Source organism: Microtus oregoni, unplaced genomic scaffold (genome assembly GCF_018167655.1).
Source record: "Microtus oregoni isolate MIOR12 unplaced genomic scaffold, Mior012 000060F_001, whole genome shotgun sequence".
Lineage (NCBI taxonomy): Eukaryota > Metazoa > Chordata > Mammalia > Rodentia > Cricetidae > Microtus > Microtus oregoni.
In genome coordinates this window covers 803,992-875,091 of record NW_024543836.1, presented here as the reverse complement: position 1 = coordinate 875,091, position 71,100 = coordinate 803,992, and the positions used below count along the sequence as shown (strand labels likewise).

General features: G+C 45.0%; 2 protein-coding genes across 5 annotated transcripts in view; one reads left to right on the top strand and one right to left on the bottom strand.

Annotated features, from left to right (window-relative positions):
• The first annotated feature begins 35,970 nt into the window (after positions 1-35,970).
• Positions 35,971-62,046, top strand: LOC121439080 (nuclear factor erythroid 2-related factor 2-like). 3 transcript variants are annotated; one of them, XM_041639577.1, is made up of 6 exons: positions 36,031-36,161; positions 48,155-48,246; positions 58,353-58,619; positions 59,268-59,357; positions 59,893-60,057; positions 60,378-62,046. In XM_041639577.1, the coding sequence occupies exons 3-6, from the start codon at positions 58,356-58,358 to the stop codon at positions 61,599-61,601; spliced, it is 1,743 nt and encodes a 580-aa protein (XP_041495511.1). In that variant the 5' UTR covers positions 36,031-36,161; positions 48,155-48,246; positions 58,353-58,355; the 3' UTR covers positions 61,602-62,046. The 3 variants fall into 3 exon arrangements, with proteins under 3 accessions (XP_041495510.1, XP_041495511.1, XP_041495512.1); XM_041639576.1 differs by lacking the exon at positions 48,155-48,246 and having other exon boundaries at positions 35,971-36,161; XM_041639578.1 differs by lacking the exons at positions 36,031-36,161; positions 48,155-48,246 and adding an exon at positions 44,909-45,163.
• Positions 62,047-69,809: 7,763 nt separating this feature from the next.
• The window catches only part of LOC121439081 (heterogeneous nuclear ribonucleoprotein A3), a 6,591-nt gene continuing 5,300 nt past the window's right edge, over positions 69,810-71,100 (bottom strand). For both annotated transcript variants that reach the window (XM_041639579.1, XM_041639580.1), the window contains exons 9-11: positions 70,430-70,549; positions 70,275-70,344; positions 69,810-70,178 (exon numbers count right to left, since the gene is read on the bottom strand). In XM_041639579.1, the coding sequence (XP_041495513.1) occupies positions 70,292-70,344; positions 70,430-70,549 (173 nt within the window). In that variant the 3' untranslated portion in view covers positions 69,810-70,178; positions 70,275-70,291. The remainder of the gene's footprint in view (positions 70,179-70,274; positions 70,345-70,429; positions 70,550-71,100) is intronic.

Sequence of the window (71,100 nt, the reverse complement as noted above, 5' to 3'; positions counted from 1 at the left end):
CTAGATAATGCGGAAGTTGGTGTGTGTTATTCAAATGTTTTACATATGGCTATGTTTTTAAATTTTACTACAATAAGAGCATATTAGTTTATTATTTATTTATTTAGAAACGACATCCTGCGGGCTGGAGAGATGACTCAGTTGTTAAGAGCATTGGCTGCTCTTCTAGAGGACACAGGTTCAATTCCCAGCACCCACATGGCAGCTCACAATCCTCTCTAACTCCAGTTCCAGTAGAACAGATATCCTCACACAGACACACATGTAGGCAAAACATCAATGCACATAAAATGAAAATAAAATAAAATACTGAAAAGAAAAGAAGAAGCTACGTCTTGCATAGCCCAGTCTGGTCTTGACTCACTGTGTAGCGGAGGGTGACCTTGACTTCCTGCTCCACAATACAAAGTTTTCTGGAGAGTTTTACAAATCCTTCTGAACCTTGATTTCAGCTCCTTGACTAAGAGGTCAAGTCCTCTGAAATGTTTGGTCCAGACCCCAACTACAGGAAACAGGTAGCACGTGCTACCTCCTTATACACTCAGCTTACGTGTGTACTGGTTTGGGGTATTCGTTTTTGAAACAGGGATCTCTCTATGCAGCTTTAGCTGGCCTGGAACTCACTGTGTAGGTCCAGGTAGCTTCAAACTCAGAGACCTGCCTGCCTCTGCCTTCTGAGTGCTGGTATTAAAGGAGTGCACTACCATGCCCTCTAAATAGATATTGAATTTTATGATTTTAAAAACAACACTTCAAGAGAGCTCAAGTATCTTTAGTCTTTGGGCTACTAATTCTCATTGTCATGGTGATAACACCTTGCTGAAGGTCAGTACCATTTGTTTGAAAGTGACGTAGCAAGCCAGACCTAGAGGCTCATGCCTTTAATCCCGGCACTTGGGAGACTGAGGCAAGTGGATCTTTGTGGGTTCAAGACCAACCTTGTCTACTTAATGAGTTCCAGACCAGCCAGAGCTACACAGTCAGATCCTGGAGGGGATGCAGAGGCAGTAGCACTGATCAGCCTTTATTAGGAAGGGAGCCCAGGTTACCACTGTATTCTAGTTCCTCCTTTCCCCTGTGTGGTCCAACTCTGCATACCCACTGGGCAGGAATCTCCACCGTGGGTCAAAACCAGCTACGCTAAGAGAGGATAATATCTGTTACTAATGACTGCTTGACCCTCCCTAGAAATCCTTCCCATCCACCTACAGGCATTAGCAGAAAGCCTTATCTAGTGAGGGGTGGTGACCTGGTTGTAGCAGAGGTAATTTGAAGCCTCAAAGATAGCTGGGCTCTTTTTCCAGCTCTGGACGGAGGGTACAGTTTCTGTGGAAAGTACTAGTTGGGCAGCCTCCAGAACAGAGAGAGGTTCTGCTCACTGGCCTGAGGAGACGTAAGGAACAAACACGCGCATGTTAGAACAGTTTGAGGAAAGCCTGAAACAATAAACCAACAGGCGAAACCTGCTTGGAAATCTTTTGTAACTTGGATGCTCCCTACAGGACAGGTTTTCTTCACTGTCTGGATCCGGGGCATCCCCTGGGTCTTACCCATTAGAGGAGAGTCTGAGATGAGGAAGGACCAATGCCAACCTGAGATGCCATAGTGCAGAGTGTTGGCATCTGCTATCCCAGGCAAGGGGCTCTCCTCACTTTCTAGGGGGATGTCTATGGCTGATCAAACCAGACACATACGGTCCAGATCATCATGCTGATGGCATCTTTGTCCCAAAGCAGCCCAAAGTGAGCTTTTATGTTCTTCACGATGGAAGGGAAGATAGTTGACTTCTCACTCTCTCATACTTCAATATCTCTCATATATCTGTATTTGCATATATATTAATATTACAAATATTCTACTACCATTAATTATAGTTTGGTGTTAGTTGCGATAGGTTAGATAGGTGGCATCAACACATATATCCTAAAATATTATTGATTTAATATGATAGACTTTGGTTCATGTGCCACAGTTCTGGCTGATTCTCTAAGTTTTAGCTGACATGAGGATTCGGGATCTTCTCATCCTAAAATGCCTTTGTCTTTAACACTGGGCCTCAGCCATTGCTGCAGAGAGAGTTCGCATAAGACCACATAGCAGGACTTGGGGCCAGTTCTACTACTTCTGCCATATCGCCTTAGCCAAAACCCAATCGCATGGTCCCATCTTGACTATAAAGTTCACTGTGAAATGCCCTCCTATGTGTGTGTGGGGAATGAGAAGGGAGCAGGGAAATGTCATGAAAAACAAAGGTCCCTGTCACCTGTGTATCAGATTCAGTTCCATCAGGTCCTTGTGCGGTGAGCATCGGTACCATTTTATGAAGCTCACTAGGAGGGGAAGAGGCGTTGGTGGAAGTTCTTCCACTTGGAAGCTGGCAAGTTAGGAGTCTCCATCCTGATGATCTTTTATATGTCCCATTCCAACCCACCCACCTGAACCCCAAAACTCCACCCTAGGTGGCTTGGTCTTAACACACACACACGCATGAATTTGTATGTATGGAATACATGAATATATAAGCATGTTCATGTATGTGTGTGTGTGTGTGTGGTTTCACATGTTTGTGCACATGTGTGCATCTGGTATATTGGCCGGTGTTTTCCTCAGTCACTCTCTACTTTATATACTGAGGAAGACTCTATCATTTGAAACCAGAGCTCATCACCTCAATTCTGGCCAGCTAGCTTGCCCGGGGAGACCACCGCACCTACCCAGCGTGTGCACGGGTTGCTGAGCATCCGAACTTTGGTCCTCAAGCTTACAGCTAGCGCTTCACCCACGGAATCATTCCGCTAGCCCCAATCCTATAATCACAGTGACTGGGTTTCCAGTTAACCAGGGGCCTGGTCTTCTCAGAAGACCCACACCTATGAAAGTCTATCCACAAGTGATGTGGTTGCACTAAATCCTTTTTTATTACATTCCTTTGTTTTGTGTGGGCAGAGCTTGCAGTGGAGCATGTGAGGATCAAGAGACAACTTGAAGGAACCGGCTCACTCCTTCCGCCCAGTGAGAATTTGCCTTTACTGCTAAACCCTCTCACCAGCTTCACACCCTCTCCCCATTTTTGTCTTCTAAATCGAAGAAAACATTTTGTTTCTTGGGCTTTTTAGGTGCTTGTCACTGCCTCTGCCTCTGCTGTGAGACAGGCCAGAGGGCAGGCCTGTCGGAGGGAGGGCTGGGGTATATCCACAGAAGCACTAACATGGTGTCCGCAAAGGCACACTGCTTGTAAGGGCTGGAGAAACTCAGACCAAGTAGCTAGGAGTATGATGCCCCAAGAAAGCAGAACATTTCATTACAAAACAGACAAAACAAAACAACCCTCAATGTACCAGTGTACCATAACCTATTGATAAAATGGGTTTTAAGATCCTTTTCGTGCATGCCAGACTTTCAAAAGATGTTTGTTTTAAAGAGTACAGTTGGCTTTAAGTCAAAAGCGGAAGTTTCGGTAATACATGGTGACAATTGTGGTGTAGCTATCGGCCACAAACGACCAGGTGCCCAACTAAGCCTTTTCTACTCCCTTAAGAGAGGGTAGCCAACCCAAAAATATGCCCTGCCTAGCTATAGTCAGAAGTTCAAAAGCCCAGCCTTTGTCATCAGGGAGGAATCAGCTTAAAAAGCAGAGCCATTACTAGGAACGAGCAGGCACCCTGTGGTAAACACCTTTTGTTAGGCACATAGAGAACCAAACTTTCTCACGTTCCTTAGAGTCCTGCTTCTGAGAAACCTCAGACCAAGCCAGGTCTAAGGTTCTTTTCTTTTCTGCCTGACATCAGCTCCGTGGGAGTTGCGCAATGAGGAAATACTGGCGCTGGAGACCCATGGTTCTCCTAGCCACCATTTGCAAACACAGGCTTGTTCCCTGTTGTTTCTGGAACAGATTGCAGTAGCATCAAAGTAATGACCTTGAAGAGTGTCCTGGGGGAAGAAAAACATACTAAGACCTAAAATTCACTTTTTCAGTCTATATAAGGAAGTTATTTCCTAACCCCTGAGCCATAAAAAGCCCAAGTAAATGTATTTAAGTTCCTAAATTTTACTTAATCATGATACTCCAGTAGGGTTTTGTTTCTTCCTGTTGGTGGGGAGAACGCCAACGTGTCTCCTTTGTAGTTTGGTAATGATGAGGCTTTTGTGTTTGTTTTCTGTGTGCTTCTCAAAGTGTGTGTATTCTATATGGGTGTATAATTAAATTGAATAAGACAACCTGTCACATGGTTGCTATAAGCCGAAGTAAGCTGAAGACAGGGCCCGACATTAGAGCAAACCTCATTCTTGCCCTTGACCCTTGTCCTGGTCAGCTGGTGGACTCAAAGGGTCCTGTGCGCTTTTTCACCCGTGACATTGGTGGCAGCCACCTCGCTGAGCTCACGGACTGGGAGGAGCCGTACGTGTGTGTTTTCTCGGCGACCTCGGTCCCTCCCAGACTGCTGCCTCTCCACATTTCACAGAGAAAGTCAAGGGAAAGAGAGCAGGTTGGTAAACCAAATTGGGTAGACTTCCCTACTTCCGCAAACCAAAAAGGTTGAGCGTCAGCAAATTCATGTGCTTCTGACCACCTACTTCCCCAGTATCACAATGAATGGGGCCCTGATCCCCGAGGAATTTTTTGTGGTTGTGGAGGTAAGAGGTTGAGAGAGTATCTTCCTCAATCTCTCTCCATATTACTCTTTAAGACCGTCTCTCCCTGAACCTGAAACTTCCTGATTCAGCGAGGCTGGCTGTTCACCATGTCCCAAGGATCCTCCCTTCTCTGCCTTTCCAGTACAGGAAATCCAGAGGGGTGCCGGGACTCGAACTTGGGTCCTCGTGCTTGTGCACTAAGCACTTTACCAAGAACCATGCGCCCAGTCCCAACTCCAGAGTCTGAACTCTCAACTTTCCCCAAAACAGAGAGATTCGTATGTATACTCCAAATGATAGGCTGGGCTTGGAGCAAACACAGAAAAAACAAAAGGCACAATGCTCAGTAGATTGCTTCCTTTGGCTTCTATGGAGCCCCCTGATTCCAACTGCTCTCCTTGTTCAGATCCCTGTGTAAAAGTTGACTTGAGTCAGACCGGATGGCCCTGTCTATGGCTTTCTCAGTTGTATTCCGTTGCTGTGAAAAGACACCATCACCAAGATGATTTATTTTTTTAAAAAAAGGCATCTAACTGGGAGCTTGTATATAGTTTCTGGGGGTTAGCCCTTCATCACCATGGATGGGAGCAGGCAGGCACAGAGCTGGAGCAATAGCTGAGATCTCTCATAGGATCTGAAAGTTGAAGGCCTAAGAGAAAAAAAGACTGGAGATAAACCTCCTCCCACAAGGCCATCTAATCTTTTCTAAGCAGTCCGCCGACTGAGAACCCCGCATTCAAATATGTGAGTCAATGGGGGCCAACAGCCTCGGCTTGCCCCAAACTAGCCCATCAAACCAACTGTTCACCAGGCTCCCTCTCTCAAGGGCCGCAGAGCCCCAGCCTCGTCCCCAGGGGAGTTTCTGATGGCTTCTTCCAGAGCCGCTGTTGACTTTCAGCTTGTAAACCTCACAGGAGTCTCGTGCTCACACACTGCCTGCGGACTTTGTGAACTCATGACTTGGATCGAGTGCCTGTTCCCTGGAAGCTGAGCTGTAGGTAGGGAAGACCAGAGGCGTGGAGGTAAATCAAGAGTTCCTCAGGCCTGACAGTAACATTGCAAACTGTGCTAGCCAGTCCCAACATTTAGTGAGTTAGGAAACTGACGTTCAGATACTGGAGCCTAAGAGTGTTGATTTTAGGGTGACCCTTTCTGTTTGCAAGGAGGGGCACAGGGTATAGAATTTCTAGTGTTCGAACCAGGGAAAGTCCTGGACAAACCATGGCAAGATGCCCACCATCAGAGATGTGGTCTTAGGCTCTTCTGGCTCTCTGAACAGCTGGGATCCAAACAGGCTTGTTAGGAACCCAAGCTGCACGGTGTCGCTCAAACGCGGTTTTATCAGAATGGCTCTACAGAGCAGCCACCTCCCCAGGCGTGGGTGTGGATGTCACAGGGGAGCGACTGCCTTGTGTCTGACTCATGACTGCCCAGACTCCCAGCCTCATCCACTCCAACATGTGAGAAAGTTGCTTATAAGGAGTCTGTCTCTCAAAATGAGGCTGTGGTCTCATGTATTCCTAATATGTTTGCAGGGGGAGGTGATTGCGGCTCCGAGCGGCTTCCTATAGGCTGGGAATGGAGAAGTGTGGAGCAGAGAGAAGGATCAGGAGGACACCCCATGCCCCCTGACTTCCTTTTTCAGCAGTTTCCTCATTCGGAGGTTTTGAGTCCTGCAACAGTCAGTCATCCTTGGCCAACTTTGGACTTTTCCCTTGAACGTCAAACCCCTCATTTTAAAATCTTTCCTGGTTTTACTTCTCCTCCTGAGCTATTTTACTCCTAGCCTTTGTTTGTTTGGTGGTGGTTTGCTGTTTCCATGGCCTCCTCCTCTTTGTATGCTTTCAGGTTTCCACCTAATTCTCTAACTCCTGTGGACAGAACAAAGGAAGGGAGAGGGGACACAAGGCAAAACAATGCCAAGGCTTCAGGCAAAATGTTACGACTGGTTGAGTTATGTGTATATATGTCCATTCTCTTTCTTATAAGAAATCCTTCCAGATAATCTGAACATTCTAAACTCCATCCTTAAACACACGCTAACTTTTTGTTTTTTCTGTTTGTGACAGGCTGGCCTAAATCTTCTTGAGAATGAGTTTCAACTTCCTGCCGACCTCCACTCCCTGAGTTCTAAGATTATAAATGTTTGCCTTGATGCCTAGTTTATGCTGTGCTGGGAATCGAACTCTAGGCTTCATTATTGGTAGCAGACACTACCAACTGAACCATATCCCCAACCCCTAAAATCTAATTATTCAATCACTTGTCATAATTGTCAACCACCACCAAAATGACCTTAATGTCCATGTGACAGATTTACTAACCTGGCAAAACTAACCTTGGATAATGGCTTCAAAAATGAGCCTCAGCTGTGACCCACAGATTTAATACCCCTACCAGGCTGTCTTAACATTTTAATGAACCTAGCCCTAGGGGAGGGATTTGGAGTTGGAAGAGAGGAAGGTAGGTGGTGGAAAGTATAGTTGGTTATTTTGGGGAAGAGGTGAATGACAGGGGTTGCCAAATTTAGCAAAGAAAAATACGGAGCAGCCAGCTGTATTTGGCTTTCATCTAAACAACGAACATCATCTGATACAGGTACATCCACGCAGGATACTTATTCCCAAAGTCAAATTTAACTGCGCATCCTGTGTTTTATCTGCAACCCTATCGTCTGTGGTGTAGAGAGCCAGGATCGCTGTGGAGTTTGGGACAACTTCCAAGAGTCTGGCAGGAGAAGAACAAACCCATCAGGGAGTGGATCACGTGGTACAGTCGGGTGAAGTAGCTGCCCCCAAAGCCAGGCAAGCTGACGCAAGGGGGGCATTTGAGGCCGGCCTGAACGGAACACTCCTGGAGCCCGGCCTAGCTGCAGGAAGGCAGGCATGCTCGCTCTGCTGGATCCTTCCCAGAAGGTGAAGTGTCTGGTTCCAACGACTGAGCCCTCCGATAGCCACCGGCCTGGAACGTTATTTTTAGGCCCAAGGAAGGAGAGGCAAGGTTTTAAAAACAAGGTCACAGATAAAGGGGGGTTGCGTTCAGACAGCTCACTCCTGAAAGCGAGTTCAAGACCAGGAACCTCAATTCTGGGCCTACTCCAGTCAAATCTGGAAAAGGTTAGTACTGACAGTTTTCCGTTAATAAAATGTCAGGGACCCCACTGTTTCCTTCCGTGTTCGTCACCACAAAGGTAACCAAGGTAACCGTATTAAAGCCAAGAAAATCGCTTCTGTCACCTATATCCTTTTGTTTTTTTTTTTTTTTTTTTTTGGTTTTTCGAGACAGGGTTTCTCTGTGGCTTTGGAGCCTGTCCTGGAATTAGCTCTGTAGACCAGGCTGGCCTCGAACTCACAGAGATCCGCCTACCTCTGCCTCCCGAGTGCTGGGATTAAAGGCGTGCGCCACCACCGCCCGGCCTATCCTTTTGTTTTCAACTGATAGAGAGGCTCATTTGTTCTCTGCTGTGTCTGCGTCGGACACACCCCACCTATCTCTTCCATATCTATCTCTCTGGCCCTCCGTAGCCAGCTTTGAGTCTTTCCGAGGTACCTTTCTCTTTCACATTCTTCGGCCCGGCTGATGGCCTTGTGCAAGCTTTGGAGGGTGGAAAATCAGAGCTCCAGAATACTGTTGTGTGAGTGTCTGTTGAAACGCTCACGGTTGAGCCAGGTGTAGTGGTGCACAGCTTTAACCCCAGATGTTGGGAAGCAGAAGCTGGTGAGTCTCTGTGGTGAATCTGAGGCCAGCCTGCTCTGTATAGTGAGTTTCGGGACAGCCAAAGCTACAGAGCGAGACCCTGTCTTAAAAAAACAAAACTAACCAAAAAAAAAAAAATTGCTCATGGTTCAGCAGCCTGATCAAAAGTTCAATCAACCTCACTGCCTCATGCTTGGTGAGGGAATACCAGAGGCAGCAGCCCTCGCGGCGAAGCGACAGGCATGCTCTGAGGACGTGGCAGGGTTGGGGTGTAGCTCAGTGGTATTCAATGTGCAGAAGGCCCTCGGTTCAATTTATAACAATGCCCCCCCCCAAATTTCAAATATAAAAATGGAAAAAGAAGAAAAATGTTTTTTCATTCCTTACATGGGGTGTGACTATATGCTTTCGGACTTGAGACTCAACTGAAAATTGCATAAATAGTAAGACAATTCAATAAAGTATGCAAAATTAATATGTAGACACAATTAGTCTCATATTCACAAGAGATAACCCATCCAAAAACAGAAGGATAGTAGCAAAAAAAAAAAAAACTAAAAAGGAAAGTGCCTAGAAATAGATCTAACAGAAAATACAAAGTCTTAGCTGAAGAAAACTTTAAAAGAAAAACGAAAGGGCTAAAAAAGTTTCAAATGACTGGACAGATATGCATGGATATGAAGTATTGATGTTTAAAATGTCACCTCTCTTTAAGTGGCTATTTGAACTTGATCCCAATTAAAATATCAACTTATTATCCTTTTAGATTTGACAAGATGATTTTTAAAATAGATTTTTAGAATCAGGGGAAAAATAGCCAGAAATATTTTGGTTTAGGTTTTGGTTTTTTGAGACAGGGTTTCTCTGTGTAACCCTGGCTGTCCTGGAACTCACTCTGTAGGCCAGATTGGCCTCAAATTCACAGTGATTCACCTGCCTCTGCCTTCCAAGTGCTGGGATTAAAGGCGTGCGCCCCCACTACTGGCTGCCAGAACTATTCTGAGTGTTTAAAGTCTCTTATCTGCTCCCAGGGACCACAGCCTTTAAGTATACCACAGACTGTGGACACTAGTTTTCTTGTCTGTTTAAGGATATAAGAACCTTATTTCCTATATTACCTATTTCTGCATTGTGAGAAAAATCGTGTTTTTAAAGGTTCATGTGGCTCAAAATCCAAAAGCTATTTTAAAAATAGATCTTCATTGTTGGGGCTAGAGAAGTCACTGAGTATAAAGTGTCTGGCTGTAAGAAAGAAGCCCAAGGCCCTAGGTGCAGTCCTCAGCACCATACAAAATAAATAAATAAATTCCATTTTGTGAAACTTTAGAATCATGAAGTTAAAAGGCATGCTAGAGAAAGTGTCTTCAGCTCGTATCTTAGACAAAGCACTAATTTCTTTTGTATAAAAGACACTGCTATAAATATTGTAATATTTCATTTCCTCTGTACACAAAACATTACCAGAAATAAATTAGATTAACAATTGGCAATTCAATAGAAAAATGAGCAATAAGTATTGATATATCTATTGGTATATTCTAAAATCTGTCTTGTAGGACTACAAATTAACACTATTCTTTGGGAGGCAATTTTGCAAGATGCTTTTAAATGAATAAGCACATATACTATGACACAGTAACTCGCTTGATTTCACCATTGTACAGTGTGCGTGTGCGTGCACGCTCGCCAGCTAAAATGTCACATTGTATCCATAAACACATACTGCTAATATTCATCAATTAAATCTTCAATTTAAAAAGGGGTGAAAAACAAAGCCATTCATGAAATTCACTACTTACAATAGCAACGCTGTGAGCAACACAACGTGCATTAATACAAAATCGGTCCACTGAATCATAATTCATCAGAGCATTGAAATATTATCCAGTGATACAAATGAAACCTATGGAAAGAGACTGAAGAGGTACTACGTAGCAGCCTAAAGTGAAGGTCCTCATAAATATAATTCAGAATTTGGTAACGCTGGACTGGGGGTGAAGCTCAGACAGAGGTGAATACCTGTCAAGGCGTGAGGTCCCAGGTTCAATGCCGACCACTAAAAACAAAACCTCTGATTCTGCAAAAGGCACTTGCTACTAAACATGACATCCCGGTTTAATCCCCAGGACTCACGTAGGAGAAGGAGAAAACAGATTCCCCTGACCCCCAGGTCATCCTCTGGCCTCCATATTCATGCTGTAGCACCTGCAGATATGCACAATAAATAAATAAATGAACGTAATAATAAACTTTAAAAAAAATGGTAACATTGGTAAAATATTTTAAGTAAAAAACACAAGGTGTGCAGCAGTATGCACTGAGCTACCTTCTCTGTGTAAAGGAAAGCATTACTGGTGGTTTTATATACATTCCAAAGAACAGTCACGGTGAAGGGGAAAAAAGGGAGGCAAGCCAGATGATGAAAAATGTATGGAAGCCTTTTGAGTGGTGCTCACCTTTAATCCCAGCACTTGGGAGGCAGAGGTAATAAGATCTCTGTGAGTTCGAGGTTAAGCTGGTCTTCATAGTGACTTCCAAGCCAGTCAGGGCGACATAGAGAAACTCTGATCTCTAACTCCAGACTTAGTTCCTTCATATCAGAACATTGTGTAGCAAGTAGGGAAATGAGGTTCTGTAAATATCCGTTAACAAAAGGCTACACAAGCTTAGCTACCCAGAGTCTTCATTCCCACTAAATGCCCAGGGCTCTTGCCAGCCAGAAATTGATATTTTACAGCGTTTGCTCTAATCAAACGCAGCAAAACCTTGTTTCCACAACAGCCTCCCCGACATCTGTACAGAGCAGCAGGCCGTTAGGAGAAACCTTAGACGCCGCCGGCACTTGCTCTTGTGATTGTTCGTTCGGGTAACCAGCATCCAGGGCATCCCTACAATGTGAACCTGGCTGAGAGGGTTGACAGCTTGGAGCTCTTGAGGAGTCGAATCTTAGCCAACTCCCTCGTTTCGAGCTTGAAGAATCTCTAAGTAGGTCTGGAGAGATGGCTCAGAGGTTAAGAGCACTGCCTGCTCTTCCAAAGGTCCTGAGTTCAATTCCCAGCAACCACATGGTGGCTCACAACCATCTGTAATGAGATCTGGTGCCCTCTTCTGGCCTGCAGGCATACACACAGAGAGAATATTGTATCCATAATAAATAAATAAATAAATAAATAAATAAATATTTAAAAAAAAAAGAATCTCTAAGTATCTCAAGCTCAGCTGAGTATTTCGTTTTGGAAATTCTGAAATGTATCTGCATGTATAGGTCTGTGTTTGTCTGTGTGTATGTGCACATATGCCTGTGGGTGCCTGCAGAGGTCACAAGAGGGTGACAGATCCTCAAGGACTTGGAGTTGTTACAAGTACTTGTGAGCTGACCCACGTGGGTGCTGGGAATTGAACTCAGGTCCTCTGCAAGAAGAGCGTTGCTCTCAATTATCAAGTGATCTCTCTAAGCCCCAAAGGGCATTTCTTGTCATTATGTCAAATAACATACATTTATTAAAACACACACACAACTAAATATTTTGTACTTAGGGATTGGCAGTGGCCTAGTGTTAGATTAATAGTTTTCACAGAGTGAGATTTTATCCCCCCCTTCCTTTTTATTGTATTGGTGTGTCTCTGTTTATATGTGTATGCACACATGTGTAGGCATTTGTGTGTCATGACTTGCAAATGGAGGTCAGAGGACAACTTTTAGCCACCAGTTCTCTCCTCCTGCTACATAGGTCCCAGGGATGAAACTACGGTGGTCAGTTTGACAGCAAGCACGTTCACCTGGTGAGCCATCTCACCGGCCCAAATTCGGGTTTCAAACAGTCATGTCAGGATAGAGAACTGCTCTTCCTCTTCACAAGTAACTTCAAATGCTTTCTTAGCCTCCTGACACTTCCATTTTACAGTTCAGTGAGATGAAGCAACGTTCCCAGGATCACACAGCTGTTAAGGAACTAAATCCAGATCTGCCGGACCCTAGAACTTATATTCTCTGCAGCACAGCCTCCAGCAGGACTTCTGAAAACACAGGCAGAGAGAGCTGTAGAGATGGCTCTGTGGTTAAGACCACTGGCTGCTCTTCCGGAGGACCTGGGTTGGATTCCCACCACCCCATGGCAGCTCACGACCCGTCTGTAACTCTCCAGTCCTTCCTCTGGCCTCCTCAGGCACCAGGCATGCACATGGCACACAGACACACATGCAGGCAAAACATACACATAAAATAAATAATATATATGCATATATAGAGATGCAAACAAAATACATTTGGTAAAGAACTGCTTGGGTACAATTTCCATGTGAATGTTAAAGCTTCAGTTGCCTCACAGAGATAATCACACCGTATGCATAAATACAATGTGTTTCTGAGGTTTGTGTTACTTATCAGATGACCATGGGTCCCATTAGCACCAGTCATTACCTACCTTACATTAAAAGCAGTTGTGATTTCCTCCCCCTCCCCCATTATATTTCTTTGCCTTTTATCTCAAAATTTCTTGGAACTTCATCTTTTAACTGCTCTGCTCCATACCTCTTGAGTAGCCTTTTCAATTATGTTATGTCTTTAAAGACACTATAGAATTTCAACATTATTCTAGGTTTTTTTTTAAGTACCTGATTATCCTTTTCTGTTTGTATGTGTTCAAGCCTCCCCCCCCCGTGTGTGTGTGTGTGTGTGTGTGTGTGTGTGTGTGTGAAAGAATTGTTCAACTGTGTCTCCTCCACCTTCAGAGACATGGTCTCTCTCACTGGCCATGAAACTGGGTCAACCAAACTAGCCACCTAGCAAACTCCAGCTGGCCTGCTGCCTCAGCCTCCTCAGCACTAGGATTACAGGTGCATCTGTGGCCCCAGCTTTCGTGTGGTAGACCAAACTTAAGGCTCGAACCCACGTCCTCAGGCTTGCATGGCAAGCACTTTACTCACAGAGCCACATTGCTGGGTCCCCACTTAAATGTGCTCTTTGACCTTTTCTACTTGAACCTTCCAGGAAAGTCTATTCTTTTCTTTTTCCTCTATGTTTATCTGTTTATTTTGAGACAAGGTCTTAACATTTAGGCCAAGCAGGCCTGGGGTTTGTCGTCCACTCTTGCTTTAACCTACTGAGTGTTGGACTTACAGGGATGCTCCACCATACCTAGCCAAGGCAGGAGCTCGTTGGTGAATTACCAATTCACAGTGCACTCAGAGCAGATGCAAATATGATATAGTTCAGATATGAAACTAATCCTTCATAAAAGAGATAGTTGGAGCAAAGGGCCCTAATCCAATGTGGTGTTGACTGGAAGTTGGTCTTGAAGACTTTGGACCGTGCGTGCACTCAGACTGTGAAGTTTGAATCATGTTCTTTTGAGTGATAATCTTCAAATTCACCCATGAACTACTAACAATCAGATACAGGGCTTTCAAGGCCCTTGTAATTTCCCTTTTATGTATTTACAGATTCGGGTCAGCGACAGAGGGTGATAAGCAGCCATCAAGATGGTAGTAGAGGAAACAAGATCCTTCAGCTGTCCCAACGGGGTTTCTTTTGCTTCCCTAGTGGACTTCCCCATACTATGTCCACCACAAAAATAAATAAATAAATGCACACAGAGAAAAAGAAAAGGAAATAAAAGTAAATTTATGAGCATCTTAATTTGAATTTCAAATATGAAAAACACAGCTATTATAGCTTTATTACCCAATAGTGTAGAATTATGTTTCACCCTTCAAATTATGCCATATACTAAAGGGTCAGGGGCAAAGTTATGGTATAGATCACAAGCTCCGTGGTGTTTAATTCTTCAAAAAGCACTGGGGAGGTATTTCATGGCCTAGCCTGATCCAGTGAAAAGAGCAAAGGTGTTTGGACCGAGCTAACCTCGGATAGCACAGGCGCTCTGCCTTGGATCTTTAGCTGAATGACTAAATCGTATAACTATGTGACCTTGGCCACATTCCCTGATCAAACCGAACCAGATTTTATCACCTGGAAATGGTCCTTGTGAAGATTAGCAACAGAGGGAACACTACAGCCACAGGAAACAGCTTTGCCCACAGTGCCCAAGAAAGCCCAGTCTCCCGCGGACCCTTCCCACCGCAAACACAACTTCGCTGAGTCATATTGAGTTTGAGAAGATCAGCTCTTTGTATCTGACCTGCCAACCTCACTGAGCAAACGAAAAGACATATTTACTGCTGCTCATAATTCAGGCTCCCCGATAGCCTGGATTGGGGTGAATTTTAGGAAGAAATGCCTCCATAATGTTCCTTTTTAGAAAAGTAAAAAGCAAAACAAAACAAAGCTAGCAGAAGAGGACATCTGCCTTGTCAGGACATTGTCACAAAGCGTAGCTGTTGTTGTAAGTTGAACAGTGTCTTACTCTGTAACCAGGCTAGCCTCCAGCTTGTCGGCATCCAGGCTCAGCCCAAGACCTGGAAGCGCAGATGGACATCAACAAGCCAGGCGCGCTGAACAGCTACCTGTCTAGTCAATATTAAACCTTTCCAGAAAGATAAAACTGGGCCTGCTAGATGGCCCAGCATGGAGAGGTGCTTGCCACCAAATCTGACAGCCTGAGTTTGATCCCCAGAAGGAGAACTGACTTCTGAAAGTTGTCATGGCCTCACGTGCTGTTGTGGCGTGAACACACGCATGCCCAATAAGTAGAATGCAGAAAAGATAGTACTGAAGTGGCCTTGTCGGGTACTGAACCAGTCTGATAAAACGTGCTCAAGAGAGATTGGTTAAGAAAGAAAAAGAAAGAGGTAACAGGAGCAGTTTCTGAAAAAAACTGCTGGAGTCTGGAGAGATGGCTCCAAGGTTAACAGTACTGCCTGCTCTTCCAGAATTCCCAGGTTTAATTCCCAGCATCCATAGGGTGGTTCACCACTGTTTGTAACTCCAATTCCAGGGATTCTGACACCCTCTTCTTGGTCTCCCCCAACACTGCCTGACCATAGTGTATAGACATCCATGCAGGTAAAACATCCATATACATGAGATAAAAGCAGCTCAGTGAGCTTGGGCAAATGGATCAGTAAGTAAGTAAGATATCTCTAGGATATCTCTAAGCATGAGGATGTGAGCTCAAATCCCCAGAGCCCATTTAAAAAAAGGCCTGGTGCTACAGAATATATCTGTAACCCTAGTGCTAGAAGGTGGGGTGGAGGCAGGAATCCCTGGAATTCACTGGCTAGCCAGGCTAGCCTGACCAGTGAACTCTAGGTTTAGAGGTTCTGCCTCAACCAATCAGGTAGAGTGACAGAGGAAGACATCCAACATCAACCTCAGGGCTCCATAGGCATGTTCACACAAGTACAGAAATACCTGAACACATATGTACATACACATGAACATGTACATGTGTGTGCATCACACATGCACACACACACACATGCATACACACACATGCACACACACACACGCACGCACAGAATGAATGAGCCCATGATAGCAGAGGACTTTCCTTGTTTTGGTACAGAAGATTAAATCCAGAGTCTTGTACATGCTAGGCACATGCTCTTTCCCTGAGCCACACATCAGCTACACAGAAAATGCTGCCAGTTTGAAAAGAAAGCCCTTCTTTTTGGTAGCTTCTATTTTCAAAATCTAGATTTACATAAAGATCCATGTTTTATATTCCCTGGACATTTTTATACCATCTTATCAATAGTTCATGATACTTTCTCACTAAAACTTCTCCTTAGGTTTCTAACAACAGGTTCATTTTATTTTATTTTTTTTTAATATTTATTTATTATGTATACAATGTTCTGTCTGTGTGTATGCCTGCAGGCCAGAAGAGGGCACCAGACCTCATTACAGATGGTTGTGAGCCACCATGTGGTTGCTGGGAATTGAACTCAGGACTTTTGGAAGAGCAGGCAACGCTCTTAACCACTGAGCCATTTCTCCAGCCCCCATTTTATTATTTACCTTTATTTTCTGTGTTTGAGTATTTGCCTCCATGTATGTATGTGTGCTTTGTTTGTCCCTGGCGCCCTCAGAGGCCAGAAGAGGGTGTAATATCCCTTGGAACTGGAGTCGCAGACAGCTGTGAGCTGCCACGTGTGCTGGGAACTGGACCTGAGCCTCTGAAAGAGCCGCAAGTGCGCTACACTGCTCTGCCATTGATGGAGGAAGGTCATTGGCTAATAAAGGCACTGCCCTGGCCCATTTTATTGGTTAGAGGATAGGTGGGAGGAGAAAACAGGACAGAACACTGAGAGGAAGAGGAAGTGAGGTCAGAGACTTGACCGCTTTCTTGCTTAGGTAGTAGTGTATCTTTCTGGAGTCTTTGATGGAGTTAAGAATAGTTAGTTATAGTTATAGTTTTCCTTAGTTATGATAAAGATTATTGTAACTTTTACTTGATAACTGTTTTGTTATATGTAATTTTGCTATGTTAAAGCCTTTTTTTTGTTTAAACCGAAAAAGGGGAAATGATGGAGGAAGGTCATTGGCTAATAAAGGCACTGCCCTGGCTCATTTTATTGGTTAGAGGATAGGTGGGAGGAGAAAACAGGACAGAACACTGGGAGGAAGAGGAAGTGAGGTCAGAGACTCGACCGCTTTCCTCTCGGGAGCAGAGGCCTGAGAGAGACGCCATGCCCCGCTCCCGGGCAGACACACGCCATGAAGCTCCGACCCAGGATGGACTAGGCTAGAATCTCCCCGGTAAGCGCACCTTGGGGTGCCATACACAGATGATTAGAAATGGGCTAAATTAATATGTGAGAATTAGCCTAGAAGAGAATGGGCCAAGCAGTGATTAAAAGAATACAGTGTCTGTGTAATTATTTTGGGGCATAAGCTAGCCAGGCAGGCGGCTGGGGTGTTGGGGACGCAGCCCCGCCGCCGCCCTTATTACTTCATGCCATCTCTCCAGCCCCAACCGTGGTTGGCTGGCTTTGCTTTTGAGGCAAGATCTATGTAGTCCTGGTATAACCTGTGTGCTAGTTTCATCTCAGTTGGCAGTTGAGCGAAGCAATTTTTTGAAGGCGTTCACACCAACCCTTCAGGAGGGCGTGGTCCATCATACCAAATCGGAATAGAAGAAGTGAACAGCGTCTCATCCTCTGTGAAAACAAAATAAGAAACTCCTCTCCAAAGTATCATATCCTTAGATCCAAATTCAAAATATCTATGTTGGATTAGTTCAGCAGCATATAAAATAAATAAATATCTTTTAGCATCTGTTGCTCCTTCCTCAGCATTCAAATAATTCAAAGAGAGCATAATAGCATACAGTATCAAAATTCTCTGTGTATTTTCCATCTTTGTACAGCTTTGTTTTAACCTCTATTTTGTTTATTTTTACTTTTAACTCTTTGCTTTTTGAGACAGGTTCTCTGTATCTTTGACCTGAAGTAACTCTGTAAACCAGGTTGTCTTTGAACTCTCAGAGATCCGCCTGTCTCTGCCTCCCAGGCATTCAGGATTAAAGGTGTACACTATTACACCTTGAACTCACAGAGATCTGTTTGTCTCTGCCTTCTAGGCACTGGGATTAAAGGCGTGTGCTACCACACACAACAACTCTCTTCCTTTTTTTTTTTTGTTTGTTACTTTAAGAACTTTAAATTTTAGTCTGCATATATTTTTAACACACTTCAAACCATTTAGAAATTTTCTCTGTCTTTGAATCTCTCTTTACTGTATATCTCTCTTTTTCTGACCACATGAATCTTTAATTTACCAAGCAATCTCAGTAGGACTAAAGGCGTGGCTTTGCCAGCTAGATCCAGTCCATTCCTTAGCTTTCCAGCCTCATGGCTGAGGTACTGGCTGTAGCCAGCAAGCGAGCTTCAGCAGCCTGTGCTTGCAAACCGCACAAACCGCCTGCGTAAAAGAGTCAGAGTTTGTCCTGGCAGGACAGCCCAGAAAGCCGGCATTTTTAAACGGCGCAGCTTTTTTCCTGCTATGGCTGAAAACCGAAAAGCATGTGTTCAGCTTTTCGTTAACACCGTTTAAGTGTTTCGTGGCAGGACCTCTTAATGAGCTGCAGGCTTTGCAGCTAAAGCTGAGTCAGGAAGCCTCTCTTAGATGAGGTGCTTGCTTGCCTCTAGCAAGCAGAGTAGAACCGAGAAATTGCTGCTACCAAGAAACCAGGCACAGTGCTTTCATTTTGTTCTATAATTACTTCCCAAGCTGTCTCGGGCTTTATGTGGAAGCAGTTGTCCACGTTGGGCGCCATATGAAGTAGTAAGGGCAGTGGCGGGGCTGCGTCCCCAACACCCCAGCCGCCTGCCCGGCTAGCTTATGCCCCGAAATAACAACACACAAACTGTATTCATTTAATCACTGCTTGGCCCATTCTCTTCTAGGCTAATTCTCACATATTAATTTAGCCCATTTCTAATCATCTGTGTATGGCACCCCAAGGTGCGCTTACCAGGAAGATTCCAGCCTATGTCCATCCTGGGTCGGAGCTTCATCCCGGGAGTGGGGCATGGCGTCTCTCTCAGGCGTCTGCTCCCCAGAGGAGAGCTGTCGAGACTCTGCTCACTTCCTCTTCCTCCCAGCGTTCTCTTCTGTTTACTCCTCCCACCTAACTTCTAACCAATAAAATGGGCCAGGGCAGTTCCTTTATTAGCCAATGACCTTCCTCCATCAGGTTAGTGTCTAGACAACTCTTCTTAAATTATCCCATCTATCTTTTGCCTCTGGGCTTTTATCTTTCTCCATGTCTGTATACTTTACTTGTTTCTCTGCAGCTTGCTGTGTGGTAGCTAAATGGCTGACCCCTGGAGTCTTCTTCTCCTTCTCTGAGAAATCCCTCAGATTTCTCCTCCTGTTTATCCTCTCTGCCTTCCAGCCCTGCCTAGCCTTGCTCCTGCCTTGCTATTGGCCATTCAGCTCTTTAGACCATCAGATGTTTTAGACAGGCAAAGAATCACAGCTGCACAGAGTCAAACGAAAGCAATATAAACAAAAGCAGCACATCTTTACATTGTTAACAAATGTTCCAGCACATAAACAAAAGTGACACACCTTAAAATAATATTCCACAACAGTGGCTCTCAGCTTCTTACTGCCCTAGTGCAGAAAAAAGTCCATAGGCCTAAATTTCCATAGTTCTTAAAAAGAGAGAGAGAGATGTATCTTATGTTTATGTGTGTGCTTGTGTCGAGGTCACTTCCAGGAGTCGATGCTTTTCTTCCAACATTTGGGTCCTGGGAACTGAACTCAGGTTATCAGGGTTGGCAGCTGTTGACAGAGGTTTCTGTCCCACCTGATCCTACAGTCATTCAGTCCCAAAGAATCACACTTGTATAACTTATATTAGCCCATAATTCTTGTCTGTGTCAGCCATGCGGCTGGGTACCGGTATTTGGCGAGACAGAGGCAGTCACATTTTGCTTCCTCTGTGTCTGGATGACGACTGCAGGCTGAATCTTGACTCTTCCAGGATTCTCCTGTTCTCCTTGCCCCACCTATATTTCCTGCCTGGTCGCCCCGCCTATACTTCCTGCCTGGCTACCGGCCAATCAGTGTTTATTCATTGCCCTACAGCAGGCAGCAGGCACCTTCACCCACTGAGTCTCTCACTCACCCCTCCTCGGTTGTTAAGAGGGTTAACAATATACCCATGCCATTTTTTCTCTCTTTTTGAGAAACTCAAAATGACCCAATTCATACAAAGCACTTGGCCCCAGTGATTAAGAATTATTCTTTTTTATTTTAGGTTGTTGTTACTATTCATAAGTACAGTATGTTTTTTGGTTATTTCCTTGGTTTCTTTCTTTGTTTCTTCTTTCCCTTCTTCCTTCCTTCCTTTTTTTTTTCTTTGTTTCCTGTTTGTTTTTCAAGACAGAATTTCTCTGTGTATCCCTGGCTGTCCTGGAACTCGCTCTATAGACCAGGCTGGCCTTGAACTCAGGGAGATCTCAGAGGTCTGCCTCTGCCTTCCAAGTGTTGGGACTAAAGGCATGGGCCACCACTGCCTGGCATGTTCAATATGTTATAAAAGGAATCCTTTAAAAAGCTTAAATTTTCTAAAAACCTGTCAGCATACATAGCAAACACGCAATGGGTGTTAGAAGAGAGAAACTCCTATCCTCTTACTCAGTTGCGAGTGACTTAATCCATGTCCAGCACAAACATTTCAGTCTATGAACTCCACAGACAGACAGACCCCATCTTTCATCAGGAGAGAGAAATCATGGCGGACAGTGGCCTGAGCCTTCCCCGGAGGAAGGAACCATGCCAAGCTGATATTAAAGTTCACCTGAAGGTTAGGCTTTCTAGAAGCAAGCAACCGGAGGAACTAAATTTATTGGAACAATTGCACAGGGCGCCGTAGCTTATGGTCTTGTCGGCATAGTTTATACCTTGTCCTAAGACCTCGTCATGAAGGGAAAAACAAAAACCCTGCTGCTGACTTTCTCTCTGCCCTCCACTTGGATGCTCTCGCATGTGGAAATCCTCTTCCCATACTTGTTTGCGGGTTTTCTCTAGTGAAAAACACCGTGTCGTTCTGTCCTTAGAGAACTAATTAAACAGAGCGTGGATCTTCAGGGAGCTCGGCTGTGAGAGAACTCGGTAAATACGGCATGAGCCAAGGGACTCCAGAGTCCCCACCTCGCTTGAACTTAGCTGGGCTTTGGAATTACTCCTTTCCAGGATCAAATTTTTCTTGAGCTTTTTGAGTTACTTAAAAACAGTATGTCATTGTCTCATTTATATTAGGCCCAGGCACATCTCTGAATTTCCCTGAATTTTTAGGAAAAATTTGTAAAATATATACAGTAACTATTACCCTTAGTGAATTAGGTTATTAATCCCCCTCAAAATCCAAAATTTGACATGCGCAAAGTATTTCCATCTGAGCATTTAAGTGTGGTTCAGTACGGCTCACTTAAGTATGGCCTTCATAGTGCAGCTCAATTTGTGTGAGATAAATAGAAGACCAATCATTGAGAAATGTCATTCTATCCCTGATTCTACTCGTAGCAGGCAAGTGACCAGTGGTAACCAATTGACCCCTCAGTCTCCTCAAATATAAAAGTAAACACTTGACCAGGAACAACACCTAATAAATGTTAGTAGTTCTGTAATTCTTGTGCCATTGCAGACATTAATAATCAATCACTGGCCCTTTATACAGAATTGGGAGGCTGGGATAGACAGCTGAGTGGTTCAGTGATTGCCTGGTGTGTGTGAGGTTCCAATTTTAACACAGGCGTGGAGGGTTGGGGGACTTCACAAAAGGGACATTGGTTAGCTAGGTGCTTCTGAGTGCTCAATAAAGCATTGTTGGCAGCCATTGTGTGGCAAATTTGAATTGGCAATCTAAATGAAAGTGGGGGGGGGGAGGTACTTTTAATATCCCAGCACTTGGGAGGAAGAGGCAGGCAGACCTCTGAACAGGGTAGACTGAGCGAGTTCAAGGATGTCCAGGGCTACACCCTGAAACTTTGTCTCAACAAACAAAATAAAAACAAAGGGCAAAGTCCAAATCCAAGGGAGAAAACAAATGTCAGCAGACAAACCCCTTACTGATATAATTTCCCTTTGCGTGTTTGGGGACACCGGCTCTTCTCTGCAGGGCGTGGTCACGGGGACGCGTGGTTCTTTCCCTCACTGCATTCCGAATTCTGTTTGTCCAAAACGAAAGCCACTTAATCACTTTTCCCTTTGTTCTAAAATTCTTTTCTGTAAAAAATCTAAACATAGAAAAATACAAAAATAAAGGCCAGCAAGATAGTTCATCCCGAAAGGGGGTTGTTGCCATCCCTGATGACTCGGGTTCTAGTCCTCAAAACCTCTGTGGTGGAAGGAGAGAACCGGTTCCCGCAAGTTCTCCTCTTACCTCCACAGGTGCGCCTTGGCATGTGCACGCATGCGCACAAAATAAATAAGCATGAGTTTTAGAAAGGGAAGAGGGAAACTGTGGCAGTGGGGAGTATTTGGTTTTCTGCTCCATAATTAATCCCTGCAGCTCGTCAGTGCAGACAGGTTACCTTTTCCACACAGCAGTGTTCTCCCTGGGATGCCTGGTACCTCATCCTGAAGATTCAGTTCTTGGTCTCTGCTCATAAACCTCAACCTTGGTCTGGGAACTCCTAGACTGCTGTGCACAACTTTGCAAATACGGCAATATATTGAAGAAGGAAAGGGTCTTTAGGCCCTTAACATAACCACAAGTCAAGAAATAATCCATTCTAGAACAGGGCTCTGTGCAGGTAAACACAGATGAACACATTTGCAAAATCTGCAGTTAATCCAGTTTGAAAATAAAATTGGGCCAATGGCTTAGGAAGAAAGCAAGCATACTCTCCTCTCTGCAGCATCTGAGACCCCTCCACCCAGTGCTTTTTTTTCTTATGAAAGTAATTAGGAAACTATAGACAGGCAAAGAAGAAGAGGAGGAGAGAAGAAGAAGAAGAAGAAGAAGAAGAAGAAGAAGAGGAGGAGGAGGAGGAGGAGGAGGAGAAGAAGGGGAAGAAGGGGAAGAAGAAGAAATTGTGTCTCCAGCCGGCATGATTCATCGGTGGGCATCATTTTGGAAGCTATTCATTCAATCTCTTTTCCGTCCGTGTACATTTCTGTGGAGGCCAACCGGCACAACTCTAAGAATTCTTTCAAGCCTCTGCCCTCCCTCTTTCCTCATGCAGGCTCCTCCTGCAGGGCTCTGCTGTTTCTACTCTGAACAGGAAACTATACCGGTTGAAACTGGGTATGTATAGACTTACAGTTCTTTGGACTGGTAGTTTGCACTGTGAGGTTGTCTTAAGTCCAAGAACCAAGGTTATGGGTGTGTTTGGAAGTTAACACCCCAATTATTTCAAACACTACCTTCCTGGAGTTTATCGGCTGGGCAGGCGGCTCCTCAAATTTCCTTAGTAGCTATTCACAAGCGTCTTATATAACAGGCGTAAATGAGGTCAGGCAGGGACAGGTCCTTGATTACATTGACATCAGCAGCTACGACTAAGTCGCTGGTGTCTGTGCCCTGTAAGTGCGTTTTAATGAGGGTATCTCGCCAGCGTCTGGTCTATTGGACGGAAACTAATGCCTGGTGAGATGAAGTCATTTACTCTGTGGGTAGCAGCAGGTATATATTATGGGAAAAACCCTGTCCTCATTCTCGGCGAAGACAATCCTTTTCTGAGGGTCTAAGACTTCGTTTAATCACTGAGGATAGTCCGTACGGGTGCTCTCAGTGGCAGTTCATAAACACGGTGCCCAGGAGACAGGCTGCCTCTGACGGTCACCATGTGCTCTTCTAATCACCGACTATTAGGAAACAAACTACCTAATACTTGGTAGTTGGAAGTAATTTATGTACTCTGTCACAGGTCTGTGGGTTGACTGGACCCAAACAGGCAGACTTCTGTTCTGTGGCCACAGACTGATTGTGCCGAGGGCTGGAATCCTCTAGGGACTTGAGGCGATAGGTGTGGAAGGAAAGCCCAAGGTTCTAGGGAGTTTCTTCCTAAAATGTATTCCATTTTATTTCACTGGCCCCGGGAAAGCTGGCCTTGCCTCTTGTTGGACACTATAGCAAGAGAGTAGACCCCAACCCTCACAGGAGAAGCGGCCCCCTGCACTAGGAAGAGATGGCAAACCACAGGCAAGGGTGAACTGAGCCTGAGGGCATGAACTGACCAGCTTAGCTTCCTCTCAGACTCTTAGGTGAGCCTTGGGTTAGCCCACCCTAGCATCTACCCCTAGGACCTGCTGGAGCACACGAAGGGCCTGGTCTGGTGGAACAATACCAGCAGGGTCTCCAAGGCTCAGGGTGGCTGCCGGATATCCCAGCGGAGTTCTGGTGAGGACCAGTGATGATGGTGGACCAGAATTCAGAAGCCTTGAACCATACCAGTGACCATGGCAATGAACATTCGCTAGGAAAACTGACAAGACAAAGGATATATACTGTGTGACACACACGGAGGCTCCCGGTGCCACCAGGACGAATGAAGAGGTGGGAAAGGTGTTGTTATTTGTTTTGGTTTTGGGGATTTTTTTTTTGTTTGGTTTGTTCTTGTTTTCGTTTGTTTGCTTGCTCACTTACTTTGTTTTGTTTTATTTCGTGGGGGAACATTGCAGGGGTGAAGAGGTGAGCAGAATTAGAGTGTATGGTGTAAAACTCCCAAAGAATCAAGAAAGAAGTTAAATTAAGATATATATGTATAATTTATTACATTTTATTAGTGTGTGTGTGTGTGTGTGTGTGTGTGTGTGCGCGCGCATGTGCAGTATGTTTCCCACAGAACAAATGTAGAGGTCAGAGGTCAGAGGTCAGAGGACAACGTGCAGGACACCTCTGAGCCATCTTGTCTGCCTCATTTCTTCCTTCCTTTTCCTTTTTTTCGGTTGAGGAGGTGGTTTGTTTCTTTCAGGTTTGTTTTTTGGTTTTTTGTTTGTTTGTTTGGCATAGGCCAGGTTAGTCTCAGACTGGTGACAACGCTCCCGCCTCTTGATTGCTGGGATTCCAGGCATCCACCTTCCAAGCTGTTTCTTCCTTCACACAACGTCTTGACGTCTTGTTGACACAGCCTCCCGGCTCAGGGTTTCATCCCTCGCAGCTTCTCTCTTCGCCGGTTAGGCAAACTTCGAACAAGATGGCTGAATTCCCAGAACCTAATAGCGAAAGCTCTCTAGCCCTTTTCAGGCTTGGGACGTGGCACCGTGGTGTTTCTGACCTTCTTCAGTAAATTAGCCTCAAAGCCAGCCTTGATTCAACATGCAAGGGGCGAGGCACACGCACCTTGCTATTAGGAAGGCTTCATTGCTGTTTATTTGCAGATTTGCTGCAACTCAGCATACTGGACCAACGAGCATTTCAATTGTAATTCCCAAAGGGTCCAAAGATTTTCCAGCTCCAACACAACAGAATCCTTCGAGCCTGGCAGCATTGGAGGAGGCTGAATCAGCCCGGACATCCCTCGGGTCTTGAAACTTGGTGGGTCAGAGCAAGAGAAGATAGAACGATGACCAGGGCATCTCGGTGCCCTCAGGAGCCTTCTTTGATGACGCTTCCTGGGAAACTCTGGATTGTGGTTCCGCAGTGCTGGCGCACCGAGAGAGATCGGACATTTCACACCCAAAATGGAGTTCAGACATTAGTGCAAATGTACAAGGATCCGCAGAAGTTAGCTAACTGGGGCCAGTTTGGGGTGAGGATGCAACGGTAGGACTAGGCGTGTAGTTCAGTGGCGGAGCACATGCCCATGGCCCTGGGCTGCATCCCGGCACCGCACCTCCGAGAGTCTTTAACAAAAAGCAGAGAGCCTGGCAGCAGTAAATCAGCTCTCCCGCACCAGAACAGGAGGTGAAACCAGCAAATCCTCTTTGTTGCTCCCTGGTTCTTCTCAGCAAGCAGCAGAGACAGTGTGTCAAGGAGAGTGTCCGGGCTTTCTCTCTCCACAACCATTGGGAACCTCCTTGACTTGGGTGGTCCGAGACGGAGGTTCCATTTTCGTAAGCTGAACCACCAAAGAGTTTTTCCCGTGTTTAGCTCTCTTTCTTTAACTCGTTCAGGCTCAGATCCCTTTGGAAGTGTGCACTCTGCAGTTGCCTGAAATAATACACACCCAGTAAATTATTTTGTAAAGGGAACGGTTATTTCATTCAGTCCAAGCTCGGTGGAAATACTGCCTAAGAAGGAAATAAAAATACCTGAAAAATTCCTTCAGGGCAGTACTGTGTCACCCAGGACTTTGGTATGGTCTGCCTCCTGGGCTCACCGTCTGCCTTTCCAGGGGCAGTAGTTTTAATAAGAAGCTGAACGGTTAGCATCATACACTTCCAGCCTCTTCACTATTACGTCATTCCCTCTTTTGTGTCAAGGTCTTTGTAATCATCTCTCTCAGTTTCCACTGTGCGACGCATTTTGCAGGCTTTTCATCTAACAGATGAAAGGCTTAATCCTAGTTGGAGAAGCCTGCTTCAATGCCAAGGACTGGGTTTCGGCTCCATTTATCTCAAGGAAGATTGGAACGTAAAGTTTACATAGCAATCCTGGGAGTGTCAAATTATGAAACGAATAGAAAGCAAGTTTGCGGTTTCTGGAGCATTGATATGCTCCCGTCAGTGCACACGCTCTGTCGGGCTTTTGAATGAAACAGTAAAATTGCCAGCTCCAGTTGTGTTTTTATAGTTCCAAGATGTGAAAAACTCCAAGTCACATTAAAGAGTTAGATTGTTAAAGCTTAAAAGAAAACACAAAACCCATTCTTTTTTATATTATATTGATTTGTATTGAGCTCTATATTTTTCTCTGCTCCCCTCTCTACCTCCCCTGTACCCTTCAATCCTCTCCCAAGGTCCCATGCTCCCAATTTACTCAGGAGATCTTGTCTTTTTCTACTTCTCATGTAGATTACATCTATGTATGTCTCTTTTAGGGTCCTCATTGTTGTCTAGATTCTCTGGGATTGTTATTTGTAGGCTGGTTTTCTTTGCTTTATGTTTAAAAACCACCTTTGAATGAGTACATGTGATAATTGTCTTTCTGTGTCTGGGGTACCTCACTCAAAATAATGTTTTCTAGCTCTACCCATTTGCCTGCAAAATTCAAGATGTTGTTATTTTTTTCTGCTGTGTAGTACTCCATTGTGTAAATGTACCACATTTTCCTTATCCATTCTTTGTTCGAGGGGCATTTAGGTTGTTTCCAGGTTCTGGCTATGACAAACAAAACTGCTATGAACATAGTTGAGCACATGTCCTTGTGGTACAATTGAGCATCCTTTGGATATATACCCAAAAGTAGTATTGCTGGGTCTTGAGGAAGGTTGTTTCCTAATTTTCTGAGAAATCGCCACACTGACATTCAAAGGGGTTGTACCAGCTTGCATTCCCACCAGCAATGCAGAAGTGTTTCCTTTTCCCCACAACCTCTCCAGTATAAGTTGTCATCAGTGTTTTTGATCTTGGCCATTCTTACAGGTATAAGATGGAATCTCAGAGTTGTTTTGATTTGCATTTTTCTGATGACTAAGGATGTTGAACATTTCCTTATGTGTCTTTCAGCCATTTTAGATTCATCTGTTGTGAGTGTAATAGAAAAATTAAAAATGTTGCAGGATCCCCGGCAGTGGCAGGCAGCAGGCCACATGGTGGCAGGCAGTGGGCAGGAGGTCCCAAGAGTGGCCAGTCCCAGGCAGGGACAGCTGCAGATCCCTGAGCAGTGGCTGGTCCCAGGCAGGGAGACACAAGTCGGGCGGACAAAGGACATGGATAGGCACATCATGCAGAGTAAGGTTGAATATTTATTCAGTGGGTTATGGAGTGGGAAGGGAGAAGGGGAGAAGAGCAGAGAGAGAGAGACAGAGAGACAGAGAGAGAGAGAGAGAGAGAGAGAGAGAGAGAGAGAGAAGGGGGAAGGGGAGAAGTGGGGAGAGGCAGAAGTTGCCTCTTCCAGAGGGAGATGAAAAAGAGAAGGAACTCAGGCTGGAAGCTGAAGATCAGCCTGCCTCAGTGGACAGGGGAGGGAGTGGGCGTGGCTTGTCTCTTAAAGAGACAGAACAGATCATTACAGTGAGTTCTCTGTTTAGGTGTGTACTCCATTTTATTGGATTATTTGTTCTTTTGATGACCAATTTCTTGAGTTCTTTGTGTATTTTGGAGATCAGACCTCTGCCTGATGTGGGAAGATCCTTTCCTATTCTGTAGGCTGTCACAAAACCCAATCTTTTAAAAGAATTCATGAACTCTATGTTTTGAAATTCTTGGTGTTTTCTATAGGCAATGATTCCCCCCCACACACACACACCTTTGAGACTGGGCTTCATTGGTGGAGGAGCTGAGCCTTGGCAGGATCTCTGAGGGCATGGCTTGGAATTGGAAGGAATGGGGTTGCATTCCTAGTAGAACTTCTGGGCAGATTTGGAATGGGGCCGGAACTGGAGATTCCTAATATTTGTTTGTTTTGTTTTTCAACACAGGGTTTCTTTGTGTGACACTGGCTGCTCTGAAACTTCCGCTCTAGACCAGGCTGGCCTTGAACTCAGAGATCTACCTGCCCCTGCCTCCCGAGTGCTGGACTTAAAAGATATACACCACCACGCCTGATTTAGGGTTGTAATGTTATGTTGATGGCTAATTTTATGTTTAAAAGTTTAAAATGTCTGTGTTTAAGAGAATGATAAAGCAAAGTTAAACCTCCAGTTGTCAAGGGCTGTTAAGGGCTAAAAGTTGCACTGCTGTTTCTGCTCTATAAAATGCATAATTTGCCCAAGAGAACCTCAGCTGCACAGAACAAATTGTAACTTTGTATTCTTTGCCTTTATAAACCCCTGACAGAGGTGGCTGGGTACTTGCGTTCCTGGGCATAGACCTGACGCCAGTATCTGAATAAAAGCCTCTTCTTTGTTAAAACTTACTGAAGGTCAGACTGGCGACTCTTTAAACAACCCCAGACTTATAACATTCGGGGATTTATCTGGAATTTGGGCATTCAGCCAAACCTACCTTCTTTTTCTGGCAGGTCTTGGGGCCCTGAAGGCACTCAGCATACTAGGAACCAAAGGATAAGACAGGCCCAGCATTTGGAGGGAGCCACCGGTGGGTTCTCAACACTTGATTGTAAGAAAAAAGGCATGAGAAAACCTCTGGAGGTATAGGTAAGGATACTGTTTGTAGGAACACTTGTGAGACTTGTGGAAGAGCTGATCAGAGTGCTGCTTCCTTTTGTAGACCAGGCTGGCCTTGAACTCACAGAGATCCACCTGCCTCTGCCTCCTGAGTGCTGGGATTAAAAGTCTGCACAACCACTATCCACAGAGTGCTGCTTGCTGAGTCAAAGGGACCAATAGGATGTGGGATGCCACAGGCCCTGGTTTGGTTTTGGTTTGTCTGGGTGGCCACTGAATTGTATTATTCTAGATGATATGATTCTAGATTCTCAAGCCTCTAAAATAACAGAGGCCCAAGAAACAGGATGAACTAGGCTAAAAAAGGGCGAAAGAAAACTTTAAAATGTGGGGAAGGAGATGAGAAGCTAAGGAGTTAGGGCCACAGCTATGAGCACCAAAATTAAGAAAAGAGAGAAAGAGAGAGAGAGAGAGAGAAAGAGAGAGAGAGAGAGAGAGAGAGAGAGAGAGAGAGAGAGAGATGAGATAAGCAGTTTGGCAATAACCTATGGAACATCTTGATCCTTACCTAAGGTCTGTTCAGACTAGCAGAAACTGACTTGAAAATGTATATCTGGCCTGTTTGTCTTTGCTAGCTTTGTTAGCTTTAGCTGTTTAGATAAACTGAGTGCTACAAAACTCATGCTGGGCGGTGCTGGCACATGCCTTTAATCCCAGCACTTGGGAGGCAGCGGCAGGTGGATCTCTGTGAGTTCGAGACCAGCCTGGTCTACAAAGTGAGTTCCAAGACAGCTAGGATTGTTAGAGAGGAAAACCCTGTCCAGAAAAATCAAAACAAAACAAAACAAAAAAACAAACAAACAAACAAACAAAAAAAACACCAAGAACCTGTTTGTATATGTAGCATGAATTCTGATTGTTCTAAATAAAATCTGGAGTCAGACAGAAATCAGGAGGGTGAAAGTCACCCACTAGAAAGACCTTTTACCTCTATCAAACCTCAGACCAAGGAAGCGATCCTGTCCTCAGACTGCATCTGTCTCCACCAAACCTCAGACTGTAGAGAACTCTTTTCTCCTTCCTCTTTATATTCCTCTCTCTGCCCAGCCATATCCCTTCCTGTCTCCACCTACCTAGTGCTGGGATTAAAGGTTGAGCCAGCACTGCCTGGCCTCTAGTGGCTTAGCTCTGCACCCCGATCTTCAGGCAAGCTTTATTTGTTAAAACACAAAAATCACTACAGCGATAGTCTGTGACGATGCATTATAAAAGGATCACGAGTAGGATTCTTAGTCTCTCTATGGGCTGAATTTATAATTTGAAGTTTTATTTTGGTACTAAAGGAGCTTCAATTAAAGAATTGTAATTTTCCTAAGGCTATAATTAGGACATGCAGGTTAATAGTCATGTACCTTATAAATAATCAAATTCTTCAACATGCTCAGAACTGTGCTTATAGTCATGCTAAAAACAAATATAATTCATTTTCATGGATAAGCTTTATTGAAGTTTCTGTGGTTGCTTGAATGTAATTGGTCCCCATAACCCCAAAGGGAGTGGCGTTATCAGGGAATATGGACTTGTTGAAGTTGGTGTGGCCTTGTGGGAGTAGGTGTTTCACCGTGGGGCCGGCTTTGAGGTCTCTTTTGCTCAGACTTCACTTGGTGTGACACATAGTCCACTTTCTGTCTCCTTCTGATGAATATGTAGCCAGCACCATGTCTGCCTGCACACTGCCATGCTCCCCGCCATGATGATAATGAACTGAACCGCAGAGCCGTAAAGGGAGTCACCACATCAAATATTCTCTTTACAAGAGTTGCCGTGGTCATGGTGTCTCTTCACAGCCATAGCAACCCTACCTAAGATGTTTTTCTGTATATGTTTTCAAGGTTAAGTCTAAAACAAGTAGCTAAAAACAAGTAAAGTTTATTTAAAGTAAGATTACTTAATAGATAGCCTTCAAAAATTCTTCAGAGATCTGCTGAATATTTAAAGTTTTTCGTGAAAAAGTGTAGTATGAGGCCACTTGTTTGTTCCCAGCTACCCAGACCATGAAATAATCATTCAGCAACTCTATTATTCGCAATACTGTTTGACCAATAGCTTAAGCGTATTGCTAGCTAGCTCTTACATCTAGAATTAACCTATTTCCATTATTTTATACTTTACCACGAGGCTCATGGCCTACTGGCAAAGTTCACTGGCTGGTCTTTCAAAGGTCCTGAGTTCAATTCCCAGCACTCACATGATGGTTCACAACCATCTGCCATGGTAGTCTCATAGGATCAGATGACCCCTTCTGATGATCAGATAAATCCATATACATAAAATAAGAGTCTTTTTAAAAAGACCTTAGAGATGATATATGGTGTTAACAGTTCAAAAGCTCAGAGTTTTAACATATCAATCAATGGAGTTCTGATGAGCTATTATTCTGACTCTGGTAAATCACTGACTACTATTGTAGTCACACACTCAAAATTTTAAATTTCCTTTGGTTGTTTTCTAAGTAGAGACTAAAAGATGCTTCTCTTCATGCTAAAAAAAAAAATCTCTGTCCAATCTATATATATCCAGACCCCTGGAGAGAGGAAAATGTGTTAATGTTTTTAACGCAAAATCATTTTGGAGTCCGAAAGCTTTTACTATAACTCAAAGGTGTTGCTTTTTTCTACAATGTGGATTTCTGTACAGATTACAAATAGTGGGAATGTTAATATATCTAAAACCTTTATCCCTTCTTGTCAACTTTAAGTTCACGTAAGCTTCAGGGCATCATGACTTAGGTCAAATGGACTCCCAGATGACACTCCTGTCAATCAACAGCCTAAGCTTCCCCACCTGCTGCTCATTCCTGAGCGCTCAGTTCTAAATGTAAAATTTCCCTTTAAGTTCCTAAACTTCAACTTCTGTCCTAAGTTTATTTATTTATTTGTGTTTTCTGTCCTAGCAGATTTCCACTTGGCTGACAAACACCATCCAGGAATCAGCTGTGAACTGAAAACTGCTCCTAACAGCCGTGAGCCCCGCACTTGTTGAAAGCTGATGTAAACCAGTCCAGCCAGTGTGACTGTCCCCATCTCTTCAGCCGCATCAGCAAACCAGCTGCTTCTGGTGCAGGCCCTCCACTACCCGAACCCCGATCCTTGACCTTTGACTAGCATTCCAGCCTTCATGGGCCCTGACAATGACACCCTAGTCTCCACCGCAAAGCAGTTAAAGAAGAGAGAGCATGTCACACCTGACCCTCAACAAATGGAATGTTAGGTCTAAAAGAAACTGGGACCCCACTGGAAGGGACCACACCTCACCATCCTTACCGCCCTCACTGCTGTCATGGTGACCATGTCCACACTTGGATGCATACATCAGGGTCACAGGATGATGACCCTGATATAGAAAGACGGACCATCACTGTGGCTTGAGAAGATTCACTAAAGATAAAACTGATACGGGTTGTAAATTATAATGTTTTGTCTGACTGTGTTACCACCTGCTCTTTCATGGGGTTTGTGTCTAGATCCCCCCTTAAGAGCAAATGCAAACTTGCCATAAATGTCTCACAGCTATTGGCCACACTTCACCAGGTGGCCTTTCTTTCTTCACCTCTCAGCTGAAACTGTTTGGTTTGCATACAGTGATGGATTACATCCCTGCTTAGCTAGTTAGCATATGCACAATCCCCCCCAATTTTGTATCTTGGTATTCCTATTTCCCCAGATGTTTGTATATGACGGTGCTGCACGGAGAGCGCTTGTGTTTGCAAATCTTTCAGCACCTGGGACAGAAAGAAACATGCAGTCCCTCTTCTTAAAGTCATCATAGTAAGCCATTCTTGGGGCAACAGGCACAGCAAGGACTGATATCAACCACAAAAACTTAGACTTCATGCCGGGCAGTGGTGAATCCTAGCATTTGGGAGGCAGAGACAGACAGATCTCTGTGAGTTTGAGGCCAGCTTTATCTACAGAGTGAGTTCCAGGACAGTCTCCAAAGCTTCATAGAGAAACCCTATCTTGGGGCTGCGGGGGGAGGGGGACTTAGAACATCAAATAACCCAGGACTTGTTTGCATTAGAAAAGTCTATTGCAAAATTAGGACAGGTTGACTCATTAGCTGAAGTAGGGTTCGTGGGATATTTGTACATTGTAAAAATGTGTTGCTGTGATTGGTGTAATAAAAAGTTGAGTGGCCAATGGATAGGCAAGAGAGACTAGGTGGGACTTCAGGGCAGAGTGCCAAAGTCAGAGGGATGAACCTAGGTGTCTGTGAGATACCAACAAACCTTGGAACAAGTTGGACATAGGGAACAGAGGGAAAGTAATCAAACCGTGTTCTATAACATGGATTAATAGAAACAGGTTAATTAAGTGATAAGAGCTAGTTAGAAAAAGCCACTGCTTCTCTGCAGACCATTCAGGAATTATTGGTATAACTTAGCCAAACTTTAAAATCACCTCACAGAGAGGGAAAAGGCCCTTCGGGGAGGAAGTTATTGGTTCCCATTTTTCCTCAAGTTCTTCCTGGCTAGTAACTGCTGTCAGCCATCACAGGGCCCTTAGTTCTCCAGCTCCTACTGATTACATTTGGCCCCTGCATCATTAATGCCTTACCCAGATGTAGACATGCCCACTTCGGAGCTTTCCAGCCGATGGTAATAACGTCCTAGTATGAATAGGTCCCCATCACCAGAGGCAAAGATCTTGCTCAGGGAATAATTCAAGGGGGTGGGGGATGACTGACATGTTGATTGCTAATTTAATGATTAAAAGTTTAAAATCTCTGTGCTTAAGAGAACTACAAAACAACATTTAAGAAAACATTAGATCGCGAAATGAAAAGGCTCATAAGTGTTAAAATTTTTGCTGCTACTTCTGCTTCTGTAAAAAAGCTTTTTTTTTTTTTCACGATAGGACCTTCTATTTGCAGAGAATAAATTGTAACTTTGTATTCTTTGCCTGTATAAAGCCCAGACTGAGGTGGCTGGGCTTTGCATTTGGTAACTCCCCAGTCCCAGGTGTAGGGGTGTAGACCGGTGCCATATTGGAATAAAAGTCTCTTGTTAATATCTATTAATAGTCAGACTGGTGAATCTCTGAATGGCCCCAGACCCATAACTAGGTAATAGTTTTTATTTATTTTTGGTTTTTTTAAAATATTTCTTTGTTTATTATGTATACAATACTCTGTTTGTGTGTATGCCTGCAGGCCAGAAGAGGGCAGCAGACCCCATTACAGATGGTTGTGAGCCACCATGTGGTTGCTGGGAATTGAACTCAGGACCTTTGGAAGAGGAGGCAATGCTCTTAACCTCTGAACCATCTCTCCAGCTCCTATTTTTGGTTTTTTGAGACAGAGTTTCTTTGTGTAGGGCTAGCTGTCCTGGAATTCGGTCTGAGACCAGGCTGGTAATTTACAGAGATCCTCCTGCCTCTGACTCCCGAGTGCTGAGATTTAAGGCCTACATCACCACTGCCCGATGGGTAATGGTTTTAAGTTACATTTTGAAAGAAGATATTAATTATGGATTTCAAACAGACTTTTAAAAAAACAAAGAGAAAGATAAAAATATTTCGTGGGATTTCAACTATTAATACATCAGTGAACATCCCTTGATTTCTCTTTTTTTTTTCCCCTAGGTCTTTACAAACTGTCTTATAGATTGAATTTTTTCAGGGGCTAGGGAAGTATGTTAGGAAATGGACGTTGTCAAACAAATCACCATCACCACCAACAGAACCTAGTAGTGTAGCCTATAATGGAGTGTTTTTCAACTCATGGGTCATGATCCCTTTGGGGGTAGACCAACTTTCAAAGGGGTCACATTTCAGATATCCTACATATAAAATATTTACATTATGATTCATAACAGCAAAATTATCACAAGAGGAACTATGTTAAATGGTCACAGTATTAGGAAGGTTGAGAGCCACTGCTACAATACCAGCCCTTGGGAGGTGGAGGCAGGAGGATAAGGAGCTCAAAGCCACCTGGCTTCATGAGACCCTATCTCAAAATTCCAAAATAAAATAGTAAAAAAGAGGGGGAGCTGTATCATGAGCACACAGAAAGGAAGGGTGAGCCACACGGGTGAAGGATGCTACTTGTGTGCCTGCTTTGTGTCTGTTCTGGGTGGGTGACCCGCATACTCCTTCAGTCCTGGCCGCTAGCCCAAGGCACGTGGAAGAAGTAGAGGGCGTTGATTAAGTGAGCACGAGTTTGCAGTGTGGACGCATCTCCCCAGAGCAGAGCTGTCCGACACAGGCATGAACGACAACAGGGGCCAGAGAGCAGTTGGCTGCCTGCACAGTCCCGATCCCAGCCCAGAGCCCTCACCCCTGGGCTGGCGCCACAGTCAGCCGGTGGGGCGAGATAAAGCGGGCAAGGTTCTGCGGATCCGAATCAGGGAGGTGCAGCTCCGATAGCAGCGCCCGGGCCGAGGCTCCCGGTGTGTTTGCTCCAACTGTTTAAACTGCTTCAAAGCGCCACAACCCGAGCGACCTTCAGCAAACAGCTGCTAATCTCTAGCAAGGGAGAGCTGTCCTAGGGAGGACCCGGGCAGTCGTGGGCCTCTCGCCCGCACTCCGCCCCCGTGGGACCTCAGCCCTCCAGACTCGGCCACGCCCGGACCGCTAGAGCAGGGACAACAGCGGAGGCCGAGGGGAAGGCAAGAGCTCTGGCCGGAAGCCCAGAGGGTCATTATTCCGCCCCCAGGCTCTTGCTCCTCCCTCTGGCCCCCGCCTTGTCCCTTTCCCTTTGTCCCGCCCCCGGGTCCTTGCCCGAGACCCTCTTGCCCCCGCCCCCAGGCTCTTGTCCCGCCCCCGGGCCCTTGCCCCGCCCCTGGGCCCCTGCCCTTGCTTTGGACCCTTGCGAGACTTCAGGCTCTTGCCCCGCCCCCAGGCTCTTGCCCCACCCCCGGGCCCTTGCTCCGCCCCCAGGCTCTTGCTCCGCCCCCAGGCTCTCTCCCCCCCCCCCCCACCCCCCCCCCCCGTGCCCTTGTCCCGCCTCTAACCCTTGCCTCTTACCCGAACCCTCACTCCGCCCTTAAGCGCTTGTCCCTTCCCCAGATTCTTGTTCCGCCCCAAGGGGGCGGGGGGCGGAGCGGACCGAGACTCGCCGGACACTCTAGCGAGCCTGCTGTCTGCTGGATCTCGGTAACTCTGTGGAGTTGCCGCCGCCGCCGCCGCCGCACCTCGGCAGCCAGCGTAACTTCGCCGTCGGGGATCCCCAGTGCAGCGTCCGCTCTCAGCATGATGGACTTGGAGTTGCCGCCGCCAGGACTACAGTCCCAGCAGGTGCTGCTCCGGCCCTCGGGCCTCTCGGCTGTGCCTAGGGAGCGGGCAGGAGCTCGAGGGGAGGGATCCTCCGGAGGGAGGGACAGTCTGAACCCGGACTGCGACGGCCGGGCCGGGAAGGCAGCGGGGATGTAGGGACAGCGACAAGAGTAGGGACCGAGCCTGAGGTCCCCAAGGGCGCCGTGGGGCCGGGGACGACAACCACCTCGCTGGGTCGGATGCTCAGAGGCGGCGGGAGGGGGTGGACCCTGGCTGTCTTAGCCGGCGCCGCCCGGCCCTTTCCGGGCCTGCGTGGTTTCCCAGAGTCGGTGCCGGTAAAAATGTGCCTAGTCACGGGGCCGCGCTCGGGGGAGCTGAGGTCTCCTCGGCGACCGTCCCGGAGCCCGTCCCCGTCTGCGACCTCCAGCGCGGTGGCCTAGCCCACTTTGCCGTCTGTGGGTTTTTCGGCCCGAGAGCTGGCCGTCTATAGGGTCTCGCCAGTCCGGCTTGATCTAGAATAGGGCAGTCCTTCGGGGGCGGAAGAGAGAAAGTCACCGGGTAGCCCTCGTGCTCAGGCGCCCCGACGGGCGGCCGGCGGGCAGGGCTCCGCGCGCTTTCCTCGACCCGGGAATCCGGGGTTGGCCTTACGTCAGGCGAGGACATGTGGACCTGGGCGGGCTCAGAGGTCCCGAGTCGGCCGCACGGGGGCTGCGTGTTCTTTGCGCCGTGACTCGCGGGGCCCCACGCTGCATGCATGCGTGGCGGTGCCCTCCGGGTGGGTGACAACGGCCGGTTGGCAGTCATAGAGGCCCTCGATTGGCCCTTTCCTGCTTTATAGCGTGCAAACCTCGCCGCTCTGGGGCCAAGGGACAAGTTGGAGCTGTTGATCTGTTGCGCAATTGTTATTTTCCCCTGGGCGGCTTTGTCTTTGGATAGAGCTTACAGAATTGCAATCCCAAAATGTGTAAGGCAGGATATACTGTTCCTTGCCGTCAAGGGGAAGAGTTGTAGGTTAGAATTTGTTGCTTTTTATACTGTTGACGAAGTTTTGCTTTTAGCTATTACCCCTCTCTTGTGTCTTAGCGTGTTTTCCCTTGCTGTTTGAGATTTTTGCCACCTTAATTTCTTAGCATGTTGCGTATTTTTATGAAGACAGAGAGGATGGGACTCTTGCGTTTCATAACACTTTGTTGATAAGTTTTGAAGATTGTTATGTAAGTGAAAGCCAGTTTCTGGTCATACTTCAGGCACTTTTAAAAAAGTAAAAGCTTAAGTTGCCAAAAATTGTGTCGTAATTGGATTTTTAGAAAAAGAAAACATTTAGCTGAAGGAAATGTGTAACTTGGCAAACAGTAAGTTAGCTTAAAAGTAAAATCTTAGGCTGACCCTGAAGGCCCTGGTGTAAGCGTCTGGTTACTGACAGTGTTTTAATTCTACTCCTTTGAACTTCCCTCCAGAAATGATTGGGGTTCTTGCCTGGTTTTCATTAGGACGAACGAGTAAACTGTACTTTCTGATCTTCTGTTCTTCATTAGTAATCAGAAGGAATGCTTGTCTGGCCACAGGATTCACGGCGCAAACCATCTTCGTTGTAAAGTTTTCTCCTCTTTTCTGTGTAGTGCATAGTGTCACATTCCACGTGCAGAAGTGGCAGACGCAGCACTTTCTCTTCCACGTGAGTTCTCATTTGCCAACAGCAACCTTTCCTGTTATTTCCAGACCTCGATTGAAATGTTTGAAGACTCTGAAAAAAAAATTAAGAATTATAACTTATCTTAAAATCATTGTTTGGTAGTCCAGAGGGATTTGAATTGCCTTGCAGATCTGAGCAGGCGGTTGTGTAGGCATAGAGGGTATGGTTTTTAACTGTGCGCAATGATTCTTCATCTCGGTGGGGGGGGGGGGGACCGTCCATTACTCGTCCAGTGGTGACTGGGAAAGAGAAAATACTTTTGAAGACCAGAGATGAAGTCGATATTGAATGAGACAGATGAGATTAGTTTTGAAAGTCAAACACAAAGAGAACGTGGACAGGCCTGTCCCCCAGAGTGAACGGTAAGCAAGAGCATCTTGACTTTTTAGATAAGTGGAATATCTCTGAGACACTACAGAAACCGAATGTAGGTTGATAAACGCAAGACTACATCAGCCTTTCTGCCGTAAAGGTAACTAGGGCCATTTTGAAATTCCATTTGTATTAACTTGGGTCCTTAAAAACAACCCTGAGGGAACAGCCCTCGTTTTTAGGATTATCGGGGGAGTTGAAAACTAGATATTTACTTTTTCCGAATATTTGTTTTATTTAGGATGAGTTCATGCTCAGCAAAGCTGCAGGAGAAAGGGCCCGAGGAGCTGTGCTTATATCTGGATATTTCCTTCTTTGTGATTGAGCGTATCTAAAAGAAGGTTTCCATAAATCCATCCTTCTTAATTTTTCCTTGAACTAGGGTTGGCTTGAGGACGCAGGGACAATATGAAACTTAGATGTAGATAATAGGTGAGTGGACACTCTTTTGTAAGCCAAGAAGTATGAGAATTCTTGGATGTCTAATTTCTCAGTAACCCCACGGGGCACACTTTTTATCTTTAGTTTTCGGGTTAGGAGAGAGGCACACAGAGAGGCCAGGACGCCTCCTCCCACTGTTTTGTGTTGAAGATACAATCCAAACTTAGCCTGACTCCTGCCTACCTAGGTCTTTGAATTTCCACTTCCAAACTGGACCAAATGGAACTTGAAGCAGGGCCACTGAAGCTTCCCTTTTAAGTGGGTAGATTTCAAAACAAACAAACCAACCCAGGGAGGAGAGGCTGGGATGATAAAGGCTATTGTCTGCACCTTCCCCTCTCTCCAAGGGGGCTAATAACTACTGTGTAAGAGGGAGGACATCCTTGTGATGACAGCAAGTGAGGAACCCGGCAATGGTGCCTGTGGTCCTGCCCAGGAAGCACGGAAGCAGGCAATGGGCAGCTTTTATTTGGAGAGGCAGGATGCTTTTTTCTGTAATTATCATTTTTAAAGCATTGTCTGAGAGTCTGCTTCCCATTTTCCAATGGCCATTTTCCCTTTTTCTTAATTAAATCTTTTAGCTGCCTGTATCTTTTCCTCTGCCTTGTTTTTGATACGTTCTCCTATGTCTATTTTGGAGTGGTGGACATTACCTTTACTACTTAGGGTGTGTTGTACAATGTGACCAACAGGGTTAAACTAGCTTGATGGAAACTGGATTTGGGATTGGGGGGGCAAGGAGTTGAAAACAGCAGAAACCTGTTAGGTCAAACTGAACACGAATCCCCTGTCTTGGCAACTTGGCACTAAGAGCTCAAGTCTGTCTGGTGTACCTTTTGAAACTAGTACATTTGGAGGTTCGCTACTTTATTTCTTTGCCTTTATTGTTAAATCCTGTTAGGAGTTATTGTCTGATTTGTTTGTATTGAATATGCTTCAGAACGTTCAGGGTTTTGTGATTTACCTGAATTTTGTGTGTGTGAGTCTAGATACTTGAACTCCTGGGTTACCCTGCCTCACTCCATCGTGACTGTAGAAAAGTTTCTATTTTGATAATGTGATCTCCGGAAGGTACTGAAATTTCATTGCTGTAAGTGCCAACAACATTTACCAGAAAGGGCTTTAAGGTTCCAAGCCAAGACTTGGACAGTTGGCAATAGTATATGTTATAGACAGGAAAGCAAAGATGTGTTTTTAAGTTTGTGGAAAATACAGTTGCATTCTTATGAGAGTTTGTCCCTCAGAAAAGCAAAAACAAAATCCTAAATTGGGCTTCTCGGTATATGCCTTGCTATAATAATATTAAGAATTTTGAGGAGTGGAGAGATGGCTCAGCGGTTTGGCTGCTCTTCCAGAGGACCTGAGTTCAATTCCTGGCACCCTCATGGCAGTTCACAACTGAGTGTTACTTCAGTTCCAGGGGATCTAATGCCTTCACACCAATACACATAAAATAAAGTTAAATAGATTATATGTAAAAATTAATTTTGATAAATGCGTGGGCGGGAAGCAGTACAATGCTAATCTGTCATTTTTCTAACATGTGAACAGTGACGTCACAACCTTGCATCAGAATTCTCTGTCCTGACAGTGGGTGGTTGGGGTGTTGGGGATCAGTCCCAGGTCCTTGCACATGCTAGGCACAAACTCTACCCCTGAGCTCACCTCCGCAGCCGTGAAAGTCCTTCTTGCCAGAGAGTAAGCATTTTTACCCAGAGCGCTGCAGTGTGGAGACAGAGCCAGGGCCTGCGCAGGTGTGAGCACCTGCCCTTCTTCCCCAGGCCTCTCAGATGACCTGCTGATGCTCACATCATCACACTCCAGGAACAGCTGTCTTCTGAAGGATCGGTTCAAGTGAAATAGGATCCGCCCACCACACAGCTCACCCATTTAAAGCCCATTCAGTAGTCCAGGTGTTTACAGTTATGTAATCATATGTAGTTAATTTTACCACTCCTAGAAGGAATCCCAGGCCCACTAGTAGCCACTTCTTATTTATTTTCCTCCAGTTCCCCAAACCCCTGATAACCACTCAGTTATATTTTTCCTTCTAGATTTGTCCATGCTAGACATTTCAAAGAAATGAAACATTCTATGACTAGCTTGGCATGATGTTTTGAAGCTTCACCTTGTTAGACCATGTATCCTGTGTCTCCATCCCTGTTTATTGCCGAATACTATTCCATTGTGTGGGCATCGCACATTTCAAATTGTGAAACATTTGAGTTATTTCTCCTCTTTGTACTTCCAAACTTTGTTGTTTGTTAGACTCACCTCCAGTATTGATGTTTTCTTTATTCAAAGTCTCTAGGGATGGTTGTAGGCATTCGTGCTACCTGTAAAGGCATCCCACTGGGTTCCAGTTGCAGCGAAGATTGAGAGCTAGTACCTTAGGGACCTAGCTCAGTGCCTGGTGCACACTGCACGTACCTTGCGTGCAGTGATTTAGAAGAGCTGGTTAGAACGCGGCCTTCATTGTGAAAAGTTCTTGTGTTTGACTGCAGCCCACATCTCGTTACCTGGAGAATGTCTGAAGTGCAGTAAATGTGGCTTGAGTTCTTTAATACCCCGTGAAGATTTGCATGGTGCCCTTGTTGTCGACAGGATTTCCCAAAAGAACCAGTAGGACTTTTCCATGAGATTTTTAGGAGTGTGGAGAACCTGCAATAAGATCGTTGAGGAGGGGGCTGGAGAGATGGCTCAGTGGTTAAGAGCATTGCCTGCTCTTCCAAAGGTCCTGAGTTCAATTCCCAGCAACTACATGGTGGGTCACAACTGTCTGTAATGAGGTCTGGTGCCTTCTTCTGGCCTGCAGGCATATACACAGACAGAATATTGTATACATAATAAATAAATAAATATTAAAAAAAAAGATCGTTGAGGAATGGCATATTTAAATGGCTGTGAGGGGGCTAGAGAGATGGCTCAGGAATTAAGAGTACTTGCTGCTCTCTAAGAGGATCTGAATTCAGTGTCCAGCACCCATGTCAGGTGGCTTACAACTGCCTGTAACTCTGGCTCCAGCTGGGACCTAAGGCTCTGACCTCCCCCTGCACCTGCATAAATTAGCATATATCACACGCACCGACAGACACGTAATTTTTAAAAGGCAGTGAGAGCCAGGAGCGTGGTGGTCATTCCTGCAATTCCAGCCTCCTAGGGAGGATTGCTGGCGTCGGGGGACAGCTTGGCCTGCAGAGAACCCTGTCTCCAAACACAGGAGGAGAATGGAATGCTCATGCTGGGGTGGGTGTTGAGTTGGATTCCTGCACACTTCATTCCTGGCCTTTGTTTTCTTTCTCCAAAGAAAACTCTGGAATCCCAGGCCAACTTTTAACAGCTCTCGTTTTTCTACTGTGCCTGACTGTTCTAGCAGCTGTATAATCCTGACCACGGTGATCAGTACTTATATTGCTGAGCCATTTCCTGATTCGCCCATTTGGAACTAGAGGCCGCCTTTGCTTGTGGGTGCATGAGGGGTGGGGTGGGGTATACTGGGTGTGCCCTTTGCAGCTGGCCTATACACTCTATGCACACCTATGCCCTCGCTGCTTCTGCTCAGTGCTGCCAGGCAGAGCTGGTTGGGCTCCACCCCAGCCATTCCCACAGCTGCTTGCTGGGGTATATTTAGTCACCTGTCAGGAAGCTGGTGAAAGTTCGACCTCGATTGCTTTAAGATTTTGAAAAATGGTATCTTATTTTTATATTTGTCCCTAAAAGACTTGAAAACTCTCCTTGGGGAGGGTTAGTGCCTCCCATATTTGTTGAGAGGCAGGACATGAATGTTGGGGCTGTATTGATTGTATGGCTAACCGACTGGCCCGTTGAAAAGGCGAGTTGAAATTTCCTTTGTCAGATCTAATGCTCTTTCTGATGTTTTCAGGGAATCTCTGCCCAGCCCAGGACGTTAGATTGGAGGGGAAGTGGTTGTGGTTGATGCCTGCCACGGCAGAGCCTTGCAGAGTTGTGTCTACCCGATGGGATTACTCTGTGGCTGTGTTCCTTACGGGTGACCGGGAATTGGGACTCTGTTGGTTCGTTCTGCCATACTGGAGCCCCGAGTTGGTTGGTTTTCTTGAGACAGGATCTCATACTGTAGCCCACCTTCAGCTCCCTGCGGTGGTATGAGCTCACCTGGCCTGACAAGCCAGGGAATCTTGTTTCTGCGAGCAGAGAATGTTGGAGACTCATGAGATTTTGTTGTTAAAACCAATAAAGTCTTGGTGATGAAAAAGCACCCAAAATAAACACATCATTTTTTATCTGTAGTAGGAAACTGCCAAGTTTTGAAGTTTCTGTTTTTGCTGCTGGCAGTTCTCAATAAAACAGTGAGATATACATTAAAAGACACCCTTAAGGTCTGCCTTACTTTGTGCTGCTGGAGGGGCGTGGGGAGGACGGACTTGCCACCACTCCCGTGTTTCTAGTGGTTCCCAAGCTAAGAGTAGGTGTCTGTGGACTGTCTCCTGTGTCACTAGAAAATCTCTACCTGGCTTGAAGCAATTGGTTCTGACTAATCCACGGGCCACTCCCAGGATGTGGGGGGAGGGGACTGGGCACCTCAACACTCTCCTCATTGACCTTGACAAGTACAGTCCTCTGTCTCCAGAGATGTGGGTCAAAATGGCTCCTCCAGGTAGAACACTGGCTTGCCCAGTCAGCCGGAAGTCCCGAGCTCAGGTCCGGTGTGTGTCTTCTGTGCTTCAGTTGGTCAAAGTTCACATGATAAGGCTGTGGCTGTAAGGTGGCGGCTGTGCCCTGCAAAAGACGATAGTGGAGAGAGGAGACACTCTTGGAGATCTGTTAGCAGCTCACCCTCTCCCTGTGAAGATAGCCCGTCGCTGGTGCCCCTCAGTGTCTCGTGGCGTGTACTTCTAGAACCTGTGGGCACTGAACCCCTCGGATGCTCAGATCCTCCTTGTAAAGTTAAATTGTTAGGGGGTAATAGAGCACGCATGCAGGCAGGTGAACCTTCTTTCAGCTGAGGGTTGCTTGACTCTGCAGTCCGAGGGCCAGCTGCCCTGCGCACTGGCAGTTTCCCGGATTGGGGCAAACTCATATTTGTTGAAATCCTGCTACTGCCAGACCCTAGTTCTGGTCCTTGCTCTTAACAAAAGTCTACATAGAAGCTGGCGAGATGGCTCAGTGGGAAAGTATGGGCTTGTTGTGTGAGCCTGACGTCATAAAGTTCAGTTGCCAGAACCCACGTAAAGGTGGAGGAGAACCTTCCCAAAGCTGTTCTTGACCTGCACACGCACCATGCACACACGCACATGTCCGCAGACACATGTCCTATGACAGTGTTAATAAGTCTATGTAGATATCCGTTACAGTTGACAGAAGCTATTCAGAGTGGTTAAGCTACTTCCCAGGACCACACTGCGTGCATGTGGCAGAACAGGGAATCCACGTGTCCCCAGTCCCTGCCTTCGGGCTCCTGGACGTTACTGCTCCAGTCCTTCGTTCTGTCCGTCTCTAGAGGTGAAAGTGTTTTCTCTTGTTAGCTCCAGAGAATGAATGCTAGAGAGTTCTGCCAATGGGGGAATGTGCTCCTGTGCCCAGCTTCTCCATGGAGAAAAGACCCACGGTACAGCAGCTACCAGAAGGCCCCATCCTCTCCTTCCTGTTCTTAGACTCCCGGCTGCACAACATTGGTGGACACTGCTGTCTTGTTTGTAGGGAAACCCATTACCTCTTCAGAGAGCGAGCTGCTTGTGCCTTTTATTCTCAAGGAATGGAGGCAAAGGGGAGAGACCGAAGATGGATGCAGTGACCAGGCACATTTTCCTGACTGAAGAAGAGTGGCTGGCCCAGATCCTTTCCCACCCGGGGCAGTGCTTGTTGGACCATTGACACCGGGTCGGTCTGTAGCTGCAAGGAGGCGGTTGGTCCTAAAATATGAGTTAAGGCGGTTCTTGTTGAGTGTGTAAGGAGAAAGAGGTAGAAACCCTGCTGCGTTATTTTCCCTCCTGCTCGTCTCACCTGAAGAAGTCTGAGTCCTGGGGTGAGAGCGGGAAAGCTGTAAATGGCTGGATAGGCTGCCGGGCCAAGTTAACGGCGATGCCACATTCTCAGTGATGCTTGGAGACTAGCCCAGTGGTCTGTGGGCGCAAACGCACCCTTTCTGACCCTCTCGAGGGAAGAGCTAGTGTCCTTGAAGAAAACACACCTAGTGGGTTAATTATTTTCTCTGCTTCCTGGATTGCAAATGTCTGGCTTTTGATTTTTGGACAGACTCGTGGTGGCAGACTTAGACTTGAATGCTGCTAGTCCAGGATGGTCTTACGCTCACGTCATCGAGCCTCTACCTCCTGAACGCCGAGATTCCAAGGCTGCAGCTGGTGCCCAGCTTCCAAGTCACGGAATTCTTTTAGTGGACGTTTCAGGATACTTTCACAATGGTCCTTTAGAAACTCGTCTTAAGGCTGGAAATCTAGTCTGGGAAGAGCAGAGTGTGTACCGAGCATGCACAAGGCCTGAGGCTGAATCTCCAGAAGCCGACCCTCTCCTCCCAGAGGTAATTGTTTTACCTTGAAAGGCGTGTGCTGAAAGGGTGTAGGGCAATACTCTTCAGATACCATACTTCTTGTACTGAAAATGTTCAAGTATTGTTCAAGTAGGAATGGAGTTAATTTTTCTGTAACTGGCATTTGGTCATAAATGATATGAAAAATGTGTTTGGTCGTTTGAATTGTGACTTTAGACCTCATGGTTTACAATGAAAATGTTTTTTTTTTTTTTTGAGATTAAATAATGTATAGTTACTCATTGAGCAGATATTCATGAGGTCTGCTTCCAGACCTGCACAGAATGAAGGTTTGCTTTAATCTCTCAAGATAGTGCAGCAATTGCCCTTCAGGGATGAGAGTTTCTGAAATTGCTCTTTCTAGTTCCTCTGACCTTTGGCTCTTGTACTGCTGAATTACAGGGTGTGTTTTATAGGGTGATTAGTGTGATTTCATTAGTGGTGTCCTGCTGGGGTCTACAGTCTTGTGCTTGGCAGTAGTTGCTCAATAAACACAAGGAAGCAGTGTCTCTAACTGCCGTCTAGGAGCTTGGTGCTCAGTACAAATGAGGAGGCCGTGTCACCACCACAGAAGAAAATGTCACTTCTGCCTGGGGTGCTTAGGGTATCTAGAGGTGGTAGCATTTTCTCAGGTGTTTGGATTTTCTAGCCTGTAGATTTCATGTTTTGGGTTTAGAGGCCCCTTAGTAAAGCTGGGGAACAGCAGCATGAGCTGGACTCCAGTGGCTCCTGTGCCTGCTAAGGTTAACATGGGGTGGGGTGGGGCTCCAGTTCTCCTGTGCAGCTGTACTGCACCTGAATCACAGAGCCCTGGCAGCCTTGGGAGGTTTTAGAAAGGACAGAGGGCCTGGGTTGGCTGTGGTCAAGGAAGCTTTTATGGGCAGGCTGGAGATGGGAGATGGTGAGAGAGAGACCTGTGCTGTACAGTGGGTATGAATGCCTTCTAATGGCTTGGCCCGTTTGACAGCCATGTGCTAAGGATCTGTAATTGTAGCTACATTGTACTTTTTCAGTTTGAAAACATTTAAAACCAGAGATGGTGGCACATGCTGATGAAGGAGGATCATCTGTCTATGTGTTACTCTCATTGGTTAATAAAGAAACTGCCTTGGCTTTTTGATAGGGCAGAATTTAGATAGGTGGAGTAGAAAGAACAGAATGCTTAGAGAAAGAAAGCATAGTTGGTCAGATGCCATGGAGCCAGGCGCTAGGTAAGACATGCTGAATCTCCCCCCCCCCCCATAAGCCACCACCTCATGGTGCTACACAGATTATTAGAAATGGGTTAATCAAGATGTGAGAGTTAACCAGTAAGAGGCTAGAGCTAATGGGCTGAGCAGTGTTTAAAAGAATACAATTTGTGTGTTGTTATTTCGGGTGTAAAGCTAACCATGCGGGAGCCGAGCAGGACGAAAAGCAGGCCTGCTCGCCTCATCACTACAACATGCCTGCATATCCAGCATGTGGAAGACCAAGAATTCAGGGCTAGGCTGAGCTACACAGTAGGCTTGACTCCAGGCTCAGCTACATGAGACCCTATCTCAACTCCTACCCTTGCTCCTCCCCAAAAAAGATAATTTTTTTTCTTTCCTAAGACAGGGTTTTTCTGTGTAACCTTGGCTGTTCCGGAACTCTCTCTGTAGACCAGGCTAGCCTCGAACTCAGATCTACCTGCCTCTGCCTCCTTAGTGCTGAGATAAAGGCGAGACTGACTCATTGTGGGCTTCACTGTGGATCGTGTCTGTGACGTTGTATCAGTAGAATAACTCAGTGTAGGCGCCGGCACACAGATGATCAACAGGTGGTAGCTGCTGTTGTCGCCGTTGTCATGATGTGTAGCCGTGTGAGGGTTCCATTGGCCCCTTGGAAAACAAATCCCTCCTCCAGCAGCAGCTGCAGCAGAGCCCAGGCTTCCTGGCTCTGTTGTATTCTTGGCCATAAATGTCCTCTTTTCCTGCCTCCTTTGACCTTTTTAGATGGAGCCTGGTTGGAAACCAATTCTTCTGGGAATGAAAGCCAACCCCTGAAGAGGTCTTTTGAGCCCAACAAAGGCCACGCACTGCCCAGGCTCCCTGGGGACCCTCCAACCTGTTGCTGGATCCCTTCTCGTTGAATGGGTTAATAAGGATCGCCTAGGAGGCCTCCCAGGCCTGTCTCTTAACTTGCACAGTTTCTTACTCAGGGGTTCTGGCCTAGGAACCTAGTGTCCTGTCTGTCCTGTCTGTGTAGCTGGATAGAGAAGTCTGGAGAGCAGCCGCGCCTTTGGAGGAAGGCTGAATCCCGCTGCAAGTGGAGCCGACCCACCTCCTTGTCCTCCCCTCACCCCCACCAAAAGGCTTAAAGTATTGTTTTGTAATATCTCTTCCAAAATAACTTTGGCCTTTAAAGTCGGCAGAGCAGTGGAGAAAAAGAAAATCTCCTGGGATCTGAGAGAGAGATGGCCCAGCTGCAAGGCGTTTACATTGCCACTCTGTTGCCATCAACAAGTTATGGCCTCACCTTCTATTTTTCGCTCAGTGGCAAGACCATGAAGCCTGAAAGGAAGCCACTTTCTTTCTCGGTCACTGACGTTTGCTACAGGGGATAGACTTATTAATAGGGTTGCTGCCACACCCTGGCCTTCTCCTTTACATGTTAAAGGTGCATTTACATACTTTTTTCATATAGAAGATCATTCTGTGAGGACTAGCATTATCTTGGCTTTCTGCTGTGTTAGAGCCCCTGTGGGGGTAAGTGGGTGGGCGCTGTCACGCACACGGCTAATATGGCAAAGCTGCTCAGTTCTTCCAAGCTCTAGTGTGCTGTCCTTTGTCCAAGCAGCCTCTCCAGGGAGGGGCGCTGGGGAATTGAAGCCTGTGTGCTAGAGCGGGTGAGAGCGTGTTCTGCAAGATCCCCTGGCTGCTCTGGAGCTCACTGTCGCTGTGTTCGATGTTTGCTGGCAAAAGTACTAAAGCTCTTTGTGCTTCCATTTCCTCACTCCAGAATGACGATGACATACTGCCCGCTTGGTGGATTGCTGTGCATCCCGACGAGGCGGTACAAGTTTTGGAACAAGTTTTTTGAGCAAGTAGAAAGTATGTGACCAGTGGTGGCTATTATTGTTGCAATGTAATGCCTGCTTTATCCGGACTTAGACTGTCCACAGTTGTAACCTTCCATTTTCAGTGTGGCTAGTGCCTCACACAACTATATAGTGGGTTTAATTAAAGATTGACATTAAGGAAAGGATGTCTACATTCATTTTAAGAAAGTGAAACTAAGATACTTTAAAACACCTTTTTTGCATTTATTTTTCTGCATATGAATGTTTTACCTGCGTGTGTCTGCACCACATGCTCATGGTTTCAGAGTCAAGAAGAGAGCACAGATTCCCTGAGAATGAAGTTACAATTGCTGGTGAGCCGTTCCTGGCTTATCTGGAAGAGCAGCGGGTGCTCTTAACCATTAGATTAACCATCTCTCCATCCCCTAATAATCCTTTTTAAGAGACCCAAATTGCTTCGTAGCAATCAGCAACAGTGGTGAGTACCATGATGCATTTTCAAACATAGACATCTGAAAGTAGTTGAAATATAATTTCCAAGCTCAGGGTTAATTTATGCCTTTATTTGGAACAGAGAGTAGGACTCCATCACGTTAGTCATTGAGAGTCCTCATTGTGATTCCGATTCACACTGGCTTTTGAGATAATTGCTAACAGATACCTAGAGTGTTTGGAAGGACTGCCGGCCAACACTTGTAGCCTCAGGAAGTCATTAGCCACCCGAAGGATCTGCTTAGAGCACTCCTAAGGAATGCAAAGCCCCTAGTGGAGTCCGCTGCAGTCCCTAGCCACTTTGCACGCTTGAGGTGTGGTGAGTGAAACTGAGAAGCTGGAGTTTTCATTTTAATGAACTTGACATTTACCGCTATGATTCTGCTCAAGAGGGACCTTGATGGCTGGTGAGAGCCAAATACAGAGCTTTAGTAGAGAGTTCATTGAGAAATGGGGGAAGGGAAAGCCTCTGGGGACAGGCTTGCACCCCCTCCCTGCCAGAGACCTGCTTGCCTATTTGGAAGAACAGTGGGACTGGAGTGGGAATGGGCGGAGCTTGTCTCTTAAAGGGACCTTTTGCACCTGCTCTCAGACTACTAGGGATTAACAGCCTTAGGACCCTGGGCTGGCCAGGGTACTGCCTGAGTGCATCCTTCCAGGTGCCAGGCCAGCATAATCTAAAGAGCAGGAACTGCTTTTCTGTAGATTGCCTTGGTGCTTTTGTGGTACTCTGTAGCTCAGGAATGGGGCTTGGGGCTTGTAGGCGTGCCTTTGGTGTTTCGGTAAGACTACCTTTCATGCTGTCTTCTGGGTAAGATTTATTGTCATGTGCTTGAGTGTATTTGTCACTTCTAATATCACAGTAATTTTTGTTACATGTTAAATATTTGAACAAATTGGATTAAATACATCGTTCAAATTGAATTTACTGTGTTGGTTTCGTTATTGTGTCTAAGCTGCACACAATACCGTGACATATTACTCACATGGTATTTCCTTTAGAGTTGCTTTAGTGTATACTGTAGGTACTTAAAATTAATGTATATTTCACATTAAAAGTTAATTTTCAAAAAAAATTTAGTTATATTTTGGACATCATAAAATCAGAAACACTTAAGAGGAATGCGTTTAGGAATCTTCCCACCCAACCCCACTCTTAGGTGCAGAAGCCAAGGCTAAAGGGTTCTATAAATCAGTGATGCCCAGTACCAGGTAGGGCCTGGAACCCACCTGTTCATCTTCATGGTGACTCGGCAACGCAGCCGGCCAGAGAGGTTCCTGTCTTCCTGTTACAAATTGAAAATGGTTCTCTAGCACAGCGTGGCAGGTGGTAAAGAATGCCGCCCCTCCTCCCTGCTCTGTCCCCATCCCCCACCCCCCAGCCCCCACTCTCACCCTCCAGTGAAAGGATGGTGTGTCTTTCTTGGACACTTGCATGAGGGTGACAATAAACTTTGCTCATCCACTTTGGAAAATTCCATCCTGGTTTTCCTATTCAAACTTAAGTCACAAAGCCAGCCAGAGACGTTTTTGGGTTTTGTTTTGTTTTTGTTTTTTGAGATATGGTTTCTCTGAGTATCCCTGGTTACTCTGGAACTTGCTTTGCAGACCAGGCTGGCCTCCAACTCAGAAATCTGCCTGCCTCTGCCTCCTGAGAGCTGGGATTAAAGGCTTCAAGCCAGGAACACCACCATGCCTGACTCAAAGTCGTGATTTTTAACCAGCTTTAGTCTTTAAGGAAAAAGACAAAGAGTTTGACTTTGTGTGCTTGGATAGGCCTGGTTTATGACATTGTTTGCAAAGCCAGCTTGAAGAGTCATCTGCAGCTCCGCTGAACAAACCTAAGGGCAGATTAGAGTTTGACTTGCTTTTTGAGGAGATGGGGAAGGGGAAGGACTTTGTTCTGATTGCCCAGGCCTGCCTTGACCTCACTGACCCAAGCCCTCAGGTGGAGACGCCCCAGGTGCGGAGAAGGGTGGCTGGAGCTGCAGGCACAGCCCGTGTGGGCGCTGTCTTGAGCGCTTCCTCTTCCCTGTGTTTTCCTCTTCACACAGAGAGGACACAGGAATTACATAAGATGCAGATGGAGGCCGTGGCCTTCAAGCACACGAATGTCAGGGCCAGTGCCCAAGAGCTGTCCTCCTCAAGGAGGGCAAGGGCTGTTGCCTGCTCCCCAGTCCTGGGAAGCTGTGGCCCTAGCAATCAACTTTGTATCTGAGTACTTGGTCTGCACTGCCCGATTTGGGCCTTTTTGGGTCCGCACTACTTTCAGGCAGTTGGTTCAAGGTCAGGTTGCTCTAGAGGTTGAAGGCAGTGGCTGGGACTGAGGGCTGCAAGGCTCCTGCTGGGTTAAGAAGTGGTGCAGCCTTGGAAGAACCACTTGCTGTTCAGAACACTGGTGAGGAAGGCAAGCCTCCATGGAGACCCTACCTGGTCAGATGCCCGCTGGCCTTCTGAAAACAAGATTTCACACGTCAGTCCCGCACAGCAGGCTTTTACTTTTTTTTTTTTAATTTATGTTTTGGTTTTGATGTTGCCCTGTTTAGTCTGGGCTGTTTTTTCTGTAGAGCCCGGCCGGCCTGGTTTACAGTAATACTTCTTTCCGCCTCTGCATCCTTGAGAACAGGATGGCCAGGTGTGTGCTAGTTCACCTGGCAACAGTGTTAGCAGTGTCTGCTTCCAGAGACATGCACGACAGTTGTTGAGTTTTGTTTCATTTTCTTAGTTTATTCGGTGTGCATTGATGTGAAGATGTCAGATCCCCAGGAGTTACAGACAGTTGTGAGCTGTCATGTGGGTGCTGGGAATTGAACCCGGGTCCTGGAGGAGCAGCCAGTGCTCTTAACCTAACTGCTGAGCCGTCTTTCCAGCCCCTCCTACATTTTTTGCTTGCGTTGGTGTGACTATCGAGTTACCAAGGTGCTGGAGCCTGTGGAGAATACACTGTCCCTCCCTTCACCCTTGGAATCAGAGTTCATGGTTGGAGTCCTAGTTCTGTTGGTGCTGGAGATGTGAGTTAAGAGAGATAGCTTCAGTGTGCTCACTGAAATGGAGATGACAGTGTCCAGGCTCCTCCCTCATCGGGGAAACACTCCTGCAAACAGTGAGCCCAGAGGGGCTGGAGAGCCCGCTCGGTGGTTAAGAGTCATTGGTGTACAATGGCTGCAAGGACCCGAGTCTGGAGTCCGGCACTCACATAACAAATGGGCACAGTCTTGGGCGTCCCTGTGACCCCAGTGTCTTGGGGAAGATTGCCAGAGCTCTCTGGCTGTTAGCCTGGCCAGAAAAATGTGAACTCCAGATTCAGGGAGGGATCCTGCCCGTGAATAGTAAGACTTGAGTGATGAGGGAGGACAGCCTCCTCTGGCCTCTACTCACATACTTAGCACATGCATCCACACACAGAAACGCATAAAAAGGTTTCTCTTAACAGCACGCGACTGTGCCGGTTATGGTGGCTCACGCCTTTCATCCCGGCACTCCAGAGAAAGAGATAGGTGGGTCCCTGAGTTCCAGGCCAGCCTGGGCTACTGAGTGAGTTCCAGGACAGCTAAAGAAACTAACCCTCTCTTGAAAACAAAAAAAAGAAAGAAAGAAAGAAAAAGCCCCAAACTGAAGCTCATTGAGAAGGGATGTTGAACTAGAGGTCTATCTCTTCTCTGCCAGCTTGGAAGGGATAATAAAATTAGAGACGTAGATGTGGTAGTTTTAAAGGGTTGCCCTCTGCCCCTAATCAAGTTATCTCACCCACTTTGCAAATGAGAGGAAGTATCTAAGTGATTCTGGCAGCCCTTTCCATGATAGCATTCCGTGATCGTGTGGCATAAACAGTTGTTCCCATGTGATCTGAGTCACATGTACCGAAAAGTCCATAGGAAAGGAGGAAGTCTTGGGATGAGAATTTTCCCTGGGCTAGAGAATTGGAGCCTCTTTTGGGAGTTTGGGGAATGCGCACAGTAGAGAACGAAAGAAAACATCGCCACTGTCAAGCAAGGAGCCCAAGAACACGAGGTTGGAGCTGTGATGACTTTTGTATGTTCTTACTGCCTTGGATAGCTTTCTTGTTTTCTCTTACTGGCTCAGGCTAACCTTGAACTCATGACCTTGCTCCAGCCTCCCGAGTACCGTGATTGCTGGTGTGCTCAACCCTGCCTGACACTCGTTGCTTTCAGAGACTCCCTTGAGCTGGGCCTTGGGAACCCAGACTTACCCCACGTCTTTGTTCCTGGTGTTCCTGGTCATGCCTGCTCTGCTTGATGACAGTTACTGCCTCTGCTGTGTCTCTGACTTTAGTGACACTTCTGTGCTGCCTGAGGTTCTGTCACACTGCTGTCGTGTCTCAGAACTCGTCAGAGACTGCTTCTTTATCCGCTGTGGCCTGTGTGTGTGTCCAGCGGATACACAGACGAATACTACACTTAGACTGGACACTAAGCTTGCTGGTCTTCACCACCACATTTATGAACATGACCACGTTTTGACAAGGATTCTAGCCACTGCGCCTATTCCTTCAAGAAATACTGCTTGCCCTTGCTGTCTTCATAGCACATGAAGGAAAATTGGACTGACACAGAGGTCGCATGCCCTCAAAGAGAGATGGTATGCAAATTGGTGAGGTGTTCCTTACAGAGTCAAAAAACAGTTCATACTTGCTGGGTGGTGGTGGCACAGACCCTTACTCCCAGCACTCGGGAGGCAGCGAGGCAGGAGGATCTCTGAGTTTGAGGCCAGCCTGTCTACAGAGTGAGTTCTAGGATAGCCAGGACTACACAGAGAAAAACCCTTTCTCAAAAAAACAAAACAAATTACACTCAAAACAGTTCATAATTGGGAAAAAAAAGTTAGCAGACCTTTTGGAAACTACCCTAAAGGTGCCTGCAGGTCGTTATAAATAGCTTTCTGAGTGCTGTAGTCTAAATACTGTTCGGTATACTATATTAATATCTGAAATCCCTCAGCACCACTGCCGTCTCTACAGCCGGATCATGAGATTCCAGGGTCTCTGTCTGACTGTACATTTAGTTCTTACCCACCCCTCAAGCCTGGGTGGGCTCTCTTGATTGTTGCTATTTTTAGCTATTTGTTAAGCGGCTAGATCTGAAAGTGACCTTGAAAGTTAAACTAAACAGTTTAGTTTGGGGACCCAAAAAGAAGATAAAGAAAAGCCCGAAGCACCGGAAGTTTCTCTGAAGCCTCAGCTCCACGAGCTAACTGTCAGAGGTCAGGGGTGGAGACAGCAGGCCCCAGGCTGCCTGCCTAGACTACTCTGTGAGGTGAAGTAGGCCAGGAAGACGGAACCCGCACTGCTGAAGGTTCTTTTGGCCGTGAGCTGTGCAGGCCATTCTAACAGTAACTGCAGAGTCTTCATAGAGTGCTTTCCCTCACCCTGAAGACGGCCTGCCACACCCTGCTCTGCTCCAGAACAACCCGACTGTATGAGAGCCCAGTATGACAGAGCTGTGTGGGTCCCACAGCAAGTGGGGTTACCCACTGTTTGGAAACGAACTAACTGTCCCCTGTGGTTTCATTTTGACCACGTTACAAACAGACCTCTGAAGAAAGCCGTGTTCTGGCTGCCTTCACTTTCCAGTTTTGCCTTGTCTTGCATCATGCGTTGCAGGCGGTGGACAGCATAATGGACGAGAGTTCCAGTAAGCTGACTGGATCGTACTTCTTAGACCGAGTGAGTCACTGCTAAGAAGCTTGTTTGAGAACAGGAAGCAGCCCGAGAAAGTGTCTGCACACGGTGACCTGCCAGCCTGAGGAAGCAGACCACTTCCTAGCCAAAACAGGGGAGGTTGGTCACAGCCTAGGAAAAGGCACGTCCGGGAGCTAGGCTTTGTGGAACCTTGTGGAGTCATTCGTTGTTGGTGGGACTTGGGGGATTTTCATGTGGTTAGAATCTCTAGTATTGAGGGAAGAAGGTTTCTATAGAAGGAAAACTTGGGTTAGTGCTGAGTGTTGAGAGTCTGCCAGGTACATATGAGGGGCTTCACCAAGTTCTTTCTAATGTTGTGGTTACCGTCATAAACTTAGCAATATCTGTGCTTGGTTTAGATAGCAGTAAGGCTCTCTTTGACCCCATACTATTCTGTACTGTTAACTATTCTGTATATTTTAATTATCTATTTCACAATTAAGAATTAGAAAATTAATCCACTAGAACCAAATATGCTCGGGTATGGGGCCTACTGCTGTGAACACTTGGTCTCTTCTGCCACCGCTAGAAGTTTTGTTGAAAAACAATTGGCATTGTTTTGTCTACCATGCGATGCCATGTGGGGCAGGAGGAGCCTTCGAGAAGAAAATGGGTAAATATTTATATCGTCTCTGATAACTCTCATCTGGTTGTCTTTCAGACTGTAGAAATGAGTCATGTTTTCCGTCTGATTTTATTCCAGAGCATTTGGGCATTGTCTATGGGAGGGAACAAAGCTAAACCAGATTTAGCATCCAGGTGAATGACGTATTCCCTGGACATGGCAGTGCGGCCTGTGAGAGGCCGACATAGCCAGCTTCTCACTCCGACGATGGAGGAGAGGATGCCAAGCTACGGCTGTTCTCTCTGGGAATGTGTGTATTTCAGGGTGTGTGAGATTGAGTCAAGAGGATGGACAGGTCAGCTGGGCCTTCATAGTGAGAGCCTGTCTCCCAGGAACAAGGAAAGAATAGCAACTTTTACTTGAAAGTTGGAAGCAAAGATCTGTTTTCATTCTGGGCTAAAGGATAGGGACAACTTATTATTTTTAGCAGTTTATTAAGATACTGTTCTTGTAGGGCTGGGGACGTGGCATAGTGGGTAAGGCTGACGACCTTAGTTCAATGCTGGGGACCCACATGACAGAGAAGCCATTCCTAAGCTGTCCTCTGACTGTTCATTCTCTGTGGCACATATGCCCCTCATAAAATATCACAAACTTTAAGATACTATTCAAAATCTTTCAGTAATATACCAAAGTCACAGTTTAGTGAAATTTAAATTTTTTAAAAATATTTATTTATTATATATACAGTGTTTTGCCTGCATGGTCACTTTCACACCAGATGAGGGTGCCAGATCTCATTACAGGTGGTTGTGAGCCACCATGTGGTGGCTGGGAATTGAACTCAGGACCTCTGGAAGAGCAGCCAGTGCTCTTAACCACTGAGCCATCTCTCCAGCCCCCACAGTTTAATGAATAACTTTAATTTAGAATGAGAAGATCATCTTTGCTTAATTTTTTCTCTCTCTCTCTCTTTTTTTTTTTTTTTTTTTTTTTTTTTTTTGCTTTTTCGACACAGGGTTTCTCTGTGGTTTTGGAGCCTGTCCTGGAACTAGCTCTTGTAGACCAGGCTGGTCTCGAACTCACAGAGATCCACCTGCCTCTGCCTCCCAAGTGCTGGGATTAAAGGCGTGCACCACCACCGGCTGGCAATTTTTTTCTCTTTTAAAATCATCTAAACATGATAAGATGTTTGTTCAAAGAACTAAAATTGGCTCAAAACACAGTATGGCTCCAGTGTTCAAAATCTCTGTTCATGTACAGAGATGTTTATTTCAAAATGGCATGAATTTGTTGTCCAACTGAAGAATTCCATGAACCTGTGATGGATTGATTGCCCAGATGGCAAATGATTAGCACACATTTGAATGTAACTTTCTGTTGGACCAGACGGCGATTTAACACGAATTGTCCAACATTTTGTTTCGTGCTGTCTTTTGTATAAGCCAAGTCTGTGGCAGAATTTGGAGCACACTCAGGAATCTCTGAGAACAAAAACTGAAACAGTAAGTGGCGGGCAGCGTTCGCCCCTGGACTTGCTTTACCCGTGGGCCGGCTAAGGAAATACCTGCTGGATGCTATGCGACCCTTCCCTGCTTTTGATTTCCTCCCCAGACTGTTTGTGTGGCCTTCCCTCCTGGGGCCGACAAGGTGGGGTCAGGCCCCAGCTGCTCCTCAAAGCCCTGGCTCTGAGCAGTTTTAGTTCTCCTTGGGCTCTTCCCTTCCCTTTCCTTCCCTGCTGTCTTGTTCTTGCTTGTTGTGGGCGCCACCCTCGTATTTCCTCTTAGATGATGTTCAAGCTCCGCAGAACAGTGGGTCAGGATGGGTCTTTGTGGTGGAAGTCACGCGCCAGTCACAGGGTTCCTTACAGGAAATGCTTATTTGGTCATTCCAGAGAGCAGCACTCAGGCTGTGGGCGAACAAACTTCTGCATAACGCTTTCTTCCAGTTTTACTTTGAATGCTTCCTACAGAAGCCAATATCTGAAGCCAGGTTATCATGGTACACACTTCGGGAAGCTGGGGCAGGAAGATTGCCCCAGACCATCTTGGGCTCATTATGAAACACTGTCTTAAGAGGAAAAAAAAAAAGTCAAATTTCAGGTATTTTTCTTCTTAAACTTGTTTGGAAATCTAAAACAGCAAAACACAGACCCAAGAAGAGCCTCGCTCACTGTTGCTGCGTTCAGGTCTCTGACCATAGCACTCTGACCGGGGCCACTCTGTTTCCACTAAGCAGGATCAGCTCTGGCTTGCGCTTACATACACCACAGGCATCCAAGCGACCACAGAGGCTCGGAGACTCTTGGACTGGAGTTAGTGAGCCACGTGTAGACGCTGGGAGTTGAACATGGGTCTTCTGGAAGAGTAGCTGGTACTCTTAACTGATACGCCATCTCTCCAGCCCCATTTGGATGTTCTCAGTATAGGTGATATGGAAACGGACTTCAGCTTTCTAAGAACCTTTTTAGACTTTTTAAAAAACTATAGTTATAGTTATATATGAGAAAAACTGTTTTGGGGTTGGAGAGATGGCTCCAGTGTCAAGCATAGTGACCCATACCTTAATCCTAGCACGTTGTGGGTGGAGGACTGCCTGGGCTACACATGATCTCAGAATAATAATGCTAATTGAAATGAAAGCATGGCCTCTCTGTAAGATCTCCCCATGTCTTATGTGATGTCTTCAGTCTCTCCAGAGCAGTGCTTGTTTTGAAGAGTGTTTTAGGTGTGAGGGCCTGGGTCAGTGGTGTGGTGTACTTAGCATATACTACCTTGGTACTTTTTTTTTTTTTTTTTGCTTTTTCGAGACATGGTTTCTCTGTGGCTTTGGAGCCTGTCCTGGAACTAGCTCTGTAGACCAGGCTGGTCTTGAACTCACAGAGATCCGCCTGCCTCTGCCTCCCAAGTGCTGGGATTAAAGGCGTGCGCCACCATCGCCCAGCTCCTTGGTACTTTTGTAGGTAGTACCAGTTCGCTTTACTAATTTGTTCATGACTTAGAGGCTAAAGCTCAATAGCAAATCTGTTTCTCTGTAAACTGGGTATTTGCTGAATGAGTTAAAGCCAAACCCTGTCTCAAACATGAGTGACTTGGGGTATTTTCTGTAATTTCAATTCTCAATCGATATGAGATTTTAAAAACACACTAATGTGAAATATGCATAACTTGTCTGTCTTTATTGTTACTTAGTCATTAACGATTCAAACTGTGACTAGAATGGCTGGCTGTAGACAGATCCTGTTGTAGTGAGTGGCATTAATAGCGCTCTTCTAGAGCGCTACATCTGCCCTCTCATTCAGAGCGAGTTTGTATTCTCCCCTTTGTGGACCATCTTGACCATGGTTTCATGGTTTCTCTGTCCTTTTCTTTCTTAAACACAGGACATGGATTTGATTGACATCCTTTGGAAGCAAGACATAGATCTCGGAGTAAGCCGAGAAGTGTTTGACTTCAGTCAGCGACAGAAGGACTATGAGCTGGAAAAACAGAAAAAACTCGAAAAGGAGAGACAGGAGCAACTCCAGAAGGAACAGGAGAAGGCTTTTTTCGCTCAGCTACAGCTGGATGAAGAGACAGGAGAATTCCTTCCAATTCAGCCAGCCCAACACATCCCAACAGACAGCAGTGGGCCCGCCAGCTATTCCCAGGTACACTTCATTCTGAGGGAAAGAGTGTGGCAGGATCTAAGGAGAGCTCTGAGTGGACCACCTGGATTTGAGTTGCCTGCTGTCTACCATGTGTTTTGTGACTGGTCAGGCTCCCAAGCTTAGCTTCCGGATGAGCTCAGTACTTGTGCTCCTCTTAGGGGATCCCTGTGATGATGAAGACAGATCCCAGGGAGCATGGATTGTGAATTCCAGAGAACCCTGTTGGGAGCAGCAGCAGCAGTAGTAGGGTTGGTAGACATGGCTCACAGTGTTAGGGCAGGCATGGCCCTAGTTGTATGAGTAATTGATTTAACTTACTGTGTTAAGTACTATGTTATATACCAGTAGACAACTAACGCCAATGAGCTTAAATCATTTATTTACCCAGATCACTCAGGAAATCAGGGGAGGTTATTGCCTAGCACAAGGCCCTGTGTTTAGTCCTCGAGCACTGTTTATTGGTGGGGGAGGGGCACTAAGGTTTGACCCCAAGTGATTTGGTTTGAACTTGTGCAACAAACTGATTTCTGAAGTATCATTGGTTTATAAATATCATTGTTTTATGAACAACTCGATGCCGGTCACGACTCTTAGGCTCAGCAGTAGAACTTTTAGTAAGTTCTTTTGTATCTTTCCTTTTTTATCCAGGTGGCCCACATTCCCAAACAAGATGCCCGGTACTTTGAAGACTGCATGCAGCTTTTGGCAGAGACATTCCCATTTGTAGATGACCATGAGGTATAAAAATAGTTACTTAACAGCAAAACTCTCTTATCTGGTAGTAGACCCTTTAATGTGTCCCCCAATTATGAGACTAGGAGAAAATTTTAGAAGGAAAAATTTGATCAAAGAAGTTCTTTGTCAGGGAAACCATACAGGTATCTATACAATGTTTAGAAATAAGACCTGTAGACAATATTAAACCAAATCAGTTTTATTTGTGTAGCTAGAAAAAAAAGAATCTGAATAATTTTCCAAAGGAAATGGATATAGATTAAAGAACAACTATTAGCCAGTGCTTCTGTTAACTTTACTAGCTATTGTAGATAGAAATTAAGTCCTAATGATTATTTTTGTCCATTTTGAAGTGTACCCTTAAATACATGGGTAACAACCAAGTAAATGATAACCGTGGGGACATTTGGGAAGGAAGAAGTGTTTTGTTTGATAGAAACAATGATCGGAGAGCTGCAGACCCCGCTGCTGCCGCGTGCCTTTGCTCTAGTTCACATAAACACCTTGTCAATCTTGGGTTTCTTCACCTACATTTCAGTCACTCGCCCTGGAGATCCCCAGCCACGTGGAAAGCCCAGTCTTCAGCAGTCTGGATCAGGCTCAGTCACTCGGCAGCTCCCTGGAGACAGCTATGAATCTAGACAGCATGCAGCAGGACATGGAGCAAGTTTGGCAGGAGCTTCTTTCCATTCCCGAGTTACAGGTGAGCGAGCTCTGCAGCCTTGTCATCCTGGTTATTCATTATTTACACGTCACCTGCTTACAGGGAGAAACTGGGGCTGTGTTTAAATTCCTCACGAGAGCTTCCCAGGCTCGCTTAACCCTAGAATTTTTAGTTAAGCAGGCTGAATATTTCAGGATAGCTTCCAAGTTGAAAGCTAATTTAGAGCTTTGACAACCTTGCCTATCTATTGAAAATGAGAATTCTTGGAATTATTGAAAAGAGCACCTTGGGAATGGAGGTAGAGAACTGATCTAAACAATACCTAGCCTCGAGTCATACAGTATGAACTTCTTTTCTAGTGTCTTAATACCGAAAACAAGCTGTTGGTTGAGACTTCCACTGTTCCCAGCCCAGAAGCCAACCTGACAGAAATTGACAGCAATTACCATTTCTACCCCTCCATCTCCCCGCTGGAGAAAGAAGTGGGCAGCTGCAGTCCCCATTTCCTTCACGGTTTTGAAGATTCTTTCAGCAGTATCCTCTCCACAGAAGATGCCAGCCAGCTCAACTCCTTAGATTCAAATCCCACATTAAACACAGATTTTGGTGATGAGTTTTATTCTGCTTTTGTAGCAGAGCCCGGTGGTGGTAGCAGCATGCCTTCCTCTGCTGCCGTCAGTCAGTCACTCTCTGAACTTCTGAGCCGGCCTATTGATGGCTGTGACCTGTCACTCTGTAAAGCTTTCAACCAGAAGCATTCTGAGAGCACAGCCGAATTCAATGACTCGGACTCTGGCATCTCCCTGAACACTAGTCCCAGCCGAGCATCCCCAGAGCACTCTGTGGAGTCTTCCATTTATGGAGACCCACCGCCTGGGCTCAGTGACTCTGAGATGGAAGAGCTAGACAGTGCCCCTGGAAGTGTCAAGCAGAATGCTCCCAAAGCACAGCCAACACATTTTTCTGGGGACCCGGTACAGCCTCTGTCACCAGCTCAAGGGCACAGTGTTCCTGTGCACGATCCGCATTGTGAAAGTACAACAGCAAAAGAAACGCCTGTGAGTCCTGGTCATCAGAAAGTCCCGTTCACAAAAGACAAACATCCAAGCCGCTTGGAGGCTCATCTCACGAGAGATGAGCTTAGGGCAAAAGCTCTCCATATCCCATTCCCTGTTGAAAAAATCATTAACCTCCCTGTTGATGACTTCAATGAAATGATGTCCAAGGAGCAATTCAATGAAGCTCAGCTTGCATTGATCCGAGATATACGCAGGCGAGGTAAGAATAAAGTCGCCGCTCAGAACTGCAGAAAAAGGAAACTGGAGAACATAGTAGAACTGGAACAAGACCTAGGCCACCTAAAAGATGAGCGAGAGAAGCTACTCAGAGAAAAGGGAGAAAACGACAGAAACCTCCATCTCCTCAAGAGGCAGCTCAGCACCTTGTATCTTCAAGTCTTCAGCATGTTACGTGATGAGGCTGGAAATCCTTACTCTCCTAGTGAATACTCCCTGCAGCAGACCAGAGACGGCAATGTGTTCCTGGTTCCCAAAAGCAAGAAGCCAGATACTAAGAAAAACTAGGTTCGGGAAGATGGAGCCTTTTGTTCTGAGCTAGTGTTTGTTTTGTACTGCTAGAACTTCCTACTGTGATGTGAAATGCAGAAACACTTTATAAGTAACTATGCAGAATTCTAGCCACGGCTAGTGTAGAAATAATAGGAAACTTTATAAAGCATTAAAGCCTCGATGTTGAATCAGTTTCATTTTAACTCTGGAGTTAATTTCTTTGGGCACCATTTGGGCTAGTTTCTGTGTACGTGTAAATACTACAAAACTTATTTATACTGTTCCTATTTGTTACATTCATAGATTTATATGACATCTGGCTAAAAGCAAATTATTGAAAAACTAACCAAACCACTATACTTTTTTATATACTGTATGAACAAAAAGAATGACATTTTTATATTTAGCTCTGACAAAAATTAAAGGAGCTAGCACTAATAAAAGAATATCATGACTTAAATTACTCTGGATTGCTTGAGTTTATCCACAACAGTATTTTCCATAGGAGAATAATCCACTTGCCACATTTTGGTTATTTTACATGGTTTTGAAAATTCGGAAGCATTTTATAACCAGCATGATAGTACATGTCTCTTATTCTCAGCAGTCAGGAGGTAAAGGCAGGAGGATCTCTGAACTCAGGTCAGCCAGGGCTGCATAGGGAGAGCTTGCCTCAAAGGAGACAAAAATAAAACGTTTTTATACTAAATGTGGTTATTAGTATTGTGGTACCCAGGAACACGTTTGTGCAGAGCCGTGGTGTGCCTGCAGCATATAAGTGGCATTCTGAGAGGGGGCTAGGAAACATACTCTGAGAAGAAAAAGGATTGAGGAAACCAGTTTAGAAAGAAAAGATGGGCATAGTCGCTCTTGTCTTTAATTTTGGCACTATGGGCCAGAGACTGGCCAATCTCTTTGAGTTTATGGCCAGCTTGGTCTACATAGAGAGTTCCAGGAGAGCCAGAGCTCTGGAGAGACTGTGTCTCAAAAACTCCAAATAAATAAATGAATACTTGTAAAAACCATTTCAACCCTGAGCTTGTAACATCTGAAGGTGTAGGTCAAGCCACTGTCAGAGCATAGAATGCTAACACAGACCGCAGGCCAAGGCTGAGCTAGCTACAGGAGTGGGTGATGGGAAGAACCGCTCGCTATGAAAAGCGTGAGAGTGCCAGGCAGTCTTTGGAAGGGAGGGGCTGCAGTTGGGTGGGAAATGAGCCTGTTCCCTCCAGTTTGTGCATCTAAGCAGTCTACAAGGCAAGCGGGGTCAGAGAGAGCAGTTGTGAGATTCGTATATGCCACTGTATTTCTTTTTCTCCCCCCCCCCTTTTTTTTGACTTTTCAAGACAGGGATTTTCTGTACCCCCGACTGTTCTGGAACTCTGTACACCAGGCGGGCTTTGAATTGCCTGCTGGGCCCACATGGTGGTGCATGCCTTTAATCCCGGCACTTGGGAAGGAGAGGCAGGCTTTGAGTTCTAGGCCAGCCTGGTCTACAGAGTGCCAGGACAGACTCCAAAGCTACACAGAGAAACCTTGTCCGGGCGGGGAAGAGGGGATAGAGAACTGACCATAGGACTTCTTTACGGTACCTAAATTACATTAAGTAGTGCTTTATGTAATTGCTAAAAATTTCAAATAGAGGGCCTGAAAACACAGTTCCTTGATTAAGAGCTCTGACTACTCTTCTGGAGGACATGGGCTCAAATTCCAGCACCTGCATGGCAGCTCATAACCATTTGTAACTGCAGTTTCTGGGGACTCAACCCCCTCTTCAGGCCTCTATGGGCACCAGTTACACAGACAGGCATGCAAGCAAAACACCCATACACACAAAATCTTTAAAAAAAAAAAAGATGGCAGCAGTGGTACATACCTTTTAATCCCAACACTCGGGAGGCAGAGGCAGGCGGATCTCTGAGACTTTGAGTCTGGTCTGTTCTACAGAACTAGGTCCAGGACAGCTAGGGCTGTTACACAAAGAAACCCTGTCTCAAAATGCCATGAGGAAAAAAAGAAGAAAAATGTAAAACTTCAAAACATACTAGCATACCCAACTACCAAAACCCCATATCCCTTTGTTCTATATTTGAAATATTAAATCTAGCCCAACTGTCTAAACCTTGCTTGAACTGTTTTTAGTTCAACTCTAAAATGCACACTTTGAGGATACATCAAACATTGTATTCTAAATCTTTAACTTTTAATTATGTGTGTGCCTGAACATCTGCGTTGCTTGTGTATGTGCGTGAGTGCAGTTGTCTGTGGAGACCGGACACTGGAGCAACAGCTGGTTGTGAGCTGCTAGGAACCGGGCTCTAGTCCTCTGCAAGAGCCGTGCTCTTAGCTGCTAAGTCATCTCTCCAGCCCCTTATTTTTAGATTTTGTGTGTGTGAAGGTTTTACCTGAATGCATGTCCCCTGAAACTGGAGGCTTAGTGACTATAAACCATGTGGGACTGGGAATCAAACCTGGGTCACTGCAAGAGCCACAAATGTTCTTAAACACTGTGCCAACTCTGTAGCCCCTTGTATTAAGAACCTAGAAACCCATCCAAGAGATTTTCCAGCTGTTTTTTAGTAAATAGGGAGTCTATTCAAATGTGCTACCACATCCATAATTTATGTGATTGAGGCTGGATAATAATAGTAGATGGCTTTAATCTTACAATTTTCGGAAAAATCTTGATTGAGCTGCCCCATGTAGGTGCTGGGAATCAAACCTAAGTCCTCTGGAAATGCAACAAATAATCCTAGTCACTAAGCCATCTCTTCAATTCCAAAACCCAATTATTTTAAGCTTTCTTATTGGCAATATCAAATAAAGAAAAACAGAAATCAACCCCAAATAAATTGTCCAAGCCCACAGAATTAGGTTCACAATCTAAACCTGACAGGCAAAGCTTACAGACTAAACAAAACCTAATTGCATTCTAATAGTTTTTCCAGACAGGATTTCTCTGTAGCTGTGGAGCCTGTCCTGGACCTCACTCTAGACCAGGATAGCTACACCTGCCTCTGCCTCCCGAGTGCTGGACTAAAGGCATGCACCACCACCACCTGGCCCTAATAGTTATTAAATGAAGGCATAAAACTGAAATTCCCTGCAGGTGGCTTATCTGCAGCTTGAAAGATGTTTCCATTAATCACATGGGAAACAATGTCCATTAAAAAGAAAACCATTATAACCTCCAGATAGTCAACTATTTTAACCTATTAAAAACCACAATGGAAGGGGCTAGAGAGATGGTTCAGCTGTTAAGGGCACCTGCTGCTCTTGCAGAGAACAAAGGTTTGGTTCCTAGCACCCATAGTTATCTTTAAATCTGGAACTCCAGGGAATGGCGCCCTCTTTGGGATTCTAAGGAATAGGTATGCACATTTATGTGCATGCAGGCAAAACGATCTTTAGTGGTCAAGGACAGGGAGTGTGGGTGTCACTGGTAAAGGCAGGAGAAAGGGAGTGGTAAAGAAAAAAAAAAAAAGCAATGCCTAAAGAGAAATGCATTCTAAAACTCATCCATTCAGATATGTAGTTGGCTTTTCAAGACTAGCTTCTCTGCTTAAGAGCTCTGGTTATCATGGAGCTCACTCTGTAGACCAGGCTGGCCTCAAACTGATCTACCTGCCTCTGCCTCCTCCAGATTACCATTGAGCTCCTTTAAAACTTTAAAGCTCAAAATTTACATAACTTGGAACATGCTTATGCTAATTAGACCTTAGAGATTATCAGTGGGCAAATGCTTACCTTCCAGTTCCCAGAACTATCCATTGGGGCTGAACATCTAACACCCTACCACTGCCCGTTCTCAAATGTGCTAGAAAAATTGGCATGTTCCCTAAATAGTCAACCTGTTAATGCTTAACAGGATCCTAATCTTACTGAAGAAAATAGTGCTTAAGTACATCAGGGAGTTCAATGTTGGATCTGCTTTCCTGTTTGGCAGGTTCGAACAGAGACTGAATCCAGAACCTTGTGCATGCTAAGCAAATATCAGGGGCAAAACTCAGCACATGGCACTAGAGCTCTTTTCATCACGACACAAAAATATGTTCTGGTGAAAATGGAATTAAATAAAGTAGCAATTTGTGGTTCCTAATTACATAAAGCCAGTATGTGAAGGTGTAAAAATCCCAGCACCAAGACTCTCACCTGGACTATTTATACAAAAGTGGTTAGGCATCCTCACAGACCCAACAGAGGAAGTGGAATCTGAGCCAGCCTGGGTTTAGAGTTAGAATCCCAAAACTCAAATGTTATAAACTCCCCATATCTTGGGGTGGAGGCGCTCTAATACAGAGCTCAGTTCTTACCCTTACTTCATGTCTGACCAAGGAACCACCTTTCAAGGTTAAAGTTGTCACACTTAGAACTCATTTCCCCCAGTCTATACCATTTCACATGTCTCATCAACCACGAAGTCTATAAATCTTACAAACACCAATTATCCCGTGTTGCCCTTCTATTAGGTAGCAGTATGCTTTTAAGTCATACTCTTTTAAAACAAGCTCACTCTATTAAGGTTCACCCCAAACTTTTTACTGCCCATATTCATACAGTAGAGCTATAAAAACACTGCAAAGTGAGAAAACAGCACACACACACACTTCTAAAAATATTTTAATGAAAAAGTCATCTGTTAACATTTCATTATACTACAAATTAAACAACTGAATGCAATACAGACCACCTCCGCTGCCATAAAAAACATTCAAAAACGAATACTTGGCTAGACTACCGTTCCTCACAGCACCCTACCCATTCCATGCTTACCATTGTCATGCCCATCACTGTCAGGAATGTTTTAAATTGCAACATAACAGAATCATTGAAACCAAGCCCATTTCTCTGTAGCCCATGTTCTTGACATGTGAATGCAGCTCTTAGACATGTAAAATAGGAACAGTATCCCACAGGTCAAAATCACCCCATTGTTTCCTGTCCACCTTTTGTATGTAAAATGCTTTTGCAGAAATGACAGTGGAACCACATTAAGTAAAATCATTTTATTTAAGAGAATGAAAATGCCTGTTTAAAAAAAATGCATCTCTAAATCTGAATGTAAGAACCACCATTGAAAGATTGCTATCTCGAGCTATGTCATGTAAATTCAGTCCTGATTGAAATACCAAGCAAACTTAGTATAGGAAAAACATATAGGGCATCCCTGTGTGAAAATCAGTAGTATTTTTGCAAACTTGTCCTCTGAAGTTATTAAAAAGTAACCTGAATTAGCAATTTTCAAAGCCCTTTCAAGGCAGCAAAAAAAAAAAAAAACCAACAATAGCCCTTATGTACACAATCAGCAACTTATCTGAATAGTAACTCAGTTGTTCTTTGGATTTTTTTTAAGGAACATGAGTGACAATTAGGCACCACCCTTTAACCATCCCAGCATTTGGGGGACAGGCTGGTGGATCAAGTTCTAGGCCAGGACAACAGTGAGACCCTTTGTTTAGGGAATGGCGGGGACAGACACACAAGTAAAAATGACTGTTCCTAATGGTCCACATGATAGTGAACCGCTATATGCAAGAAAACCTTGAGGATGACATTCTGGTAACTGTGAAAGTTCCCCATTTTCTTCAGGGTAGAACTAGTAGCTTATTCAAAGCCGTATTCCAAAAAAATATTTTCTGGAAAGCCAAAATGACTTTCGTTTCCCTTATAGAAAATGGATTTTACCACAGATACCAATGGTGAGTGGTATGCATGAAGAGGCAACATCTGGCTTTTTGACAAATACCCATGGCCACTGCAGAATGTAACTGCCAAGTCTTAGAACTTGTTCAACAGGGTACCCAAAATAAAACTGAGCTTGAGGATCCTGCCAGTGTACCTACTAATGGGGGTAATGTTCCAAACTGTGGTATGGATTTGTAGGGGAACCAATGTTGTCATCAGGTTTTACTGTGAGCTACAAACCTTACCCAGCCAGAAACCTTCGTATTTAAGATGGTAGGAATGACATTCCTCATTTAGGCAAGTAGGGTTCTCATTCACCTGCAAATTAAAAAGATTACTCTTACCTTGCTTTACAAAAATGTACTCTTTAATTAGTGAAAAAATTCAAATTCAAGCCTTACCTAATGCTTATTGCCCTTCCTTGCAGGTCTAAATGCTAGACCTAGTGACTGTGGCAACTATCTCATTGATGTTCCAAAAGGCGGAGCTCCTTCCTGCTACTTTCTTCGACATTTCAGTTGCAATAAGCAGATTTAACTAGCTTTTGGAAAGCTGCTCACTATCACCATAGTATCTTATGCCTCCACTTCTCTGTAGTTGAAGTTCTTGCTGCTGCCTTCTCATTCTTTATTTATGCTGACTTGTCCAAACACAAAGGCTGCTGAAGTCCTGTCTTAGTGGGTTTCCTTTGATCCAGTGCTTAAAAAGCACAACTTAGGTCCTTTAAAGCTGGTTAAGTCACTCTCATGGCTTACTTTTCCACATTCTTCACAAACACTAACCTTGTACAACTTATAAACAGGTCACATACAGATTTCACCTGATTATAGGTTGTAAACATCAACTTACTTAAAATGTTTCACTATTATACTTGTTCCAGAATATAAAAAGTTGGTTAACAATACAATCGACCTCATGACATTAAAGGATACTGTCAAGGTTGTGTCCAACAATTTCACAAACAAAACCAGGAAATGTTAACCTCCCCAATTCTTTAAATCTTTATTATATGAATAAAATGACTTGAGACAATTTAGCTCAGTTTTAATATTTCCTAAGCATTTTGACCAGGTACCCAGGTTTAAACTATGAACATTGACAGTGTCCATTTATATAACCACACTTTGTTATGAAAGATGTAACCATTTTCTAACATGAGCCTATTTTCTACACTGCTTATTCACATATGCCCATTAACAAATGGAATGTTGTCTGTTACATTTATTGGTTTGTGAGTGTTTTCTGGAAAAACTGCAGTATTTGTGAAGACCAAAGTTCCATGCTAGCATTGCATGCATCCAAATATTAATAATGCACAGAGGCACAGAATTAGAGCACAAGAGAGCATATTTGAACACTAGCCCACCCCATTCCCCTTTTTATTGCTTGTTTTGCTTATACTTCAAAAACCAAGTAAAAATTTGAATTCAACGTTCAACTGCCAAAGAAAGCAACAGCAGAGCACATACTCGGGGCTTGGATGAAGTTAAGCACTAGCTGGCGCAACAGTAGACATTTTTCAAACGACCTTAGTATCTAGAACTCTTCTCAACCAGGGTCTCTGAACAAACACCAACATGTTTTAGGATGAAATATGTACAAATAACCGTGTGTTCTTTGGGGATTTAAACATTCAGGACTATCCAATTTGAACTCTTTGGGAAGTGAGGTGGCTCACACTAAGCAACTGTGCTACATTTTCTGCTGCTTTGTTTTGGACAATGACACCTTAACTATCGTTGGCTTCATCATCCAGCAAAATGTATAGGGTATAAACAGGAAAGCATGCCAGCCAGTTAGGGGTTCAACAAGTGATTTTTATTCCTCTGTTCTGAAAAATTGTGTGTGGGAAACTAAACCAAGGAAAGGGACTAGATCCGTGTGCTTTGGGGGTTTAAAACTTGGAAAGCAGAACGAACCAGGTATCCACCAGTTTGCTCAGACACAGCAGACTTGGTGGTCCTGTATTAGAACTGTTGAACTGGGAGATTAAGTATACATTCACCACCCTTTAGTAGAGGGCAGTATAAACACTTTATACCCCAAACTATTGGCAGCAGTTTTCAATGTGATCAAGGTAAATGAGGAATGGAGATGTTCTTAACACAGCTAGAACTCAATATATCTAACATACTAAATCATGATTACATTTTGAAAGAAAATGCACAAAAACCAAATAGGAACTTTTGAGATCTTTTTCATTTGAAAGTAATCTTAATGCTATTAAATTCACAAATATGCTATTTTTTTATTACCCAATCCTAATTATCTAAAACACACATTGCAAACATACAAATATCTATTCTCTCCACATGTCATCGCCCATTTATCATGGTTTTGGAAATGAGGAGAATAGATTCCCCTTAAGTTGCAAGTCAGTAGGTGTTTCTTTACAGTTAACTTTAGCAAAATTCATACAAAATAGTAATTAACAATGATCTTCTTTACTTGTTAACTCACAAGGAAACACCTTCAAAACTGCATATTTTTTGTTAAAGTTTCTGTACTAAAATGTAGAAAAACTGAACTACACAAATATTGAAAAGTTAAAAATTCCTTAATTTTTTATTCCTGGTACCACTACCACAATTTACAGGGCAATATACCTGATGTAATGAAAAGAAAAAGAAAGACAAAGCTACAACAGATAAAAGACCTCAGGAATGTACATCTAATTGACACTACATTGCATTAATCAATAGCTGCACTTTTTGCAAACTGTGGCTCTGACAGTCCTGAACAAGAAGGGCCTCCTGTTTAAGCTGCGGTAACTTTTCTGACTATGGATCATCGCTCCTTCTGTGGCAGATTTTTACAGTTCCTCTAATGCATTTAGGACGACTGTCTCAAAGTAACCTGCAGCTTTCCTGACAACTCCTCGCTCTCTCTCCTGCTAAGAACTGTAGCCTGTTGAATAATACAGGATAAAAAAATTATTACACTCAGTGAACAGTCCATATAATCTTTTATCATCATAATTTAAAAAAAAATAAGGATACCTACCCTTTTCTGCTGTTTTTTTAAAACCTTCTGCTACCATATCCACCACTTCCACCACCTGATCCATAGCCACCTGGAAAATAACACAAACAGTTCTAAATACACATAAAATGTTAAACCAAGATGGCTCTCAAGAATTCTAACTAAAAAGGACTTACCACCATAGGGACTGCCTGAGCTTCTTCCACCAAAACTGCCCCCTTTCATGGGTCCATAATTTGATTGCTGTTGTCCACTATAATTTCCAAAGTCATTATAGTTCCCACCACCATAGTTACCTGAAATCACAAAGATTTTATTTGTAGTTTACCATAATAATTTGTACAATCATGTATTTTTTAATGCAAGCATTAACATCAACCTTAGGTACTAAACTCCATTTACCAGAAGCCTAAGTGAGCTAATATAGATTTGGGGCTTAGTAAGTGAAACATTCAAGAGTACATTTCTAAGAAGCTCATTAAATTTCAGCATGTTTTGACCTTATTTAAATCATCTAAACTGTCAATGTGATTCTGATACAATGCACCTTTTAAAGCAGCAATTTAAAGTATCAGCACTCACATTACAAGTTAGGTTCAACAGTTCTCTACCAAAGCTTTACCTGTAATAATTATGGAAAACCCATGGTACAGTATGTAGTATGTTAGTACATTACAAATACATAATAGAGTAACACACCCAAAGTATTCCAAGAGCTGATACAGCACCCTATTCACCTAAGTATTCAAACATTTTGCACACTCCATTCTAAGTCTCCCCATGTAATTTACTTTTACATGTCCATTTTACTATATATTAAAGTTCCTCTTATAAACTGCAAAAAAAA

Coding starts and splice junctions, on each gene's coding strand:
- LOC121439080 (XM_041639576.1), top strand. CDS start 36,117: ATGATGGACTTGGAGTTGCCGCCGCCAGGACTACAGTCCCAGCAG. Junction 36,162..58,352: donor CAGGACTACAGTCCCAGCAG/GTGCTGCTCCGG, acceptor TCTTAAACACAG/GACATGGATTTGATTGACAT. Junction 58,620..59,267: donor GGCCCGCCAGCTATTCCCAG/GTACACTTCATT, acceptor TTTTTTATCCAG/GTGGCCCACATTCCCAAACA.